This window comes from Rattus norvegicus, chromosome X (assembly GCF_036323735.1).
Source record: "Rattus norvegicus strain BN/NHsdMcwi chromosome X, GRCr8, whole genome shotgun sequence".
Taxonomy (NCBI): domain Eukaryota; kingdom Metazoa; phylum Chordata; class Mammalia; order Rodentia; family Muridae; genus Rattus; species Rattus norvegicus.
The window spans coordinates 132,929,136-132,990,083 of NC_086039.1; the positions used below are offsets into that span (position 1 = coordinate 132,929,136).

Below are 60,948 nucleotides of genomic sequence, written 5' to 3' on the forward strand. Positions count from 1 at the left end.
GAAGTACTCTTAAGCACTGATTCATCTCTTCAACCAACCCCTGTGGGTATTTTTGAGACAGGGTCTCACTTTGTAGTGTAAGCTAACTCACTGCATAGTCCAACTTGGCTTTAAGTGCTTGGCAATCCCCTTGTCCAGCCTCAAGGATGCCGTGATTATAGATATAGACTACCTTATGATATTACACTATTGAGGAATCTTGATCTTGTTTATTCTGTAGTGAATGATTTTGGAAGAGAGGAGGAGGGAGGGAGAGAGTGAGGAGAGAGAGGAAGGAGGGAGGGAGGAAGGGAAGGAGGGAGGGAGGGAGGAGAAAGAAATAGAGAGCAAATATCCTGCTCCTTTTGCCTGCACTTTGTGATCACTTTCTATCCATCTCCTCAAGATTCCTAGTCATCTTCTCACAATAGGGAATTGTCTGAAGGTGATGACTTGATATCTACATATTAATATGTGTTTGCATTCAGATTTAATACAGAATTAGATCTACTCTTCTAAGCTGTCACAATATTCTGCTCTATGTTCTAGGCAGAATTATTACCACACAGACACAAAATGTTTACTATAAGTAAGAGAACTATGTGATCATGTAAACCGTAGGCTAAAAATAGGTCTAAGACTGCAATTCTGAATTATTGTCATCTTTTTCTGCAAACACGGACCTTCTTCTTTCCTTCTTTGACTTTCCTGAGGGAAAGCTGGCGATCTGTCTTCATTTTTAGGTGCCTTGCACTTCATACTATTGAGTTTACCTTTTCTCTCAAGGTCTCCAATTCAATTGTGAGAAATACAGCTGGAGTGAGAAATTACAACCTAACTTAGGTTAGAAAAGGAAGTCTCCCAACTTTCAGCTAAGGAACATGTTTAGGTAGCAATAACCCATCCTCAGATGAGTGCCTTCTGCAGTATAGAACCAAGAGCGAGAATGTGATGTAGTTTTCATCCTGGCTTCCTTTATTGTACTTTTCTAAGACCCTTTATTTTGCTTTTTCTATTTTTACTTTCTTTATTCTACTTTTCTCAGGCCAATTCTGGTACAAGTTTCTTTCTATATGGATACCATGCAGTTTAATGTTCACAGGTTCTTCTATCTCTCAATCTTGCTCTCTGTCTCTCTGTCTCTGTTTCTTTGCCTCACACTACAGGCAGCATGTAGTGTCCAGTGATTTCCTCAACCTGTTGCTATGTGGCCCTATAGGGTTTTTGTCCAAAAGGCAAACACTTAGAAAGAAAGGAAAACAACCTAACTTTTAAGAAGACTCCTGAAAAAACCAATAGAAACTAGTTGTTATATCAAATACAATCAAGAAGTTTTATTGGATCATCTTGTTGCAATGAAGTGAGCAGAAACATGTAGATGAATAGAGCAACATGTTATACTGCACAGTTTTCTCAGGAGTGATTTGATAACCCATTTACCACCCAAGGTGGTTCTCTCTTTCTTTGAATTTTAAATTCTTTGACAATTTTGCGCTTGTAGATGCTGTATTTTTTTGTCATTCACACCTCCATCACACTCTTTTGTCATCCACCTATGATGACTCTTTCTGACAGGTCTGCCAGTATGTTAAGAATGCTACTTAAAGTGTCTAAAATTTAGATAATTTATGATGCCTACTCTACTTCTTGAAGAAAGCAATATATTTTTGATAATTATTTCTTTTAAAATATTTTTTCTGCATATGGTATGTGTTTATGGTGTGCTCTCCCTGCCTCCTCTCTCTCTCTCTCTCTCTCTCTCTCTCTCTCTCTCTGTGTGTGTGTGTGTGTACATTTGTGAACCACGGTATAAGTGTAGAGGTCAGAGGACAACCTTGGTTCTCAGCCCTTACCTTTCATATTCAGACATGGTCCCTTCGTTGTTTTTTGCTGCTGTGAAATTCTGACTAGCTGGTCAGCGAGCTTGTGGGTCTTCTCCTGCCCTTTCTTCCTATCTCCTCTTTGTAAAACTGGAGTTATAGGTATGCATTCCTGCTCCCAGTTTCATGTGGGTTCTAGGAACTTCAACTCAGGGTCCTTACTCTTGATTGGCAAACACTTAACCTAGTGACTTATCTCCCTGCTCAGAAGCAGTGGCTTAAATGACAATCACTTCAGAAACCCTTAAGAGAAGGAACAGGTTTCATGATTTAGTTTATCATGTTATAAAACAGCAAATAGAGTTTACTCTTGACCTTCACATAACCTCACTTTAATCCACAAATTTATACCCAAATAGAATCTTTACTTGATCAGTCAGCCACCACCCACTGAAGATTAATGTGGCAAAAATGAAGATTAGTTTGCCTAGTCCATCTTAATATATGTAATTCTGATTGGAGATCTTCTATCTGTTTTTCAAACCCATAGGTTTAAGCTCTGGTACCTCTTGATTTTCTTTATAACTTACCTACTGTTGAATTCACTTATTGTAGCTGCTGAATGGGATTTGAATTCAGCATCCCTGGATCCCAGCATCAGCCAGGGATCATGACAGCCTGACAGCCAATGACTACATAATTCTATTGGTGATAGTTCTATTGGTTCTATTGGTGGCTGATCGATCTCTCTCTCTCTCTCTCTCTCTCTCTCTCTCTCTCTCTCTCTCTCTCTCTCTCTCTCTCCCTCCCTCCCTTCCTCCTTTCCTCCCTCCCTCCCTTTCTCTTCCTTCTTTCTTTCTTTCTTTCTTTCTTTCTTTCTTTCTTTCTTTCTTTCTTTCTTTCTTTCTTTCTTTCTTTCATCTAAACATCATCCTCTCTACCTCTCTAGACTGATGTGACACAATGTTTGGCCTAGTCAGTTTCTTCCTTATGACGTTGTTGATTGTCATGAACACTCAACTAATACAAACGGATGTTTGTGAGTCCTTAGCTCCAACTCCTCTAGGATACTTGATCTGAGTGTCAATACTGTTTATTGCACAGATACTTCTTTGCCTACACATTTGCGTCATAGTTTGGGACTTATGAAGCTCCTCCCGCACCTCATTTGGTTTACTGAGTATCTAAAACATGATGTGTTGTGTTGGAAGTTATTTTTGCACATGTAATATATTACTCAAGGTTGCAGAGAACATAACATTGTCAAAATAGATGGTTAACAACGTTTGAGAGCTGAGAGGCCCATAGACTAAAAATAGACATCTCTGCAGCCTTTAATTTCCATTACTAGAGAAAATATCTTTAAGGTGGAGTAACAGTGGTTAATAATATAGTGGAGAATAATTTATTCTCATTGGGAAACTAATAACCTCACGAGATGTAATTAGAGGTGCAACTTTGACTAGTTCCGTGGAAGAGCAGTTGCTTCAGATTCACAGAAGCTCCAGAGAGGAGAGGCGATGAAAACCGACAGGGGAGTAAAGGTGACAGCTGTGAAGAGAGGAGAAAAGTAGATGAAACAGAGAAATAGATGGAAGAATGGAGCAACTAACTTCGTCTACTTTATTTACTCGTTTAGTTTAGACCTGAGAGGTTATAAGAGATGGCAGTGCCACTACATGAGAAAAAACTTCTATCAATAGAGAATGAATAAAATCAGAGATGCCTCCCTCTACTGATTCCCTTTCTCTCTCCCAGTCTTCTCCCCTTCCTCTCCACACCTGATTCCCATTCCACTTCCTTTAGCACCCAATCCCCTACCTCCATTTGCCCCACTTCCACATCTATTTTATTTCCCCTTCTCAGTGAGAACCAGGCATCCCTTCTTGAGCCTTCCTTGTTATTTGGCTTCTTGGGGTCTTTGGATTGTAATGTTGTTTTCCTGTGCATTATGGCTAATATCCACTTATAAGTGAATACATACTATGTGTATCTTTCTGGGTCTTGATTACCTCAATCAGGATGATATTTTTTTTCTTTTTTTCTTTTTTTATTAACTTGAGTATTTCTTATATACATTTCGAGTGTTATTCCCTTTCCCGGTATACGGGCAAACATCCCCCTCCCCCCTCCCCTTCCTTATGGGTGTTCCCCTCCCATCCCTCCCCCCATTGCCGCCCTCCCCCACCAGTCTAGTTCACTGGGGGTTCAGTCTTAGCAGGACCCAGGGCTTCCCCGTCCACTGGTGCTCTTTCTAAGATATTCATTGCTACCTATGAGGTCAGAGTCCCGGGTCAGTCCATGTATAGTCTTTAGGTAGTGGCTTAGTCCCTGGAAGCTCTGGTTGCTTGGCATTGTTGTACATATGGGGTCTCGAGCCCCTTCAAGCTCTTCCAGTTCTTTCTCTGATTCCTTCAATGGGGTCCTATTCTCAGTTCAGTGATTTGTTGCTGGCATTCGCCTCTGTATTTGCTGTATTCTGGCTGTGTCTCTCAAGAGAGATCTACATCCGGTTCCTGTCAGCCTGCCCTTCTTTGCTTCATCCATCTTGTCTAATTGGATGGCTGTATATGTATGGGCCACATGTGGGGCAGGCTCTGAATGGGTGTTCCTTCAGTCTCTGTTTTAATCTTTGCCTCTCTCTTCCCTGCCAAGGGTATTCTTGTTCCCCTTTTAAAGAAGGAGTGAAGCATTCACATTTTGATCATCCGTCTTGAGTTTCATTTGTTCTAGGCATCTAGGGTAATTCAAGCATTTGGGCTAATAGCCACTTATCAATGAGTGCATACCATGTATGTCTTTCTGTGATTGGGTTAGCTCACTCAGGATGATGTTTTCCAGTTCCAACCATTTGCCTACGAATTTCATAAAGTCGTTCTTTTTGATAGCTGAGTAATATTCCATTGTGTAGATGTACCACTTTTTCTGTATCCATTCCTCTGTTGAAGGGCATTTGGGTTCTTTCCAGCTTCTGGCTATTATAAATAAGGCTGCAATGGACATAGTGGAGCACGTGTCTTTTCTATATGTTGGGGCATCTTTTGGGTATATGCCCAAGAGAGGTATAGCTGGATCCTCAGGCAGTTCAATGTCCAATTTTCTGAGGATCCTCCAGACTGATTTCCAAAATGGTTGTACCAGTTTGCAATCCCACCAACAATGGAGGAGTGTTCCTCTTCTACCACATCCTCGCCAGCATTGTTGTCCCCTGAGTTTTTGATCTTAGCCATTCTCACTGGTGTGAGGTGAAATCTCAGGGTTGTTTTGATTTGCATTTCCATTATGACTAAAGATGTTGAACATTTCTGTAGGTGTTTCTCAGCATTCGGCATTCCTCAGCTGTGAATTCTTTGTTTAGCTCTGAGCCCCATTTTTTAATAGGGTTATTTGTTTCCCTGCGGTCTAACTTCTTGAGTTCTTTGTATATTTTGGATATAAGGCCTCTATCTGTTGTAGGATTGGTAAAGATCTTTTCCCAATCTGTTGGTTGCCGTTTTGTCCTAACCACAGTGTCCTTTGCCTTACAGAAGCTTTGCAGTTTTATGAGATCCCATTTGTCGATTCTTGATCTTAGAGCGTAAGCCATTGGTGTTTTGTTCAGGAAATTTTTTCCAGTGCCCATGTGTTCCAGATGCTTCCCTAGTTTTTCTTCTATTAGTTTGAGTGTGTCTGGTTTGATGTGGAGGTCCTTGATCCACTTGGACTTAAGCTTTGTACAGGGTGATAAGCATGGATCGATCTGCATTCTTCTACATGTTGCCCTCCAGTTGAACCAGCACCATTTGCTGAAAATGCTATCTTTTTTCCATTGGATGGTTTTGGCTCCTTTGTCAAAAATCAAGTGACCATAGGTGTGTGGGTTCATTTCTGGGTCTTCAATTCTATTCCATTGGTCTATCTGTCTGTCTCTGTACCAATACCATGCAGTTTTTATCACTATTGCTCTGTAATACTGCTTGAGTTCAGGGATAGTGATTCCCCCTGAAGTCCTTTTATTGTTGAGGATAGCTTTAGCTATCCTGGGTTTTTTGTTATTCCAGATGAATTTGCAAATTGTTCTGTCTAACTCTTTGAAGAATTGGATTGGTATTTTGATGGGGATTGCATTGAATCTGTAGATCGCTTTTGGTAAAATGGCCATTTTTACTATATTAATCCTGCCAATCCATGAGCATGGGAGATCTTTCCATCTTCTGAGGTCTTCTTCAATTTCCTTCTTCAGTGTCTCGAAGTTCTTATTGTACAGATCTTTTACATGCTTTGTTAAAGTCACACCGAGGTACTTTATATTATTTGGGTCTATTATGAAGGGTGTCGTTTCCCTAATTTCTTTCTCGGCTTATTTCTCTTTTGTATAGAGGAAGGCAACTGATTTATTTGAGTTAATTTTATACCCAGCCACTTTGCTGAAGTTGTTTATCAGCTTTAGTAGTTCTCTGGTGGAACTTTTGGGATCACTTAAATATACTATCATATCATCTGCAAATAGTGATATTTTGACTTCTTCTTTTCCGATCTGTATCCCCTTGACCTCCTTTTGTTGTCTGATTGCTCTGGCTAGAACTTCAAGAACTATATTGAATAAGTAGGGAGAGAGTGGGCAGCCTTGTCTAGTCCCTGATTTTAGTGGGATTGCTTCAAGTTTCTCTCCATTTAGTTTAATGTTAGCAACTGGTTTGCTGTATATGGCTTTTACTATGTTTAGATATGGGCCTTGAATTCCTATTCTTTCCAGGACTTTTATCATGAAGGGGTGTTGAATTTTGTCAAATGCTTTCTCAGCATCTAATGAAATGATCATGTGGTTTTGTTCTTTCAGTTTGTTTATATAATGGATCACGTTGATGGTTTTCCGTATATTAAACCATCCCTGCATGCCTGGGATGAAGCCTACTTGGTCATGGTGGATGATTGTTTTGATGTGCTCTTGGATTCGGTTTGCCAGAATTTTGTTGAGTATTTTTGCATCGATATTCATAAGGGAAATTGGTGTGAAGTTCTCTTTCTTTGTTGGGTCTTTGTGTGGTTTAGGTATAAGAGTAATTGTGTCTTCATAGAAGGATTTCAGGAGTGATCCATCTGTTTTAATTTTGTGGAATAGTTTGGATAATATTGGTATGAGGTCTTCTATGAAGGTTTGATAGAATTCTGCACTAAACCCGTCTGGACCTGGGCTCTTTTTGGTTGGGAGACCTTTAATGACTGCTTCTATTTCCTTAGGAGTTATGGGGTTGTTTAACTGGTTTATCTGTTCCTGATTTAACTTCGGTACCTGGTATCTGTCTAGGAGATTGTCCATTTCCTGAAGATTTTCAAGTTTTGTTGAATATAGGTTTTTATAGTAAGATCTGATGATTTTTTGAATTTCCTCTGAATCTGTTGTTATGTCTCCCTTTTCATTTCTGATTTTGTTAATTTGGACGCACTCTCTGCGTCCTCTCGTTAGTCTGGCTAAGGGTTTATCTATCTTGTTGATTTTCTCAAAGAACCAACTTTTGGTTCTGTTGATTCTTTCCATGGTCCTTTTTGTTTCTACTTGGTTGATTTCAGCTCTGAGTTTGATTATTTCCTGCCTTCTACTCCTCCTGGGTGTATTTGCTTCTTTTTGTTCTAGAGCTTTTAGGTGTGCTGTCAAGCTGCTGACATATGCTCTTTCCTGCTTCTTTCTGCAGGCACTCAGCGCTATGAGTTTTCCTCTTAGCACAGCTTTCATTGTGTACCATAAGTTTGGGTATGTTGTACCTTCATTTTCATTAAATTCTAAAAAGTTTTTAATTTCTTTCTTTATTTCTTCCTTGACCAGGTTATCATTGAGTAGAGCATTGTTCAATTTCCAAGTATATTGGGCATTCTTCCTTGATTGTTATTGAAGACCAGTTTTAGGCTGCGGTGGTCCGATAGCATGCATGGGATTATTTCTATCTTTCTCTACCTGTTGAGGCCCGTTTTTTGACCAATTATATGGTCAATTTTGGAGAAAGTACCATGAGGAGCTGAGATGAAGGTATATCCTTTTGCTTTAGGATAGAATGTTCTATAAATATCCGTTAAGTCCATTTGGCTCATGACTTCTCTTAGTCTGTCTACATCTCTGTTTAATTTCTGTTTCCATGATCTGTCCATTGATGAGAGTGGGGTGTTGAAATCTCCCACTATTATTGTGTAGGTGCAATGTGTGTTTTGAGCTTTAGTAAGGTTTCTTTTACATATGTAGGAGCCCTTGTATTTGGGGCATAGATATTTAGGATTGAGAGTTCATCTTGGTGGATTTTTCCTTTGATGAATATGAAGTGTCCTTCCTTATCTTTCTTGATGACTTTTAGTTGAAAATTGATTTTATTTGATATTAGAATGGCTACTCCAGCTTGCTTCTTCTGACCATTTGCTTGGAAAATTGTTTTCCAGCCTTTCACACTGAGGTAATGTCTGTCTTTGTCTCTGAGGTGTGTTTCCTGTAGGCAGCAGAATGCAGGGTCCTCGTTGCGTATCCAGTTTGTTAATCTATGTCTTTTTATTGGGGAGTTGAGGCCATTGATGTTGAGAGATATTAAGGAATAGTGATTATTGCTTCCCGTTATATTCATATTTGGATGTGAGGTTATGTTTGTGTGCTTTCATTCTCTTTGTTTTGTTGCCAAGATGATTAGTTTCTTGCTTCTTCTAGGGTATAGCTTGCCTCCTTATGTTGGGCTTTACCATTTATTATCCTTTGTAGTGCTGGATTTGTAGAAAGATATTGTGTAAATTTGGTTTTGTCATGGAATATCTTGTTTTCGCCATCTATGTTAATTGAGAGTTTTGCAGGATAAAGTAACCTGGGCTGGCATTTGTGTTCTCTTAGGGTCTGTATGACATGAGTTCTGGATCTTCTGGCCTTCATAGTTTCTGGCGAGAAGTCTGGTGTGATTCTGATAGGTCTGCCTTTATATGTTACTTGACCTTTTTCCCTTACTGCTTTTAATATTCTTTCTTTATTTTGTGCGTTTGGTGTTTTGACTATTATGTGACGGGAGGTGTTTCTTTTCTGGTCCAATCTATTTGGAGTTCTGTAGGCTTCTTGTATGCCTATGGGTATCTCTTTTTTTAGGTTAGGGAAGTTTTCTTCTATGATTTTGTTGAAGATATTGACTGGTCCTTTGAGCTGGGAGTCTTCACTCTCTTCTATACCTATTATCCTTAGGTTTGATCTTCTCATTGAGTCCTGGATTTCCTGTATGTTTTGGACCAGTAGCTTTTTCTGCTTTACATTATCTTTGACAGTTGAGTCAATGATTTCTATGGAATCTTCTGCTCCTGAGATTCTCTCTTCCATCTCTTGTATTCTGTTGGTGAGTCTTGTATCTACAGCTCCTTGTCTCTTCTTTTGGTTTTCTATATCCAGGGTTGTTTCCATGTGTTCTTTCTTGATTGCTTCTATTTCCATTTTTAATTCCTTCAACTGTTTGATTGTGTTTTCCTGGAATTCTTTCAGGGATTTTTGCGATTCTTTCAGGGATTTTTGCGATTCCTCTCTGTAGGCTTCTACTTGTTTATTAATGTTTTCCTGTGTTTCCCTAAGGGAGTTCTTCATGTCTTTCTTGAAGTCCTCCAGCATCATGATCAAATATGATTTTGAAACTAGATCTTGCTTTTCTGGTGTGTTTGGACATTCCATGTTTGTTTTGGTGGGAGAATTGGGCTCCGATGATGCCATGTAGTCTTGGTTTCTGTTGCTTGGGTTCCTGCGCTTGCCTCTCGCCATCAGATTATCTCTAGTGTTACTTTGTTCTGCTATTTCTGACAGTGGCTAGACTGTCCTATAAGCCTGTGTGTCAGGAGTGCTGTAGACCTGTTTTCCTCTCTTTCAGTCAGTTCTGGGGACAGAGTGTTCTGCTTTCGGGCGTGTAGTTTTTCCTCTCTACAGGTCTTCAGCTGTTCCTGTGGGCCTGTGTCTTGAGTTCACCAGGCAGCTTTCTTGCAGCAGAAAAGTTGGTCTTACCTGTGGTCCCGAGGTTCAAGTTCGCTCGTGGGGTGCTGCCCAGGGGCTCTCTGCAGCGGCAGCAACCAGGAAGATATGCGCCGCCCCTTCCGGGAGCTTCAGTACACCAGGGTTCCAGATGGCCTTTGGTGTTTTCCTCTGGCGTTCGAGATGTGTATGCAGAGTGCAGTCTCTTCTGGTTTCCCAGGCGTGTCTGCCTCTCTGAGGGTTTAGCTCTCCCTCCCACGGGATTTGGGTGCAGAGAACTGTTTATCTGGTCTGTTTCCTTCAGGTTCAGGAGGTGTCTCAGGCAGGGGTCCTGCCGCTCCTGGGCCCTCCCCCACGGGAGCCCAGAGGCCTTATACAGTGTCCTCTTGGGCCAGGGATGTGGGCAGGGGTGGGCAGTGTTGGTGGTTTCTTCCGCTCTGCAGCCTTAGGAGTGCCCACCTGACCAGGCGGTGAGGTCTCTTTCCCATGGGGTCTGGGAGCAGAGAGCTGCTGCGGGCCGGGATCCGCGGGTGTCGATATTTTTTTTATCATCATTTTATGATGGATTCTTTTTAATAGCTGAGTCGTATTCCACTGTGCAAATGTACTACATTTTCTTTATCCATTCTTCCATTCAAGTATATCTAGGTTTTTTGTAATTTCTGGCTATGAACATAATTGAACAAGTGTCCTATGGTGGAGTCTGTGAAAGTGACTGTAGCTGAGACTCCTAGCAGCAGGGATATAGATGGTGATATGCCCACTTCCTGCCATGCTTGTAGACAGGAGCCTAGCATAACTGTCCTCTGAGAGGCTTTGTCCAGAATCTGATGGAAATGGATACAAAGACCCACAGCCAAACATTAGGCAGAGCTCTGGGGTTCTTCTTGAAGAGTGGGAGGAAGTGTTGAGGGAACTGGAGGGGTCAAGGATACTACAAGAAGACCTACACAGTCAACTAACCCAGGGCCATGGGGGCTAAGAGACTGAACCCCCAACAAAGGGGTATACATGGTCTGGACCTGAACTCCCTATACATATGTAGCAGAGGAGTGGCATACTCTCCATGTGGGTCCCCTAACAATCGGAGCAGGGGCTGACTCTGACTCTTTTGCCTGTCTTTGTATCCCTTTCCCCTAAGTGGGCTGCTTTGTCTGGTCTTCGTGGAAGGGTGTGCACTTAGTGGAAGGGAATGCTCTTAGCGATTTGATGTACCAGGATCGGTTGGTACCCATGGGAGCCTTCCCTTCTCAGAGGAGAAGAGAAAGAGGGAATGGGAGGAGGGGGTGTGAAGATGAAATTGTGAGGAGAGGAGGGTGGGAGGTGCAATTGGGATATAAAGTGAATAAATACATAAATTAAGGAAAAATTAAAAAAATAAAATATCTAGTCTCTTAAAAACACGTGTAAAATCTGTTCTCAACAGCATGCCTATGTAATTAACAAATAGTCGATTAGATTTTAATAGTTATGTTCCTGCTGTTACTGCTTTCTTTTGGTCTTCAAAGTACTCCTCGGAGACCTTTCTTATCTTATCTCAGGGTTCGTCTTCACAATATTCCTGTTGTCTGGAACCCCAATGTTCCTTTTGAACCTCTTACCCTTTCAGGATTTGTTCAGCTCATGTCATCTCCAAACAGCCTTCCTTGAAATTAGCCAAGGCATCTTCTGTCAATGCTCCTGAAGAACTGTAAACACAGACTGAGTACAGGACTTTCTGTGCCGGATTGTCGTTACTACTTCACAGTTTCTGATAAATAGAGAAAATGGAATAACATAATATGTGTTGAAGAAATGCTTTATGTGTTTGCTTACTTGTCTGCATATCATTAATTTCTTCCCATTCAAACGCCATTTAACATGCTTTCCCATCATCTAGTTCCACAAGTGAATTTTATAACATATTACTGGGTATCGATATTAAAGTGAGTACTCATAGAAATAATGTTCATTGGAGTCCTGGGAGTTCTGGGATGGTTTATATCAATCACACACAGACCTGAGAAAAATCAAACTTTAAAGAGAATGCTTGGAATAACAAAGAGTAGTACTGATTGGAGCCCAGATCATATTCAAGGTGTATTGGTATTTTTCTCTCAATAACTGTAAAGTATATTATGAAGAACCAATATATTGTGGTTAGGGCCAGGAATATATCTTAGTGGAAGAGCATTTATCTAGCCTGTGCAAGGGCCTGGGCTCAGAAATTGTAGCATCACAAAAAAGAATCAATGATTCATTTTGAATATCTTATTTAAATTACATGTACTTTCTTCTGTTTCTCTGTATGATGTGTGTTGGTGTGTGTGTGTGTGTGTGTGTGTGTGTGTGTGTGTGTGTGTGTATGTGTGTGGTGTGGTGTTTCTGTGTGTCTTCAGTTTCAAAAAGATAAGGTTTAGAATGAAGTATCCACATTAAAAGGTTAAATAAGTATGAATTCACTATATCTGTTATTTATAACATGCCCACAAATTCGTTGATATTCTTCATTCCAAAAGAACTTCCTGTTGGGTGTGGAGTGGACTCCTGACAGTTTGAGTGAATAGTGCATGGTGAACAAAAGTGTACTTCTGACAGTGGGTTGCAAAATATTGGGGATTTTTCTCCTCTTAGGTCTCTTCTAGTAAAAACAAGGTATTACATTATGAGGATTCTCAGGTAGCCCTATGGAAAAATCCACATTGTGAGGAACTGAAACCACTTGCCAATAGGAAACAAAGAATGGTCTCCTGCCCAAAAGACTTGTCAGCAATGCATTTGGAAATGAGTCAATTAGTCCTGGTCAAATTTTCAGATAACCGTAGCATACCTGGGTGATGATCTTTATTTAAAAATTAATGGACATGTGTGCATGCTTGCATGTTTCTGTGTATGATTTTGAGCATGTCATCACACATGTGTAGTTTAGAAGTCAACCTCAGGTGCTCAAGGCTCAATTGCCTCGTTAGAGACAAAGTCTCTTCTTGTTGTTCACTGCTGTATATAGCAGGCTTAACTGGTACATAAGCTTCAGACAAATGTCTCCTATAAAAATGTATTCAAAACTCTTTCCCAGGTCTCTTCCCAGGTTCTGTGTATCTGGTTTTATGTGGAGGTCTTTGATCTACTTGGACTTGAGCTTTGTATAATGTGATAAATATGGATCAATTTTTATTCTTCTACATGTAGACCTGCATACAGACCAGCACCATTTGTTGAAGATACATATTCCCCATCATATGACTTGTGTGTGGGTTCATTGCTGGGTCTTCAATTCTATTGCATTGATCTAACTGCCTGTCTCTTTACCAATACCATACAGTTTTTATCAATATTGCTCTGAAATACTGCTTGAGGTAAGGGATGGTGATTCCCCCAGAAGTTCTGTTATTGTTGAGGATTGTTTTCGCTATCCTGGGTTTTTGTTATTCCAAATGAATTTGAAAATTGCTCTTTCTCTCTCTATGAAGAATTGGAATTTTGATGGGGATTGCATTGAATCTGTAGATTGCTTTTTGGCAAAATGGCAAAATTTTTACTGTATTAATCCTGCCAATCCATGAGCATGAGAGGTCTTTCCACCTTCTGAGATCTTTTTCAATTTGTTTCTTCAGAGACTTGAAGTTCTTGTCAAACAGATCTTTCACTTGCTTGGTTAGAGTTACACCGAGGTATTTTATATTATTTGTGACTATTGTGAATGGTGTCATTTCCCTTATTTCTTTCTCAGCCTGTTTATCCTTTGAGTAGAGGAAGGCTACTGATTTGTTTGAGTTAATTTTATACCCAGCCACTTTGTTGAAGTTGTTTATCAGGCTTAGAAGTTCTCTGGAGGAACTTTTGGGGTCACTTAGGAATATTATCATATCATCTGCAAATAGTAATATTTCGACTTCTTTTCCAGTTTGTATCCCTTTGACATGCTTTTGTTGTCTGAGTGCTCTGGCTAGGACTTCAAGTACTATATTGAATAAATAGGAGGAGAGTCTGATCTTAGTCCCTGATTTTAGTGGGATTGCTTCAAGTTTCTTTCCATTTAATTTGATGTTGGCTACTGGTTTGCTGTATATTGCTTTTACTGCTTAGGTATGGTCCTTGAATTCCTGATTTTTCCAAAACTTTTATCATGCAGGGGTGTTGAATTTTGTCAAATGATTTCTCATCATCTAATGAAATGATCATGTGTTTTTTCCCTTTGAGTTTGTTTATATAGTGGATTATATTGGTGGATTTCTGTGTATTGAACCATCCTTGCATCCCAGGGATGGAGCCTACTGATCATGGTGGATGATCATTTTGATGTGTTCTTGGATTCAGTTTGTGAGAATTTTATTGAGTATTTTTCATTGATATTAAAGAGGGTAATTGGTCTGAAATTTTTTTCTTTGTAGGGTCTTTGTGTGGTTTAGATATAAGCACAATTGTGGCTTCAAAGAATGAAGTGAGTAGTGTTCTTTCTGTTTCTATTTCTTTTTTGTGGAATAGTTTGACTTTCTTTGAAGGTCTGATAGAATTCTGCACTGAATCCATCTGGTCCTGGGCTTTTATTGGTTGGGAGAGTTTTAATGACTGCTTCTATTTTTTAGGGGTTATGGGACTGTTAAATGGTTTATCTGTTCTTGATTTAACTTTGGCACCTAGTCTAGGAAATTGTCCATTTCATCTAGTTTTTTTAAGTTTTCTAGAGTATAGGCTTTTTTAGTAGGATCTGTGAATATTTTGAATTTCCTCAGTTTCTATTTTCATTTCTAATTTTGTTAATTTGGATCCTGTGTCTTTGCCTTCTGGTTAGAGTGGCTAAGGGTTGATCTATCTTGATGATTTTCTCACAGAACCAGCTCCTGGTTTTGTTGATTCTTTGTATAGTTCTTTTTGGTTTTACTTGGTTGATTTCAGCTCTTTGTTTGACTATTTCCTGCAATCTACTTCTCTTGGGTGTATTTGCTTCTTTTTGTTCTAGAGATTTCAGGTGTGCTGTCAAGCTCATAGTGTATGTTCTCTCCAATTTCTCTTTGGAGGCACTCAGAGCTGAGTTTTCTTTTTATGTTGCTCCTTCATATTCATTAAGTTCTAAAAAGTCCTTAATTTCTTTATTTCTTCCTTAACCAAGTTGTCATTGAATAGGGTGTTGTTCAGCTTCTATGTGAATGTGGGCTTTCTGTTGTTTTTGTTGTTATTGAAGACCAGCCTTAGTCCATGGTGATCTGATAGAATGCATAGGATTTTTTCAATCTCCTTGTATATATTGAGGCCTGTTTTGTGATCAATTATTGAGGCCTGTTATATGGTCAATTCTGGAGAAGGTACCATGAGGTGCTGAGAAGAAGGTATATTCTTCTGTGTTAGGATTAAAAGTTCTATAGATGTCTGTTAAATCCATTTGTCTCATAACTTCTGTTGTTTTCACTGTGGCTATGTTTAGTTTCTGTTTCCATTATCTGTCCATTTATGAGGGTGGGGTGTTGAAATCTCCCAATATTATTGTGTGAGGTACAATGTGTGCTTTGAGCTTTAATAAAGTTTCTTTTATGTATGTAGGTGCCCTTGCATTTGGAGCATAGATATTCAGGATTGAGAGTTCATTTGGTTGATTTTTTCCTTTGATGAATATGAAGTGTCCTTCCTTATCTTTTTTGATAACTTTTGGTTGAAAGTCAATTTTATTCGATATTAGAATGGCTACTCCAGCTTGTTTCTTGGGACCCTTTGCTTAGAACATTGTTTTCCAGCCTTACTCTTAGGTAGTGACTGTCTTTTCATGGAGGTATGTTTCCTGAATGCAGCAAAATGCCGGGTCATATTTAAGTATCCATTCTCTTAGTCTCTATCTTTTTAATGGGAAATTCAGTCCATTGATGTTAAGATATACCAAGAAATAGTGATTGTTTCCTGTTATTTTTGTTGTGAGAGGTGGAATTATGTTTGTGTGGCTATCTTCTTTTGGGTTTGTTGCAAGGCTATTACTTTTTGTAGAGTGTAGTTTCTCTCCTTGTGTTGGAGTTTTCCATCTATTATCCTTTGTAGGGCTGGATTTTGGGAAAGATATGTAAATTTGGTTTAGTCATGGAATATCTTGGTTTCTCCATCTATTGTCATTGGGAATTTTGCTAGATATAGTAGTCTGGGCTGGCATTTGTGTTCTCTTAGGGTCTGCATGACATCTGTCCCAGATCCTCTTGCTTTCATAGTCTCTGTTGAGAAGTCTGATGTAATTCTGATAGGTCTGCCTTTATATGTTACTTGACCTTTCCCCCTTACTGCTTTTAATATTCTTTCTTATTTTTTTGTATTTGTTGTTTTGACTAATATCTGATGAGAGGATTTTCTTTTCTTTTCAAATCTATTTGCAGTTCTGTTTGTAGGCTTCTAGTATGTTCATAGGCATCTCTTTAGGTTAGGGAAGTTTTCTTTTTTCTTTTTTCTACAATTTTGTTGAAGATATTTACTGGCCCTTTAAGTTGGGCATCTTAGCTCTCTTCTATACCAATTATCTTTAGGTTTGATCTTCTCATTGTGTCCTGGATTCCTGGATGTTTTGGGTTTGGACCTTTTTTGCATTTTGCATTTTATTTGACTATTGTGTCAATATTTTCAAGGGTATCTACTGCCTCTGAGATTCTCTCTTCTATCTCTTATATTCTGTTGGTTTTGCTTGCATTTATGACTCCTGACATTTTTCCTAGATTTTCTACTTCCAGGATTGTCTCACTTTGTGATTTCTTTATTGTTTCTATTTCCATTTTTAGATCCTGGATGGTTTTGTTCAATTCCTTTACCTGTTTGGTTGTGTTTTCCTGTAATTCTTTAAGGGACTTTTGTGTTTCTTCTTTAAGAGATTCTACTTATTTACCTATGTTCTCCTGTATTTCTTTAAAAGAGTTATTTATGTCCTTCTTAAAGTCCTCTAACATCATTATGTGATGTCATTTTAAATCCCAACCTTGCTTTTCTGGTTTGTTGAGATATCCAGGACTTGCTGTGGTGGGGGAACTGAGTTTTGATGATGCTAACTGTTTCTGTTGCTTAGGTTCTTGAATTTTCCTCTCACTATCTGGTTATGTCTGATGTTAGTTAGTCTTGCTGTGTCTGACTGGTGCTTTTGCCTCCTGTGGGTCCATGAACGTATAAGCCTGTGATCTTTGGAGTGATTGTGCTCCTGGTAGACCAACTCTCTGCAGGCAGGTTTTGGGTCCAAGAGCTGTGGGACAGTCCCACAGATGCAGAGGACCTTTCTGCATCTCTCTTGAGAGGTCTGGTGTAATTGATAGGTCTGCCTTTATATGTTACTTGTCCTTTTCCCTTACTGCGTTTAGTATTCTTACTTTTTTGTGTATTTGGTGTTTTTATTATTATATGGCAGGAGGAATTTCCTTTCTGGTCCAATTGTTTTGGTGTTCTCTACGATTCTTGTACATTTCTTCTTCTTTTTTTTTTCATCTTTATTAACTTGAGTATTTCTTATTTACATTTCGATTGTTATTCCCCTTCCCGGTTTCCGGGCCAACATCCCCCTAACCCCTCCCCCTCCCCTTCTGTATGGGTGTTCCCCTCCCCTTCCTCCCCGCATTACCACCCTCTCCCCAACAATCACGTTCACTGGAGGTTCACTCTTGGCAGGACCAAGGACTTCCCCTTCCACTGGTGCTCTTACTAGGCTATTCATTGCTACGTATGCAGTTGGAGTCTGGGGTCAGTCCATGTATAGTCTTTGGGTAGTGGCTTAGTCCCTGGAAGCTCTGGTTGCTTGGCATTGTTGTTCATATGGGGTCTCAAGCCCCTTCAAGCTCATTCAGTCCTCTCTAAGATTCCTTCAACAGGGGTCCCGTTCTCAGTTCAGTGGTTTAATGATGGCATTAGCCTCTGTATTTGCTGTATTCTGGTTGTGTCTCTCAGGAGAGATCTGCATCCGGTTCCTGTCAGCCTGCACGTCTTTGCTTCATCCATCTTATCTAGTTTGGTGGCTGTATATGTATGGGTCACATGTGGGGCAGACTCTGAATGGGTGTTCCTTCTGCCTCTGTTCTACACTTTGCCTCCCTATTCCCTCCCAAGGGTATTCTTGTTCGGCTTTTAAAGAAGCAGTGAAGCATTCGCATTTTGGTCATCCGTCTTGAGTTTCATGTGTTCTGTGCATCTAGGGTAATTCAAGCATTTGGGCTAATAGCCACTTATCAATGAGTGCATACCATTGTTGGTGGGATTGCAGACTGGTACAACTATTCTGGAAATCAGTCTGGAGGTTTCTCAGAAAATTGGACATTGAAATGCCTGAGGATCCAGCTATACCTCTCTTGGGCATATACCCAAAAGATGCCCCAACATATAAAAAAGACACGTGCTCCACTATGTTCATCGCAGCCTTATTTATTTTATTTTTTTTTATTAACTTGAGTATTTCTTATATACATTTCGAGTGTTATTCACTTTCCCGGTTTCCGGGCAAACATCCCCCTCCCCCCTCCCCTTCCTTATGGGTGTTCCCCTCCCAACCCTGCCCCCATTGCCGCCCTCCCCCCATAGACTAGTTCACTGGGGGTTCAGTCTTAGCAGGACCCAGGGCTTCCCCTTCCACTGGTGCTCTTACTAGGATATTCATTGCTACCTATGGGGTCAGAGTCCAGGGTCAGTCCATGTATAGTCTTTAGGTAGTGGCTTAGTCCCTGGAAGCTCTGGTTGCTTGGCATTGTTGTACTTTTGGGGTCTCGAGCCCCTTCAAGCTCTTCCAGTTCTTTCTCTGATTCCTTCAATAGGGGACCTATTCTCAGTTCAGTGGTTTGCTGCTGGCATTCGCCTCTGTATTTGCTGTATTCTGGCTGTGTCTCTCAGGAGCGATCTACATCCGGCTCCTGTCGGTCTGCACTTCTTTGCTTCATCCATCTTGTCTAATTGGGTGGCTGTATATGTATGGGTCACATGTGGGGCAGGCTCTGAATGGGTGTTCCTTCAGTCTCTGTTTTAATCTTTGCCTCTCCCTTCCCTGCCAAGGGTATTCTTTTTCCTCATTTAAAGAAAGAGTGAAGCATTCACATTTTGATCATCCGTCTTGAGTTTCGTTTGTTCTAGGGATCTAGGGTAATTCAAGCATTTGGGCTAATAGCCACTTATCAATGACTGCATACCATGTATGTCTTTCTGTGATTGGGTTAGCTCACTAAGGATGATATTTTCCAGTTCCAACCATTTGCCTACGAATTTCATAAACTCGTTGTTTTTGATAGCTGAGTAATATTCCATTGTGTAGATGTACCACATTTTCTGTATCCATTCCTCTGTTGAAGGGCATTTGGGTTCTTTCCATTTTCTGGCTATTATAAATAAGGCTGCGATGAACATAGTGGAGCACGTGTCTCTTTTATATGTTGAGGCATCTTTTGGGTATATGCCCAAGAGAGGTATAGCTGGATCCTCAGGCAGTTCAATGTCCAATTTTCTGAGGAACCTCCAGACTGATTTCCAGAATGGTTTTACCAGTCTGCAATCCCACCAACAATGGAGGAGTGTTCCTCTTTCTCCACATCCTCGCCAGCATCTGCTGTCACCTGAGTTTTTGATCTTAGCCAATCGCACTGGTGTGAGGTGAAATCTCAGGGTTGTTTTGATTTGCATTTCCCTTATGACTAAAGATGTTGAACATTTCTTTAGGTGTTTCTCAGCCATTCGGCATTCCTCAGCTGTGAATTCTTTGTTTAGCTCTGAACCCCATTTTTTAATAGGGTTATTTGTTTCCCTGCGGTCTAACTTCTTGAGTTCTTTGTATATTTTGGATATAAGGCCTCTATCTGTTGTAGGATTGGTAAAGATCTTTTCCCAATCTGTTGGTTGCCGTTTTGTCCTAACCACAGTGTCCTTTGCCTTACAGAAGCTTTGCAGTTTTATGAGATCCCATTTGTCGATTCTTGATCTTAGAGCATAAGCCATTGGTGTTTTGTTCAGGAAATTTTTTCCAGTGCCCATGTGTTCCAGATGCTTCCCTAGTTTTTCTTCTATTAGTTTGAGTGTGTCTGGTTTGATGTGGAGGTCCTTGATCCACTTGGACTTAAGCTTTGTACAGGGTGATAAGCATGGATCGATCTGCATTCTTCTACATGTTGCCCTCCAGTTGAACCAGCACCATTTGCTGAAAATGCTATCTTTTTTCCATTGGATGGTTTTGGCTCCTTTGTCAAAAATCAAGTGGCCATAGGTGTGTGGGTTCATATCTGGGTCTTCAATTCTATTCCATTGGTCTATCTGTCTGTCTCTGTACCAATACCATGCAGTTTTTATCACTATTGCTCTGTAATACTGCTTGAGTTCAGGGATAGTGATTCCCCCTGAAGTCCTTTTATTGTTGAGGATAGCTTTAGCTATCCTGGGTTTTTTGTTATTCCAGATGAATTTGCAAATTGTTCTGTCTAACTCTTTGAAGAATTGGATTGGTATTTTGATGGGGATTGCATTGAATCTGTAGATTGCTTTTGGTAAAATGGCCATTTTTACTATATTAATCCTGCCAATCCATGAGCATGGGAGATCTTTCCATCTTCTGAGGCCTTCTTCAATTTCTTTCCTCAGTGTCTTGAAGTTCTTATTGTACAGATCGTTTACTTGCTTGGTTAAAGTCACATCGAGGTACTTTATATTATTTGGGTCTATTATGAAGGGTGTCGTTTCCCTAATTTCTTTCTCGGCTTGTTTCTCTTTTGTATAGAGGAAGGCAACTGATTTATTTGAGTTAATTTTATACCCAGCCACTTTGCTGAAGTTGTTTATCAGCTTTAGTAGTTCTCTGGTGGAACTTTTGGGATCACTTAAATATACTATCATGTCGTCTGCAAATAGTGATATTTTGACCTCTTCTTTTCCGATCTGTATCCCTTTGATCTCCTTTTGTTGTCTGATTGCTCTGGCTAGAACTTCAAGAACTATATTGAATAAGTAGGGAGAGAGTGGGCAGCCTTGTCTAGTCCCTGATTTTAGTGGGATTGCTTCAAGTTTCTCTCCATTTAGTTTAATGTTAGCAACTGGTTTGCTGTATATGGCTTTTACTATGTTTAGGTATGGGCCTTGAATTCCTATTCTTTCCAGGACTTTTATCATGAAGGGGTGTTGAATTTTGTCAAATGCTTTCTCAGCATCTAATGAAATGATCATGTGGTTCTGTTCTTTCAGTTTGTTTATATAATGGATCACGTTGATGGTTTTCCGTATATTAAACCATCCCTGCATGCCTGGGATGAAGCCTACTTGATCATGGTGGATGATTGTTTTGATGTGCTCTTGAATTCGGTTTGCCAGAATTTTATTGAGTATTTTTGCGTCGATATTCATAAGGGAAATTGGTCTGAAGTTCTCTTTCTTTGTTGTGTCTTTGTGTGGTTTAGGTATAAGAGTAATTGTGGCTTCGTAGAAGGAATTCGGTAGGGCTCCATCTGTTTCAATTTTGTGGAATAGTTTGGATAATATTGGTATGAGGTCTTCTATGAAGGTTTGATAGAATTCTGCACTAAACCCGTCTGGACCTGGACTCTTTTTGGTTGGGAGACCTATAATGACTGCTTCTATTTCCTTAGGAGTTATGGGGTTGTTTAACTGGTTTATCTGTTCCTGATTTAACTTCGGTACCTGGTATCTGTCTAGGAAATTGTCCATTTCCTGAAGATTTTCAAATTTTGTTGAATATAGGTTTTTATAGTAAGATCTGATGATTTTTTGAATTTCCTCTGAATCTGTAGTTATGTCTCCCTTTTCATTTCTGATTTTGTTAATTTGGACGCACTTTCTGTGTCCTCTCGTTAGTCTGGCTAAGGGTTTATCTATCTTGTTGATTTTCTCAAAGAACCAACTTTTGGTTCTGTTGATTCTTTCTATGGTCCTTTTTGTTTCTACTTGGTTGATTTCAGCTCTGAGTTTGATTATTTCCTGCCTTCTGCTCCTCCTGGGTGTATTTGCTTCTTTTTGTTCTAGAGCTTTTAGGTGTGCTGTCAAGCTGCTGACATATGCTCTTTCCTGTTTCTTTCTGCAGGCACTCAGCGCTATGAGTTTTCCTCTTAGCACAGCTTTCATTGTGTCCCATAAGTTTGAGTATGTTGTATCGTCATTTTCATTAAATTCTAAATAGTTTTTAATTTCTTTCTTTATTTCTTCCTTGACCAGGTTATCATTGAGTGGAGCATTGTTCAATTTCCACGTATATGTGGGCATTCTTCCCTTATTGTTATTGAAGACCAGTTTTAGGCCATGGTGGTCCGATAGCACGCATGGGATTATTTCTATCTTTCTGTACGTGTTGAGGCCCGTTTTTTGACCAATTATATGGTCAATTTTGGAGAAAGTACCATGAGGAGCTGAGAAGAAGGTATATCCTTTTGCTTTAGGATAGAATGTTTTATAAATATCCGTTAAGTCCATTTGGCTCATGACTTCTCTTAGTCTGTCGACATCACTGTTTAATTTCTGTTTCCATGATCTGTCCATTGATGAGAGTGGGGTGTTGAAATCTCCCACGATTATTGTGTGAGGTGCAATGTGTGTTTTGAGCTTTAGTAAGGTTTCTTTTACATATGTAGGTGCCCTTGTATTTGGGGCATAGATATTTAGGATTGAGAGTTCATCTTGGTGGATTTTTCCTTTGATGAATATGAAGTGTCCTTCCTTATCTTTTTTGATGACTTTTAGTTGGAAATTGATTTTATTTGATATTAGAATGGCTACTCCAGCTTGCTTCTTCTGACCATTTGCTTGGAAAGTTGTTTTCCAGCCTTTCACTCTGAGGTAGTGTCTGTCTTTGTCTCTGAGGTGTGTTTCCTGTAGGCAGCAGAATGCAGGGTCCTCGTTGAGTATCCAGTTTGTTAATCTATGTCTTTTTATTGGGGAGTTGAGGCCATTGATATTGAGAGATATTAAGGAATAGTGATTATTGTTTCCCTTTATATTCATATTTGGATGTGAGGTTATGTTTGTGTGCTTTCATTCTCTTTGTTTTGTTGCCAAGACGATTAGTTTCTTGCTTCTTCTAGGGTATAGCTTGCCTCCTTATGTTGGGCTTTACCATTTATTATCCTTTGTAGTGCTGGATTTGTAGAAAGATATTGTGTAAATTTGGTTTTGTCATGGAATATCTTGGTTTCTCCATCAATGTTAATTGAGAGTTTTGCTGGATACAGTAACCTGGGCTGGCATTTGTGTTCTCTTAGGGTCTGTATGACATCAGTCCAGGATCTTCTGGCCTTCATAGTTTCTGGCGAGAAGTCTGGTGTGATTCTGATAGGTCTCCCTTTATATGTTACTTGACCTTTTTCCCTTACTGCTTTTAATATTCTTTCTTTATTTTGTGCGTTTAGTGTTTTGACAATTATGTGACGGGAGGTGTTTCTTTTCTGGTCCAATCTATTTGGAGTTCTGTAGGCTTCTTGTATGTCTATGGGTATCTCTTTTTTTAGGTTAGGGAAGTTTTCTTCTATGATTCTGTTGAAGATATTTACTGGTCCTTTGAGCTGGGAGTCTTCACTCTCTTCTATACCTATTATCCTTAGGTTTGATCTTCTCATTGAGTCCTGGATTTGCTGTATGTTTTGGACCAGTAGCTTTTTCCGCTTTACATTATCTTTTACAGTTGAGTCAATGATTTCTATGGAATCTTCTGCTCCTGAGATTCTCTCTTCCATCTCTTGTATTCTGTTGGTGAAGCTTGTATCTACAGCTCCTTGTCTCTTCTTTTGGTTTTCTATATCCAGGGTTGTTTCCATGTGTTCTTTCTTGATTGCTTCTATTTCCATTTTTAATTCCTTCAACTGTTTGATTGTGTTTTCCTGGAATTCTTTCAGGGATTTTTGCGATTCCTCTCTGTAGGCTTCTACTTGTGTATTAATGTTTTCCTGTGTTTCCCTAAGTGTGTTCATGTCTTTCTTGAAGTCCTCCAGCATCATGATCAAATATGATTTTGAAACTAGATCTTGCTTTTCTGGTGTGTTTGGACATTCCATGTTTGTTTTGGTGGGGGAATTGGGCTCTGATGATGGCATGTAGTCTTGGTTTCTGTTGCTTGGGTTCCTGCGCTTGCCTCTCGCCATCAGATTATCTCTAGTGTTACTTTGTTCTGCTATTTCTGACAGTGGCTAGACTGTCCTATAAGCCTGTGTGTCAGGAGTGCTGTAGACCTGTTTTCCTCTCTTTCAGTCAGTTATGGGGACAGAGTGTTCTGCTTTCGGGCGTGTAGTTTTTCCTCTCTACAGGTCTTCAGCTGTTCCTGTGGGCCTGTGTCTTGAGTTCACCAGGCAGCTTTCTTGCAGCAGACAAGTTGGTCTTACCTGTGGTCCCGAGGCTCAAGTTCGCTCGTGGGGTGCTGCCCACGGGCTCTCTGCAGCGGTAGCAACCAGGAAGACCTGTGCCGCCCCTTCCGGGAGCTTCAGTGCACCAGGGTTCCAGATGGTCTTTGGCTTTTTCCTCTGGCGTCCGAGATGTGTGTGCAGAGAGCAGTCTCTTCTGGTTTCCCAGGCTTGTCTGCCTCTCCGAAGGTTTAGCTCTCCCTCCCACAGGATTTGGGTGCAGAGAACTGTTTATCCGGTCTGTTTCCTTCAGGGTCCGTCGGTGTCTCTGGCAGGGGTCCTGCTGCTCCTGGGCCCTCCCCCCGGGAGCCCAGAGGCCTTATACAGTTTCCTCTTGGGCCAGGGATGTGGGCAGGGGTGAGCAGTGTTGGTGGTCTCTTCCGCTCTGCAGCCTCAGGACTGCCCACCAGACCAGGCGGTTGGGTCTCTCTCTCACCGGGTCTCGCAGCCTTATTTATAATAGCCAGAAGCTGGAAAGAACCCAGATGCCCTTCAACAGAGGAATGGATACAGAAAATGTGGTACATCTACACAATGGAATATTACTCAGCTATCAAAAACAACGACTTTATGAAATTCATAGGCAAATGGAGGGAACTGGAAAATATCATCCTGAGTGAGGTAACCCAATCACAGAAAAACACACATGGTATGGAACACACATGGAATACCCTTGGTAGGGAATAGGGAGGCAAAGATTAAAACAGACACAGAAGGAACACCCATTCAGAGCCTGCCCCACATGTGGCCCATACATATACAGCCACCCAATTAGACAAGATGGATGAAGCAAAGAAGTGCAGACCGACAGGAGCCGGATGTAGATCGCTCCTGAGAGACACAGCTAGAATACAGCAAATACAGAGGCGAATGCCAGCAGCAAACCACTGAACTGAGAATAGGACCCCCGTTGAAGGAATCAGAGAAAGGACTGGAAGAGCTTGAAGGGGCTCGAGACCCCATATGAACAACAATGCCCATCAACCAGAGCTTCCAGGGACTACGCCACTACCCAAAGACTATATACATGGACTGACCCTGGGCTCCAACCTCATAGGTAGCAATGAATGAATAGCCTAGTAAGAGCACCAGTGGAAGGGGAAGCCCTTGGCTCTGCTAAGACTGAAACCCCAGTGAACATGATTGTTGGGGGGAGGGCGGTAATGGGGGGAGGATGGGGAGGGGAATACCCATCAGAGGGAGAGGGGGAGGGGTTAGCGGGATGTTGACCCAGAAACCGGGAAAGGGAATAACAATCGAAATGTAAATAAAAAATACTCAAGTTAAGAAAAAAAAAAAAGAATACCACAGAGCCATGGATTTGACTGCTATCACAGTGAGTTGGTGGCCCCTAGAGCAGTGGTTCTCAACATGTAGGTCGCAACCCCTTTAGAGTCACATACCAGATATCCTAAATGTCAGATATTTACATTATAATTCATAACAGTATCAAAATTAGTAAAGAAGTTACAATAAAAATAATTTTATGATTGGAGATTGCCAGAATATGAGGAACTGTATTAAACGATCACAGAATTAGCAAGGTTGAGTACCACTGCCCTGGAGACAATGAGTTGCCATCAGAACTTTCACTGTGAATATCTGTTGCCAACTTCCCAAGATGCTGCGTACCAGTGCCCAAGGCGACAAATGAGACAATATGGCTGTCCCTGCACTCTGTTAGAAGTAGAAGAAAGCAATTCACAGTTAATTGGATGTATTCTCTGCAGGGCACAGCATATGTCTTATATTTCTTATATCTACTAGTGAGAAACCCTATAACCTAATGGTTATTAAGGTGAACACGCAACTTCCTTCAGATGATCACTATTAAGAATCCTGGCAAGTTGGGCCTAGAGATCAAGGTCTTAATTCCAACTACTTGTGGGAGGTTAGGCCTGACTGAGCCATATAGTAGTGATTGAGGCTAGCAGGAATAACTTAATAGGACCACAATTCAAAATAAAAAGAATAACTGGGAGTATGTAGATCAGTGCTTTCCTTGTGTATACAAGATGCTAGAGTCAATCGTCAGTACAACCAAATGCAAAAAGAAGGCAAATATAGTGTCCCAATTCAGTTCTGCCCAACAAAGTTAAAACCCAAAGCTCATTGCATTCAGATGTTTGGTGGCAGTCCTCATGTGCTGAGACTGTCCATGGGAGCAGTGAGTGCCCACAGACAGAAGTTTTGCAACCCTATTTCTAGAATTCACACATGCCAGGAATCGAGGTTTTTAAAATTGTCATTTAATCAATGAAATTTTTACATTAATCTTGGCCATCATTCCGTAAATCACTTGCTCTGTTTATGTGTGTTTTGTTGTAAAGAAGGATCTATCGCTTGTGTTGGAATATCATGTGATTGTCTGGAAAGTACTGTTGATTGCAGAGAGTGAGATGGAGCAGGATTTGGGATTCTTTTGATGCCTGGGATGAAGAAGAGGTACCATTAAATATAAAAATAGCAAACATTATCCCTTGCTGGGAATACAGAATGTCTACACTACCTGTTGTAAGAGGGTATTATTTAGAGAAGGCAAACAGACCCTCCAAAGATAGGACAATTCCATGGCTTTTAAAATTCTTCTTATTACATTCCAATGGCTACCATTTCTTCAAGGCTTCCTACTGTCTAGTCTTAATTTTATTTGGAAGCCTCAACTACTCTCACTGTCCCTGTAGCCCACCAGAAGGAGCAGCTCTTTCACAGTTCACTCAGTAGGCAAGGGGAATGAGTGATTGGGGACTGGCCAGTGGGAGAATCCTATGTTGAAAGCTGACATGTAGGGTCAACTGAGATGCAGTAGTGGAGACTAGGGGCTAATTACTGCAAGACAAATAGAATAACACAGAGAGAAAGGCACTGCGGTTGGTTGAATTTAAGATCAGAATACAAAAAAATGTAGGATGTGAAATATACACCAATAGAGTGAAAAATGAGTTAGGCTCTATGCCTGGGAAAGTACAGGGTAAATGAAGAAACAGGGCTTTGGTTCAGTGAAATGTGAAATATTTGGTTTTCTGCATAATAAATATTAGGTCTTGATAACCATCCAGGTGGTGATGTATGTCCTAGTGTTTTTCATAGGTGTGTGTGTGTGTGTGTGTGTATGTGTGTGTGTGTGTGTGTGTGAGTAGTAGTAGTAGTAGTAGTAGTAGTAGTAGTAGTAGTAGTAGTAGTAGTAGTAGTAGAAGCTAGCAGAGGTATGCCTAATCACGAGTCCAACCCTCAGGAGATAGAAGATAGGCTTCATTATGTTATGCTTATGAGAAAAGTAAAGTAATAGAGGGTGGATACCTTCTTGGGAGAAGTTTCTTCATGCAAACTCCCAAATCACAGTGTAATATTAGAATTTAGCCTATCTGTTATAGGCAGATATAGCAAAGACCCTAACTTCATTATATGTTACAAATACCAAAAGGGCTTGTTTGCCTAGCCACTGCTCCAAAATGGATGAGTGACATTTATACAAGTATACTTTAAGCTTTTTGTAGCAAAGAAAACAGGAGCTTTATAACCATGAAAAAATACAAAACTAGTTATTTAATAAAAACCCTATGAATATTGTTCCTTTTCTTACCTCTGTTATATGAATGATGTGTTGTTCCTTTATCATACTGTGTGGTATAACATTCAAGAGACAATATTAGTGATTAAGCTTCTAAAAGGGACTTTTAATCTACACTACAGCAATCCAACACAGTAACCCCTTAATCCCCACATCTTTACTTAGCACTCTTCTCAATGCTAATAAATAATACCAGTGCTGTTCTGGGTGTCTCACAGAGGTACCTAAATATAACTATGTTCAAAATGAAGAATTATGCGAATACCCCATCTTTCCCAATTAGCTTTTCTTCTCTTTTATTTTGGCTAGATACATGGCCAGTATTCAATGTCAACAAAACTTAAGAGTTGTTTCTTTGTTTCAGAGGAGGCTAATCCAATCCAATCTAGCACACTTGTTGGAACAAAAATAGACAGTTCTGACCTGAAGAAGTGCAGCTTCTAGAACAAATACAACTCAATATCGTGATTTCTGATGTGGAGGTAAGGCTAAGCACTATGAGAACCTACCTACACACAAAACTATCATCATCACATTCCTCATCTACCTCAGGAGTTTAGTGGCCAAGTCCTGAATGTAAGTCTGAGATCCACTGAGTATGCGGCCTCTAGTTCAATCTCGTTGTCACGGCCTTAGTTTGGGTCCTGTTTTCATTTTTTCAGTCTTAGTCACTGAACCCTGGTCCTTTTACATGGTAGGCAAGCACTCTACTACCGTACTACCTTCCCAATCCCTGTGCTCTACATTTTTATCACAGCTTTCCAAGGAGACTTGGAACTAGCTTTCCCTCCATCTTTTTTCCCTCTCTATTATCCTTTCCACAATGACAGCTAGATTTTTATTTTAAAATCCAAATATTTTTTCTTCCTTTCACACTGCAACTAAAAAATTTCAATGTCTTTATTACTGAGAGGGAAAATTCATACTTCAGCAAGGTTCTGATTTCAGTCTACCTTTACAGGCTCATCTCCTTCATTTCTTTGCCTCATGCCCCCATATTTTCACTCCATTGTCAATATTGCCTCAATATATCCTCACATCTATCAATGTGGGAAGCCATTACTTATATCTCAAGGTTTAAATCAACTAAATCTTCCTTTAGTAAAGCCTTTCTAGACCTCTCAAAGCAGAAGTGGTCTCTATATCTTCTGTTCTCCCACTGATGTTTATACAAATAAAATGTTGTGGAATATTGTGAGAAGTTTTGTTTAAGTGTGCTTTACATGTAGATGGTAACTATCTCATGTCTTGATATCTTAGCTTACCCACATTTCTTGACTCTCAATAAATGTTAGCTATTGTCTTCATCATTAGCACCATGACCATGACCACTACCATCATCCAATGCTTACACTCATTTCTGCTAAAGTTCATAGTATACTAAGCATGAAGCTAACTCAGCATACCTTTTCATGGAGATGTAAAGACCCAACCAGAACTCCATGATTTCTGACTAGATAGCATCAAGTTAAAGAAGAGGGTATCCCAAATACAAATAGGTACTAGATAAAGTCACCATCAATGCAGAATGTATGTGATACAAGTTTTACCTTAAGTTCTGTATTTTGTATATCCCTCTGTTGAGGTGATAAACTTGTCTTAACAAAAACCTTGATACTATTTTGAGAATGATGGCTTGATCCTGAGGTAGACCAAGAAATTTATATAAATTTGGAAGTTTATTATCATTAAAATAGAATAAATTGCATATAATCAAAATGTGCAATTTCTTCAGTTTTGATATATTAAACTTATGAAACAATTTCCAGAACTAACAAGTGTTTACATCACAACAAAAAATTTCCTTATGCTTTTCTCTACCCAGTAGAATTCCCACAAATTCATAACATTTCAATTACGTTTGGATTCCAGAGATTCTTGAGATGATTTCTGGTCAGCGAAACTTGTTTTCTTTATGTACTGTGGAGGTGCTGAAAAAAAGAAAACATTTAGTTTTAATAATGGTCATAGCAAAAGATAAAATGGCAAACAATAAAAAATGACAACTGATTTCTACTCAGACTTTTTAGAATAAGATCGGGGAACAAGAGTAGAGACTAGTCCACAGCTTCAGAAATATATGTGTATAAAATATTTTTGCTGCCAATGGCATGCTTGTTACTGCGTATCCCCAAAGCCCAAGCTAAAGAAAGCATGAGAGCCAGAAAGCACATTGGCAGGGCTCTTGGTTCTCCTTAGTTTCTTAGGGCCAGAGGCTTCAATGACCCCAGTAGATCCTCATTCAATACTAAGGAAGGACAGTTATTCAAGTGGAACAAAGGACAGAGAGGCTACCCTTCTTCCCTGTAGACATAGCTATGGAGCAATTTGGTGGGTGGCAGCATCATAGGCTGCAGCCCCAGAGGTGTAGACTGAAGAACTGCCTCTCTTCTTAGGAATAGAAAGGCACAGAGATATGTTAAAATATGGAGAATTGGAAGGTCACTCTTCTGAGTTGAACTTAGAGAGTTACAAGCTGCAAAGAGCGGTCTAGTCTGCGGGGATGTATGGAGAGAGCAACATCAATTTACGATTAGAGTGTCTAATCCTGGGGCCAACAGGGACTTGGATGCTATTCAAAAGCATTACCCAAATTAAATCATACAATTAAATTAGAGGATTTCTTTTTTACATTATAAGCAGAAGAGATCCTTACTAAATCCAGTATTCCCATACATTGTTAATTTGTAATAATAAAAATTCAATTACTTATTGCTTCCATAAGTTGTTGAAATGATTTCTCCTCAGCAAAACTTGTTTTCTTTATACTTGGCGATGCTGCTTAAACAAAAAACAAAAGGACATTTAATTTGTACAGTGAAAAGGACAAAATAACAAATATTAAAAGAATGACAGATTGCTAGTGTTGGACTTTTAAAAATCAGGAAAAGGGAGTGGGCAAAACTCTATTGCTGTTGGCATATACGTAGTTCATAAAATAGTTCTATTGCCAGTGACATGACTTTGTCACTCCAGGTCTCAAAAGCTCAAAGCTAAAGAGAGGCTCGGATTAATACAGCACGTAAGCAGAGGTCTTGGTTATTGCTCGGTTCATACTGCCACAGGCTTCAGAAGCATGAGTAGACCACCTTGTCATCCATGTGTGAGGACAGTATTCTAGGTGAACCAAAAGGAGATGGGTGTAAAACCTCCCTGGGAAACAGAGTCAAAGGACAAATGTGTGGCAGCAGCAGACACACAGGCTTTACAGAAAAACCACTGTTCTGAACTGTGCTTGGAGAGATATTGACTGGGAAAAGTGGCATGCCCTGCTCATGAGACTATGGGAGGAGCACCAATTAAGTAATCAGACTTCCAATCCAGAGGACGACTCAGAGGACACAATCATTGTTAAGCATTGCCCCAACTCCTCCATCATTTGATGAAAGAAGCTAGAGGTCCCCCTTTTTTTGCATTATTAGCAAAAAAGCTCATTGCCTAATCCAGTATTGCCCATTAATTACTATTTTTAATAATGAAATTTCAATTACATTTTGGTTTGATATGGTCATAAACCAATCTGTGGTCTGAAACACTTGTTCTTTCATTTGATGAAGTCACCAAAAGAAAAGACAACGGAGTTCACAGTCAAATTGCCAACAAGAGAAAACAGGAGCTATTAAGGGCCACTGACTGCTGCTGAGTTGGGTTTTGTAAAATGGCTAGAGGAGCAAGACTGAGGAACACTATTTTGTTGAGGAAATATAGGTGGTAAGCAAACATCTGCCACCAGTGATGACTATGCCACTGCAGCTAAAAGACAGGCAGGGCTAAGAAAGCACACATGGGCTGGGCAATGGTGGTGTACACCTTTAATCCCAGCACTCAGGAGGCAGAGGCAGGCAGAGCTCTGTGAATTTGAGGCCAGCCTGGTCTACAAAGTGAGTTGTAAGACAGCCAGGGCTACACAGAAAAACCCTGTCTCAAAAGGAAAAGAAAAAGAAAAAAAATGAATAAAGGATGCACACTGGATGGTTCCTTGATCCTTCTAGACTTGTAGGGCCCCAAGCTTCAGAGACACTCATAGAACTTTTGTTCAGCAATATGGTAAGATAGTTCTCCAGATGGAACAAAGACTCAGGATAAACCATCCCTGAAAAGTCTAGGTTCTGAGAAAGGGATGGCAGCAGTGACAGACACTGAATATCTGACACTAGATCTTGTTGGAGACCTAAATGAACAAATACAGTTCCACAGTGGTGGGAGCTGTGCTTTGAACTGGGCTTGGAGAGTTGTCCTCTGCAAAAAACTGAGCTACAGTCTCTAGAAGTTTGAAGAGAGAAGTACCAATTGACTAACTGGGGAAACGAATGCAATGGACAACAAAAGTGATGACACTTTTCACAAGCACTATTATGGGATACATCATTCCATAGACAAAAGCATTACCAACCGTGAATTAATGAAATTATAATAATATTTCAATTACATGTTGGTTCTAGATTGTCGTCCATCAGTTTCTGGTCGGTGAAACTTGTTCTTTTAGTATTTTGATAAAGATCTTAAAGGAAAAAAAAGACAGCAACTTCAAAAGTGGAAATGGTAAAATGACCAATGTTACAAGACAAGTTTTAGTACTACTCCACTAGGTTTTGCCAAAAGGCCTAGGGGAACATGAGTGGTTAAAAAAAACATGAGAAATATATTGTTCCCATGAGGGATGTTGTGACATGTTAATGTAGGTCTCAAAAGCATAAAGCCAAGGAAGAGCAGGACTGACATAGGACACTGGTTGAGGGTCTAAGACCATATTTGCTTTCCAGGGTCCCAGGCTCTCTGTCAGCAGTGTAGCAGCTGAGTTCATCAGGTAGAAAAAGTAAATTAGAGGTCAACTCTATGCCAAGCAGAGCATCTGAACATGGGGTAACAAGAGCAGAGGCTAAAGGTCTGCCTTAAGTTGTCTTTGAGGGTAAAAATGTATAAAGACAAGTTCAGTTCATGCACTATAGGAAACGCAGGAGATCACTGTTATGAGTTGGAAAATTGTGTTCAGGAAATGTAGTTTACCCCACTCTGGAAAAGTGGAAAGAGCAAGAGCAATGGAGTGATCAGGGAGTGGAACCAAGATGGTGACAGAGAGGATAGCGGAGTTACTATCTCCCCAAATATACCATTTGATAGATGATAGAGGATTATTGGCATTGTATGCAGTAGAGATAAATATCAAATCCATAAATTACCCAGTCCCATAGATTACATATTTCTAAGCAGGAAATTGTAATTACATTTTGCTTCTAGAAGTTCTTCTATGAATTTCTCATTAACAAAACTCGTTCTTTTGCTGGTTGATGGACCGTCTTAAAAAAAAAGACATCTATTTTTAACAATAGAATTGACAAATTGATACAGTGACATTATATAAACATGATTATTGTCTACTTTACAGCTGAGATTTTCCAAAAGACTAGGAGAACAGGAGTTAGGGAAAACTGTCCTGCTACAGAAAATCTATGTGATGAATATTATTTATGCAGCCTTGGAAACTACTGATACAGTAGATCTCAAACCCTCAAAGTCAAGGGAAGACATTTGAGAAAGTACACTAGCAGGAGGCTTGTTTTTCTCAGGTTCCTAGGGCCAGAGGCTTCAGAAATAGCAGTCTCCATTCAATAATCTGGAAGGAGAGTTCTCAAGATACAATAAAGCATTTAGAGGCAAAACCCACACAGAAGGCAGAACTGGTTATCAAGGAGTGGCAGCAGAGATGGGCTGTAGGTATATCTCCAGAAGCTCATTGGTAATAGAAAAGTACAGAGATGGGTCAAGGAGCAGGGAAGGCAGGAGAGTTGAGGCTTTGAAATGGGCTTGGAACTACGATAGGAGGGCTTTCCTCCTTTGGGCAGGTGGAAAGAATGACACTGGTTGAGGAATTAGGAATCTAACCCAGAAGGCTATGGAGATAGTAACATTGTTCATGAGCACTATCAAAACTACATCATCTGACAAAGGACTACAGAGGATTTTCCCCCTCCTCATTTAACAGGAGAGATTCCCAGACTTTATATTCCCACGAATCCCTAACTTTCCATCATAACATTTCAATTACATCTTTGTTCATTATGTTCATAAAACAATGCCTCCTCAGCGAAACTTGTTTTCTTCCCACTGGGATGGTGATAATCTTTAAAAGAAAGAACAGATATTTCTTTTTAATTGTGCAAGTGACAGTAAAATTACAACATTACAATCATGACTACTACTCAGTTAAGATTTCCTGAAAAGACAAAAGAAGAGTGAGGGAAACTCTTGTTGTACAAACACACGCTGTAATTAGACCATTTCTATCGCATGTGATGTGATGTGAGAAGTTGGCAAGGCCACAAGTTTCACAAGTATCAGTAACGTGAAAGGATAACTTTCTAGGCAGGTGTGCTCAACCTTCTGATAGCATGTTACATTGCTGTCATCTACAATATGTGTACTTGAGAAATGTGGGATGGTGTTATAAACAATAATGCCAAAAACTTCACTGTTTTATGTTAGCTTACAATTTTGTATTGGGCTGCATTTGTAGCCATCCTTGGCTACAGGCAGGATGTAACAGTGTAAGAATGGAGTTTGAGGTAAAACCTTTGTGGGAGGCAGAGCTGCTGAGCAAGGTGTGGCTGCAGCAGAGGCGCAGGCTGAAGATCATGAAGATCAAGCTGCCTCAGAATCATATTGGCAATAGAGAAATACAGAGGCAGTTCAATAGCCAGGTCTATTGGGAATGTCAGGGTTATAAATAGGGCTTGGGGAGTTGTCACAAGATGAGACCTACTTTCACTTTGGAGCACAGTGACTCCCTAATTACCAAATTAGTAATTAGGGAGTCTAACTCAGAAAGACATGAGATGGCAAGAATATTACCCCAAATATCCCATTTTGCATGAGTGTAGAGGATTTTCTGTATTATAATCAGAAGAGATCCTTACATTACCAAATCTTTCCCCCAAATTGCTAATTTCTAATGATAAAATTTCAATTACATTTAGGTTCCAAATCTTCTTGATATGTATGATCCTCAGGCAAACTCGATCTCCTTGTATCTGCTGGAGAAACTTAAGGGGAGGGGTATCATATATTAACAATGGAGAAGAATAAAAGACGACATGACAAATGTTAAAATGACATCAAATGTTAAATTGGGACTTCCCAAAAGAGCCAGGGGAACATTCTTTGCTGCAGAAATGTAAATGAGAAATGAAATATGTCTGCTGTGTATATTACTGTGTTGTACCAGAGACTCATAGACAAGGGAAGGTGGCGAGTGAGAAAGCACATTGGTCCTGGTCCTAAGCTCACAGGGACACAGGCTTCAGATGCATGAGGCGAGCCTCTGTTGAGTAATCTGGAAGGACAGCTCTCCTGGTGAAACAAAGGTATCAGAAGCAGAGGGGCTGCCATCAACAGAGGCACATGCTGAAGAGCTGCTTCAGCTTCTCATTGTAGTGCACAGCGCAGAGAGGAGTCCAGTAGTGGGAGTCACGAGGAAGTTGGGATTCCGAGTTGGGTTTGGAGAGTTGTCAGTTGTGAAAAGTTGTGAGCCCTGCCTAGCAATGTGGGGAGAACCTCACTAAGGCATTTCTTCGGGGGGTAGTAGAGAAGGGCACACAGTTCCTAAGCATTAACCCCAAGGATGCTTTAGTGGAAAGGGATGGAGGACTTCTGCATTATGAACTTTTAATTACATCTTGTTTCCAATAGTTCGTAAATTGAAGATCTGTCCTCATCAAAACTGATTCTTGTCATTTGTGATGAAGCTTTAAAAAAAGATAGTTGTTATTAACAATGGAGATGATAAAATTAGAAAAATCACAAATATTAAAAGGATCACTGACTACTACCCAGCTGTGCATTTATTTCTAAAAGGACCAGGGGAACAAGAGTAGGCAGCATTCTATTCATATAGAATGTGTGTAGTGAATAAATTGTTTCTACTAGAGTGACAAGACAGATTCCTGGTGGTCTCAAGAGCCCAAAGCAGGATTGAGAAGGCTCATTGGCAGGACTCTTGGTTTTTTGCTAGCCTCGTGAGTTGATAGACTTCGGTAGGACTAAGTTAAGTAGTAACAGAACCTCCATTCAATAATCTGCATTGTTGGTTGTTGGGATAGAGCAATAGACTTGGCAGTAAAATCCTTGTGAGGTAGAGCTGCAGAACAAGAGGTGTCACAGTAGAGACATAGCTGAAGATCTGTCTCAGGATCCTCTTAGTAAGGGAAATTATAGGGAAAAGTTAAGTAACAGTGTCTGTGAGGGTCTACATTGGGCTAGAAGAGTTGTCAGTTGCAAAGAATGGGTCTCCCTGCTCCTGAGAATGCTGCAAAAGCCATAGGAATTGAGTAGTGGTTCTAAAGTCTAATCTAGAGGGCAGTAGAGATGATAGCACCACTGGCAAACACTATTGCCAGGCATCATTTGATGGATGGGGACAGTGGGTTCATCTGTGTGCTAAGAAGGAGTAATCCTTACCAAGTATAAATTATTACTAAATCCCAATTACAACACAATAGTTACATTTTGATTCCCTCAATTCTTGCATCAGTCTCTCAGAGGTGCTTGTCAGTATACTTGATGTAGATGCTGTTTTTTTTTTAAAAAAAAAAAGACATTTATTTTTAGTAGTGGTAAAGACAAATTAGTTGATGACCAATATTAAAATAACTACTTGATTGTGCCTTCCCAAAGAACCAGGGGAACAATAGTGAGGAGTGCTGTGCTACTGCATAAATGTGGTAAGTTAAAAATATGTCTGCAGACAATGGTGTATGTTGTTGTACCAGAGACTCATAGACAAGGGAAGGTGGCGAGTGAGAAAGCACATTGGTCCTGGTCCTAAGCTCACAGGGACACAGGCTTCAGATGCATGAGGTGAGCCTCTGTTGAGTAATCTGGAAGGACAGCTCTCCAGGTGAAAGGGATCAGAGACAGAGGGCTGCCATCAACAGAGAGAGCTACTTCAGCTTCTCATTTTAATGAACAGTGTAGGGAGGAGTCCAGTAGTGGGAGTCATGAGGAAGTCAGGGGACTGAATTGGGTTTGGAGAGTTCTTAGTTGCAAAACAAGGTGGCTTATCCTGCTCTGGGACTGTGGAGAGGACCTGCCTGAGTAATTAGGGAGTCTGGCCTAGAGGAGTGAAGACAGTAACAGTTGTTCATGAGTATTACCCACAAGACACCATTTGATGGAAAAGGATAGAGCTTTTTTCTGCATTATAAGGAGAAGTGATCATTACTAAAGCCAGAATTCCTAAAAATTACTAATTTCCAATCATAACATTACAGTTACGTTTTTGTTCCAGATGTTCTTCATATTTCTTCTCCTCTGTGAGACTTGGCTGCTTTTGAGTTGTTGAAGAAGCTTTAAAAAAAGGACATTTATTTTCATCAATGGAGATGACAAAATGATAAAACGTCAAATATTAAAATGACAACTACTACTCACTTGGTACTTTCCCAAACCGCTCAAGATAACAACAATGTAGAAAACTCTGGTGCTGTAGAAATTTATGTGTACATTATTTATGACTAATAAAATATATCTGTTCCCAGTGGCATGATATATTATTACTGTAGATCACAAAGGCTCAGGGCCAAAGGGAGGAGATTAAGAAAGCACATGGCTTTGTTCTTGGGACCATAGGTTTCAGAGGAATCTACAGAACTTCTGGTCAGCATTCTAGATGGATAGTTCACTGAGCAGAAAGAGGAGGATGCAGAGGTGTTGATCAAGGGGTTGGAGAAGCAGAGGCATGGGCTAAAGTCTGCTCGGGATCTCACGGGTAAGGCAAAGTATAGAGACATATCACTAGCAGGGCCTGTGGGAAAGTCAGTGTTGTGACCTGCCCTTGAGGACTGTCAGCTACACAAAGTGAATGTACAGGGAGCAATACAATTGAGTAGTTATTGAGATGAATCTAATGATCAATAGATTATGTGATATGGTTTGGATAAGCACTGTATGTATTATACCATGTGATGGCTAAAAAGATTGATTTGCCTTGTAAGCAACAGATATCATGACCAAATCGAGTATGCCTACAATTTTCTATTTTCTAATCATCATAAATAAAATCTAATTTTGGCTCCAGGCCTCCTTAGTATATGCTTGGAGCAATGTCACTAATGTAGTCTAGCATTTGAGGCAGAAAACCACACTTGGTCACTGAATTGTATTAGGAACTTCTTAATGACTCCTTTGTAAAAATGCCATTTCCAAGTTCAATTTCTGTTGTTTATATACTCACTGGAGCATGTTCAAATTTCCAGTGGTCACCCTCTAAAGATAACCAAGTGGGAAGTGAGTATGATCAGGGGACATTGTATGGAATTACCAAATAATTAATGAAAATATTATATTGGGGAGAAATGGTCTTCCTTGTCTCAGCTAATCTTTTCTTGTTTGTGCTGCCTCTTCTATTTCCCATTGTTACTCTGTTTGCCCTCTCCCTTCTTTCTCTTCCCCATTTCATACCTTCTTTCAACAGTTTTTTTTCTCCTGATTGTCTTTTGATTCCTCCAGCCACACCTCATATCCTCTCTTTATCTCACTTCATTTCTCTTTCTCTTTCTCTTCCTCCATTTGTAATTTCTCTTTCTTCATTATACCTTTCAACTGATTCCTCATTTTTAACTGGTCTTACCCTTACTCTCCACCTCAGACTGGGATTACTTAGGGGTTTGAGCAGCTACCGATGGTCACTGTTGGGTTGTCCAATCTATATTGTTTGAGCCAGTGTAATATGTATGTATGTATGTATGTATGTATGTATGTATGTATGTATGTATGTATGTATGTATGCATGCATGAACGTACACATCTATCTATCTATCTATCTATCTATCTATCTATCTATCTATCTATCTATCTATCTATCTATCTATCATCTATCCACTATACACCCATCCATCTCTTCCACTGGTTCTGTTCCTTTAGTTACTTACTCATCAGGTTATTCCAACATGCTTTCCCTACTATTTCCAAAACATCAAAATAAACATATGGTTAAACAACAAACTAAATAAAAATCCGATTCCCTTAAAAAGAGAGTAGACAGATTAAAGAAAAAAACAAGGAGAATAAAAGAAAGGAAATGAGAGGAATAAAGGGGCAGAAGATAAGAACGAAGACTTGCAGGGAAGGAGACACATAATGAAACATGAGAAAAGTGGAAAGGTAGTGGTCAAAGAAATGAAGGTAGAAAGAAAATGTTAAAATGATGAGTCTGGAGGAAAGAGTAGGAGAGAGGGCTGTTAGAAGGGCAGGGAGAGTAGGAAAGTAAGAGCTGCTGCACCAGCTCCAGTGGAGCCTGTCTGACGTGGAACAATCGTGGTCCGCAGGCCCAGAGATATGTGTTCCTCGGAACTTGGTCTCCTGGAGACACTTGGCCACTTCCTAATCGACTTTCTGCCTAGCTGATTTGAATCGGTATGGTTGGGAGTTACATATTTGCTCTTTTGTTTCTTTCTCTACTAACAGGAACATGGAGACCTGATTTGGTCTTTATGGACCATGCCTCTTTTGAAAGCACTAGCATGAATTTTGGCTAAGAGAGAGTAAAAGACTAAAGATTCCTTACAGCTGGCTGTCCTGTTGTTATCCGAGAGATAATATTTATAGATTGAGGTAAATGAGGTTTATAATCACCGTCTGGCACTGGTCTGATTCTCAGGAAAATTTATTTCTTGTCTTGCTTTCTGTTCTGTACTTCGTGTAAACTGTTAAACTTTTTCTTGGTTATTGAGTGAGTGCACCCTGGCAAGGGACCAAAAAATTAGCTCCTGTTCAAGCATTGTATATAACCACAAAGCAGATTTCAGTAAAATTGCAGCAGATTCAAACCACCCTGAGTGTATTGTGTCTGCCTGTCATTGCACTGAACCTGTGCCTTCCTGAGTACCAGAGCCCTGCTTCTCCCATGGTGTCCTCCCTCGTCTCTTCAATCTTTGCCGAGACTCCTCCTTTATTTTTCTGTCTTTTCCTCACATTTTGGATTGGCCTCTTCTTTTAGGATTTTTGTCATTCTTACTTTTGTCCCCAGTTCATCTATCTATAGTTCTCTAAACCTTTGAGGACATCTTAGAGATGTGTCCCTGTATTATCCTGTTCCTTACAATTTCACTTTTTTAATCCTGTCTTTCCCAACCTTGTCTTATACATTGTTTTAAAAACATTACTCTTTCCACTCTTCCCACAAACTTACGTTAACCATCTATCTCTTCCTTTTCTACATTGTTTTTTCTAATCTCACTTCATTTCATCCTCTTTCTCATTGTGCTTGCATCTTTTTCTCCCTCCATATCTTCCTTCTGTCTCTTCCCTTCTTTAAACTCTTCTTTCAGTATTCCATTTTCTTTCTGTTGGCATAATTTTCCTGTCCCTCCTTTTAAGACAGGGTTATATAAACCAGGCTAGTCTCAAAATCACAGAGATCAGCCTGTGCCTACCTCTAGTGTTTGGATTCAATAGGTGTGCTACCAAATCTATCTTCTTTTTGGCATACTTAAATTTTGACTTTGATTTTCTATGTACCCTTTCTTTTGAAACTCTTTGTATCTGGCTCATGTGTCTATCTTTATATTGTGTCTTGCGTTGTATGCCTTTATGTTTCATGTCTTTTAAGGTCTAATTTATGTGCCTGTTTGCTCACTCACCTATCCATCTATTTATCTAGTTTTCTATATCCTTTACAGTCATTCTTTGAATTCTTTCTCCTTCCCTCTTTCTTCTCCCTCCCTTCCTTTTTAAATTTGTTAGATTTTGTCACATCTTGCATGCTTAAAACTTTTTGTAGAAAGTCCTCCCTCCTCTTCCTTTCCTGCTTTTGTTTTCAGTAGCATTTTGCTTTTGACTTACAATGAACTTTTTTCCTTGTTCTCTAGCTTTTCTTTCCTCTCTTCACCCTTCCCCCATTTTTATAGCTCCAGGCTGGATTTGACCTCTACATGTAAACTAGGCTGGCCTGGAATTTGAAATGATCCTCTGCCTCTTTTGTGTTCTCCTTTCTTTTCAATGCTATTGTCTCTTAATTTTCCCTCCATCTCTCTTCAGCCATTTCTATTAAATAGGTTTCCCTAGCCCTTCACATTTTCTGTTTTTTCCTCCAAAAGTCTTGATGCAGGAATCTCATTATAAAACTTATGTTTTTGATCTCTCCTCCCTCCCTCTCACACGTTTGCCTTTGCTTCTTCTTATCTTGTTTGCATATTTTGGTCTTATCAACTCTTTCACAGTTGGACATGCTTCTTTTTCTTTCCTTTAGCATATTCAGGTGGTGTGTGTGTGTGTGTGTGTGTGTGTGTGTGTGTGTGTGTGTATATGTGAGTACGTGTGCATGTGAGTGTGTGTGCACGTGTGAGAGTGTGTGTGCGTGCGTGCGTGTGTATGTGTGCCATAAGTCAGCATTGGTGTCATCTTCAGGAAGGCTACTCACTTCCATTTCTATCTGTCCCCTCACAAATTAGGCCAGACTAGTTATCCTCCTGTCTCGGCATCTCCAGTGTTTGGACTACACATCCCCACATCATTTTTACACCCTCATGACATTTTCACATGGCTTTGGAAAATGTCACTCAGGTTCCCCCACTCTCCTAGGCTGAGCAACAAAGCTACAGTCAAAGCTCCTTCTTTATATAGCTCCATTCCCCTTCGTCTCTCTCTTTCCCTCTCTTTTTATCTCATGTTTCTTGTACAGCCTTTGTTCTTTCTGACTCTCCCTGCCTTTGGATGCTCTTCTTTTTATATTTACATTTCATGGTCTCTTTTTCTTTGTCTTTTATAATTTTATTTTGTTTCACTATTAATTAAAACTTTAAGAAACATCCATATTTTTTTTCTTCTTTCTCTGTTCTTTTTTTTTATTAACTTGAGTATTTCTTATATACATTTCGAGTGTTATTCTCTGTTCTTTTTATGAGTCACTTTTCTACTTTTGTGCCTACCTCAGGGTCCCTTGCCTACCCATACAGTCTTGCTTCTTTTCCATTTCCCCCCTACTTCTGCCTTCTGTCCCATCTGTCTTACATTCTTTTTTATTATTTCTCTACCCATCTCCCCTGAAGATGGTTTTCATTTCTCTTCCTCCTCCTTTTCCAACTGTCATTTACTATTTTTATTTTCTTTTGAAAAATTTACTTTTTTCTCTATCTTTATATCTATCTTCACTTCTTTTCTTCTCTACCTACCATCAAGACATGCATCCATGTTTTAGTTATTTTGGTTGAATTTTTTCATACAGACCTCTGTATTTCCCTGATATCCTCAGTTTTATTTGATTGCTTTGATATGGACTCTGTGTGCTGTATACATGTGTTTGTGTAAACATGTATGGCTATGCACACTTATTCACTTGTATACAGAGGCCAGGAGTCCCACTTTATTTATCCAGCCATACTTCTGGGACTTCTCCTTCCTTCCTTTCCTCTTTATTCCTCCCATTTCCCCTCTTTCCTGTGCTACTTTTGCTTTCACTCGTCTTTTCTACTTTTTGTACTTACTGGTAATGTTAAACTGTCTCCTCCATGCGCATTATTTTTGTCACATTCTAGTTTCACAATCTTTTCTACTGTCTTCTTCCTTGTATATTTTTCTTTACATCTTTCTATCTTCTGATGATTTATATATTTTATCTATGTATCTGTTTATGTATTTATGTATCTATCAATCTACATATCTACCCACCCATCCATCCATCTGCCTGCCTGCCCATTCGTCAATCCATCCATCTAATCTACCCATGTGCCCACCTATCAGATATGTCTCTATTTTCTTGCCCATTCCTAACATTTAAAATTCCAACTTACTTGGAACTTACATAATTACCTTTCCATCTTTCATTAAGTTTTTATAAATATTTTTCCCTTTTCACACAAAGAAATATTTTCCACCCTCTTACTCTCTTCATTCTCTAATGTTATTATTTTTAGCTTTCCCAATCCCTGCTCCTTTTCTGATCTTTTTGTGCTTATTTTAAATGTATTCTTTCTTTAGCCAGTCTTTCTGTCTTTCTGTCTTTCTGTCTGTCTGCCTGCCTATCTATCTATCATCTATCTATCTATATCTATCTATCTATCTATCTATCTATCTATCTATCTATCTATCTATCTATCTATCTATCATTTAACTATTTTGTTTTTGAGACAGGCTTTCCCTATGTAGCCATGACTGGCCTAAACTTGTCATGTAGACCAGGCTGGCCTAGAATTCATAGCGATCAGATCTGCTAACTTCTGCTTCTTCAGTCATAGGATTAAAAGTATGTAGCACCACATCCTGCCTAATTTCTTTTTTTAGGAGGAGTCTCATTCTCTAGCTGAGACTGTCTTTGAACACATACCAATTCTACATTAGCCTCCAAAGGCTGATGTCACAAAATTGAGAGTACATGCCCATTTTAAAATTTATTTTCTTATTGGTGCTTCCTTTTAAACTACTTTTCTCTTTTATGAAAAGTCTTGTTATAGGCATACATTTAAAAAACCTTTCAGGCAGGTTCTCATTCTGTACTCCAGGCTGACCTCAAACTACTTTCTATTTATTTGCCTCTGAAAAAGCTTCCCATTTCTCCTTTCCTTTTTACTGTCTTTACTTTTTTTAAAAAGTGATTTTCCTATTTTTTCCACTTATTCTTATTTCCTTCTTGTCTAGTTGTTACTGATTCATCCCAAACATTCCTGTGATATATGGATAAGCTTCTTTCATATAGGATTCTTATTGCCTTACCAGCTACAGTTTTATTTCTCTTATAACCCTGCATTTTCAAACCAGTTTCCCATTCTCACATTTTAACATTTGGCTGTTTCCTACATATATCACTTGAAACTTCCTTCTTATCCCCTCTCCTCCCTTCTTTCTTCCTTCCTTTACTGCTCTTGTCTTTTCTCACTTCCTTTTCTTCCTTTATCTTGCCCACTTTCCTCCTCTCTTTTGCACTCCACCCTTTATATTTCTGATTTCATTCTTCCATGTTTTGCTGCTCCTTTAAAATATTCTCTTACCTGTATCTTTTGTTGAATTCCTAGGACTTTGAAAAGACATTTCTTTTCAATTCCAGTTACTACCTCTTTGTTTCCCCACTTGCCTGTCTATTTGGTTTTCCTTTTTCCTGACTCTTCAAATCTTTCTTTTTTTTTTTTTTTGACAATTTTTTTATTAACTTGAGTATTTCTTATTTACATTTCGAATGTTATTCCCTTTCCCTATTTCCGGGCAAACATCCCCCTAACCCCTCCCCCTCCCCTTCTATATGGGTGTTCCCCTCCCCATCCTCCCCCCATTGCCGCCCTCCCCCCAACAATCACATTCACTGGGGGTTCAGTCTTGGCAGGACCAAGGGCTTCCCCTTCTACTGGTGATCTTACTAGGATATTCATTGCTACCTATGAGGTCAGAGTCCTATACATGGACTGACCCTGGACTCTTTAAATCTTTCTTGTATCAGCACAATTATATTGCCTCCTTTCTCCAATAATCATATTCTCTTTTAAACTATTCTTGACTTATACACCCTTCAAAAGCTCTTCCTTATTTTCTTTTTTACTTCTTCTTTCTTCCACCTATCTGTCTATGGAACTGTCTCCCTATACCTAAAATGTCCTCTTTTATCTAAATGTATTTTATTTGCCTGAGCACTGGCTCTTCTACTTAGCTCCATCCCCCTCTGAGTTTATTTGCTTTCTCCTTGACTTAATTTTCTCAGTGCCTCCCCCTTTTAAACTCCTCTCTGGCTCCCTCATTCTCATATTCTCTTCTTTTCTTACTTTTTGATCCACCCCCATAACTTGAACCCTTTAGACATTCTTGACTTCCCTCACCTCTGCTTTCTGCTTCCTGTTTTCCTCTTTAATTCCCCTCCTTACATCGGTATCTGGAGACTAGCTTGCTTATTCCCTTGGAAAATCCTGATTTGTCTCTCTTTACAGATGGGAGTTCCTTTCGTAAATATGGATCCACAGAACAAGGTTTCCTAGGGTAACCCTTGCTGACACCCTTAAAGAGGAAGCCCTTCCCTCAGAGAACAGGGTCCAACTAGTACAATTAACAGCTTTAACCAGAGCTCTAAAGTGAAATAGGAACAAAAGTCAGCATCTACCTAAGTCTGACCTTTTATTCCTCCATGCCTATATAGTGGTATAAAAGGAAATTTTACTCCATTGTTTGAACACCTCAATCTTCCAAAAAAAAAAAAAAAAAAAAAAAAAAACGCAGACAAGATAATGAGCTCTTCAACAGAACTTAATGAAACTGACCAAGAAGTTAGCCTCTCTTGAACCTCTCTTCCCCTTGCTTCTGATCCAGACCAGAAATTACTCTCATGGCTGTGGTATCAACCCCAATAAAACGTTATGTGGGAGACCTTTTCTTCTTAATGAGATCTTAGCAACTAAAGACTAAGTAATCATGCAACTTTAGATAATTTGCAACAAACTCTTCACAACTGCTCAAAACATTACTGTCAGGAGGTGGGCCCTCTTCTGCCTTGGGGGATGTAGCGATGATCTGACCAGTATTTAATAGGTTCTCATCCTTAAAACCCATCTGGAAGAGACCCTATAATAAGTCGTTCTGGCCTTTCTGCAGTAAAAGATCCTCAAATTGACTTCTGTATTTCCACAGCTGCCTCAGACCTTGAACCAGACCTTCTCCATGGGCACTCCAACCCAAGAAAAGTCTTATTCTTGCACATAAGTTGCATGTAAAAGGCCTAAAGTATCTCTTCAACCAAAGCAAACTGCTGTTCTGTAAATACCTAATTTCCTGCCACAAGGGCTGACCCTTCTGTTCCCCAGCCCTCTTAACTTCTCTTCATTCCTGGGACATGTCCCTGCTCTCTTTTAAAATTTCCACCCCTTGCCAAAACATTCACAAACTAGATTACAACTTATAACCATAGGCTTCCTTTCCCTGGGTGTCCTCATTTGTGGGGTACTTATCCTTGGACCTTCTAATAATGGTAAAAAGAGTGCGAAGGTTTCTACCATGTTAAACCGCTTCAGAGCACAGGTTCTTAAAGCTTTTTCCCATCATCTGAAGTTTTTTCTAACTTCTGTACTTTTCTAAGGCAGTCTCTTCCATAAAATAACGTTTCAATGTGACCAATCCTCTTTCTCCAAGCCGTTCCTTGGAACCATCCACAACATCTTGATATAGCCTTAGAGTTTCATTATATCTACTATTTTTTACTACACTTGAACACCAATGAAATATTCACTATCCCTCTCAAGTTCCACAGTCTACTTGGCCTCCACCATCCAGGCCATTAAAGCTCAAAGCTCAACAGTAAAGCCTTAACTCAATGGCTTATGTGGTCCTTGGAGAGCCTTAGCCTTTTTCCCTTTGGAGTATACTTTGTGTTATACATGTGTTTGTGTATGATTGAGATCCATTCAATACCAGATGGTTTTGTTCACATAATCTGAAATGGGTTTTCTATTTTTTACTATAGCTCATTAGAAAAACCTCTAAATGGAAACCCTGACAGCTGTCAATCTTCAATACCCTTTCTCAGCCTGAAATAGCTGTAACTGTCTTTGCCCTAATCCTCCCCCACCAACACCAAAGGGCCACCTGTACTGAGGCACAAGACAGTTAAGCAGGCAGTTTGGGCTACTGTTCTTATGGGGTATTGAAGCAAGAGACAGTTAGGCAGTTAGGCATTTAGTCCAAGTAAGGCCCTGACTCCAACTACCTCAACGGAATTTCCTAAAACTAATCCCATGTGAAGTCTTATGGCCTTTAGTTTATTATTTTAGTTAATTATGGACCTCTGAGAGAAACCTATCATCTTATTGCACCAGAAGACAAATCACCTTTTAACCCCATACCTACAGTTTTCTGATCTTCCTCTTTGTTCTGTAACCATTTAAAAATCACAGTCCTTGTCACTTAGTAGTGTTCTGTTTTGAAACTCTTCATGCATTAGGAGTTCCCTTTTCTAATAAATGACATTGGTTGGAGCACTCAAGTCTAAGGGATTTATTCATTATTGTTCAGAGGACATGATCCTGGGTCCTAGCAACTTGTAAATATACACACTCCAACTTGCTGCCTGCTGCCTTTACACTTACATCATCCCTCTCATCTTTTATCAGGTTTAGCATCAAAAATGCATCCCTTTTTCTCATTCAAATAGTTTTATATACTATTAAACTAGTAGAAAATGATTATATTATGTTATTATATATTATGTATCATATACTATATATAGTATTATACACTATTAAACTATTTTATAAACTATTAAAGTATTAAAAATTATTGAGTTTTATATGCTATTTCACTAGACTAATTTTTTTCTTTTTATCTTTCCACCTTTTATCTACTTGCTTACCTTTTACTTATCTATTGAATCATCATCTCTATATCTATCATTCATCTATCTATCTATCTATCTATCTATCTATCTATCTATCTATCTATCTATCTATCCATCCATTCATCTACCATAAACGATCAATTTTCTGGGGTTTTGCTCTTTTTCTTGACCCCTGCTTTTAAAATTTGTCTCCTCCAATAAAATTTCACTTGGATTCAGTCCCTACATCTCAGTCTTACATTCCCTCCAACTCTTTACTGATTCATCCTTTCTGGACTTTCCTTCTTTTTTATCTTTCTTCATTTATTTAAGCTTTTCAAAACTTGATATTGCTCATATTTGAACACATTTCCTTTATTTTCTGCTTTCCGTATCTTTATCCTGTGCTTACTACTGGCTTCTCTGTTTTAAAAAGGATTTTAAAAAGGACAATAAGAAAGGAAAAGGTTAAACCTTATTTCTTAGTAAATAAGTACCTCTCACCCATCTGTATTTGGCTTAAATCATTTGATGAGTTAGAGCTTTAACACAATAGACGAGAGACTGAAAGCATATTGTGAAACTATATTCCCTTCTTACAAATATCATAGCAACATTTTCTCTCCTCTCCCTGTTCCTTTCCCCCCTTCCCCACACTAATACTTTCTTCTACTGCTTTTTCATCAAGTTCCATTTACCTGCATCTCTGCCAAAGTAAACACTTACTTACCTTCAAAATTGTCAAATATTTGTTATGTTTTATAGGCTTTTAAAAAGTACCCTTGTCTTCTTCACTACCAATTGTGGATGTGCCCCTTTAAAATCTCCTCCTACCTAACCTCCCCAAGTCCCTCCCTTCTCTTCTCTGTTTCTGCGTCACCTATTTCTCAGTTATTTTTGCCTGCTTGCAGGATGTCTCTCTTTTCTGCATCCTTCTCTGTTGTTATATGCCTCCCCTACACCTTGCCTCTCTCCTTTCCTCTGGCCCTAGCTTCCATTTTTCTTTTTCTGACTTGGTTCATATTTGTTCTTTATTTTCCTATATCACTACAGCCTGCCTCTCCCTCTTGTCATCTGCTGATGGAAAGGAGTACCTGAGCTAGTCCTTGGTCCCTGATTTTAGCCTTTAAAGTCTGTCCTCACATCTACTTATCTCCCCACATACATCTGTTAGCAACCACTCTATTTTACTTTCCTCTACTGATTCTACTTTCCTTCTCTCCCCATTGGCTCCTAACTCTTGCTTGGTGAATGTCCACAGAAAACCAAGTTTGGACAAAAGCCTTGCTGCATCAGTTCAGCTACCATTTTCCCCAAGCCTACCTTTGACGACCCTCAGTGCTCAGCCTGGTCCCTTGCTCTCTGCCATTCCTCGGGGGATATCCTGTCTCCCTGGTCTGTCTTCAGCAAAAGTGGGTCACTTTGACCAGATCCCCCTGCACTCCTCTCCTCTGAAGTCTCTTCCTGAATTTTGCACCTTCCAAACTCCGCTGACTCCTTGACCGTTTCCACTAGCCTATGCGCTGTTCCGAGTCCAGCTCTCTGATGGCAGCTGCACCCAAGAACACAGTTCCAACTGGTGTCGGGCTCTTCCTTCTTTACTGTCTTTCCTGGCTTCTGTTCTCTTCTTTTACTATTTCGTTGCAAAGTCCCTTTGCCTTTCCTTAACAATGGTACTCGGTCTTCCTTGCTGGGTTTCTCTTTTGTTTTTCTTCAGACAGACTTACTTTGTAGCCCTCAATTCATAGTAATCTTGCCTTAGACATTCAAATGCTGGGATTACAGTATGTGCTTGCCACTTGCCTGTCTTGCTGGTCTGTTTCTTTTTGAAGTTTTTTTCTTACTTTTCCCTCCCTCCTCCTCCCTCCCTTTCCCTATCTTTCTTGCTTCCTTCTTTTCACTCTTGTTTACCACCCTTCCCTTTCCTTTCCCTTGATCTTCAATTCCATTCCTTTCTTACCATTCTTCACACCAGTCCTCAGCTCTTTCCTGCTTTTTATTTTTCTCACACCATCTTTCCATTGACTCCACACACTACATTTTTCTTTCCATGTCTTTTAACATTTTTTTGCTATTTTATCATTTTTTATGTGTATGGGTGTTTTGCATGAATAGGATGTGAACCACATGAGCTGGTGCCCTGAGACCAGAAAAGGCTTTGTGTCTCCTGGATCTGGAATTACAGTGCTGAGCTGCCATGTATGTGCTGGGAATTAAACCTAGGTCTTCTGCAAGGAAGTCAGTCCTCTTAACTGCTGAGCCATCTCCCCATTTCCTAGCGTCATCCTTTTAAGGTGGATTCTATCTCTACTTACCTGTTATCTTTTACTATGTTTATATTTTGATTAAACTTTGGATCTCTCTTGCTGCTGCAAATCTATTTCACTTTACTCCTTTTGTTTTCATTCACTATCGTATTTCCAAATTTTAAAAACGGTACATTTTCCTGCTCATCATTTTTATACTTTTGATCCTTTCCCTCTCCCTTTTTCTTTTCTTGCCTTCTCTGATTACTTTCTCTCACTCATTCTCTTTTCCATCTTCCCCCTTCTTCCTATGCTTTCACTACGTTTCCTGCCATTCTTCCTCCATTCTTCCACTGTCTTCCTCCCTTTATGAGTTCCTGCTATTTTCTTCAATGTCTGTGTATACGTGTGTACACCCCATGTATTCTGGTGCCTGCAGAAACGGGGACAGGATCACTGGAACTGGAGACTTACAGTTGTCTATGCCACCTGATGTGAGTGTTGGGACCAAGGTTGGTCCTCTGCAAGAACAGCAAATGTTCTTATTAACAGAACATTAATCATCTCTCTGGGTCCTTTTTATTTAAGCCTCTGCTTTACCTCCTCTACTTTCCATCATCTTAATTTAGAATCCAGTCTATGCTGAATTGCTTTCCCTATCAGATCCCCTATGTGTTTTTCTTTGTGTTTTTTTAATACACCCCTGCCCCGTGTTTGAGGGTTTTCTTTCTAGCTGTATGCTTCTTTCTCTTTCTACTTAATATTTTCCTATTTTACTCTTAAAATACCCAGAAGCCTACCTATCTACCTAGGATGATCACTATTTTCTTTCAACTCTTTTGGTGGCTTTTCAAAATACCTCCTATCCATATTGTACTAGTTCTGCACTTTGTCTGTACTGCTCCATTCCCTGTAAGTTTTGTTTTAGTTTTTAATCTCAACTTTTATTTCATTTTTACTTGGTTCATTTTGCTTTTCAAAACTTTTCCTTTTCTTTCCTCTCTCTAGACTGTTCTTCATCTCCTCCATTTCTCCTTTCTCCTCCCATCTCCTTTTATGACTTAGCATGTTATCAGTTCCTCTTCTTAAACTTTTCTCTTTTCCTGCTCTGCTGTTTTCTCATCTGTCTACATATGTTTTACTTTAGTTTAGTTTAGTTTAGTTTTTTTTTTTTTTTAAAGCTGATACCCCTTCCGCCGACAAGGTTTGGATTTCTTACTGGCTTCTCCTTTTCAAACATCTCTCCCACACAATTCCCTTTTTCTTTTTCTTGTTCCCACTGACTTAAAAAAAAAACTTGTCTTTCTTCTTTTTTGTTTTCTTTCCTTCTTTTCTATCCTTGCTAGTTTCCCTTGCTTCTTTACTTTCTCCCTCCTCCCTTTCCTCCAGTTCCCCCTTTTTCTTCCCTGTTTATTTTGTCCTTTTACTTCCCTTTTTCTCTTTCCCCTTTCTTCTTCCCTCCTTTCACCTCTCCCCCTCTGGCCTCCCATTTTCCTTTTCCTCCTCCCATGTTTACCCTTCCCTCCTCCTATGTTTACCCTTCCCTCCTCCCATGTTTACACTTCCCTCCTCCCATGTTTACCCTTCCCTCCTCCCATGTTTACCCTTCCCTCCTCCCATGTTTACCCTTCCCTCCTCCCATGTTTACCCTTCCCTCCTCCCATGTTTACCTCTCCCTCCTCCCATGTTTACCCTTCCCTCCTCCCATGTTTACCCTTCCCTCCTCCCATGTTTACCTCTCCCTCCTCCCATGTTTACCCTTCCCTCCTCCCATGTTTACCTCTCCCTCCTCCCATGTTTACCCTTCCCTCCTCCCATGTTTACCTCTCCCTCCTCCCATGTTTACCCTTCCCTCCTCCCATGTTTACCCTTCCCTCCTCCCATGTTTACCCTTCCCTCCTCCCATGTTTACCTCTCCCTCCTCCCATGTTTACCCTTCCCTCCTCCCATGTTTACCTCTCCCTCCTATCTTTTCTACCCTCCTCCAATCTTTACCCTTCCCTCTATCTTCACCCCTTCCTTTTTCATCTTCTCATTATCCATTTCTCCTCCCTTCCTCCCACCTTTTCCTTTTTAATCCTCTTTCCTTCTCTTCCTCATGTCTTCCCCTTTTCACTCTTGTCTCTACATCTACCCTCTTTTCCTCCTCTTTCTTGTTCTCATCTTCTTCCTTCTTTCCCCCCTTCTTTCCCTCGTTTTCTCTCCCCTTCTCTCCCCTTTTCCTTTTTACTCCCTTTCACTCTCCCTCTTGCCTCTCTCCCTTCCTTTCCCTCCCTCATTTTCTCTTTCTTCCTCTTTCACATAGCATCTTTTGCAATATTTCTGAAGCCTCAGCAAGCATGCTGTCCCTGTCCGTACTTCCTTTGTGGATTACTACCTTGCTTTCTCCCAACCTCTTCCCCCTTTGTAACTTACTGATCCTCTTTCCCCTCCTTACCTTTTTTACTTACTCTTTTTTTACTGCTCCATCTCGTCAGCTTTGTAGGATTGAAGTGTCTTGAATAAATCTTCCCTGCACACCTTCCCTGAGTGTTGGAATTTCTTCCATTTAAATCCTTTTTAAATCCCTCTGTCACAACCTTAATCTTTAGCTTTCTTCACTAGCTCTTCCTTGCTTGTCTGTCTAGTCTTCCTCCTCCTCCGCTCCTGCCTAGCTCTTATTTTTTTCTTTTCTTCCTCCCTCCCCATCCCCCCCATTAAATCTCCTAATGCTGGATTCTACTTATTTTCTTCTCTCTCTCCTTGGCTTCATTATTTCTTCTGTATCACCTTTATCCACTAGGTGTTTCTTCCTTGTCAAGGTTCTTTGTCCTTTTTTTCTATTCCTTGCTTTGTATATTGTAATTTTCTTTTTTGATCTCTGAATATTATCCCTTTCATTAATTTCTGTGAGTTTTTTCTCTTAGTGGTTTGTTTTATTTCACTTTTGAATGTTTTTCTTAACTAACTGTCTCAACTTACTTCACTCATCTGCTTCTGTATTTCTTACCTATGTCTGCATACTATCTCCTCGTACTGGCTGTTTGTTAAACTTTGTATATATATTTATTTCTTATGTGTGTTTATACCCTTTTGTTAATTGGATCTGTAACTGGAATGTGCCTCCTATGGTGCCTGACAGAGGTACTGTGGGCTTCTAGTATATGCTTTTGCATGGGGCTCATATATACATATACATATACATGTATATATATATGTATGTGTACATGTATATGTATATATATTCATGTGAGCATAGTGATTATATAAAGAAATGTTTACTATGTGGTTGTTCAGCCTCCACTTATCTACTTTGTCTTTTCTCTCTCTCTCACCTGTTTCAGTTTGTCTTCTAGTTTCAGGGACACTTGCTTCCTGCTTTTCTTCTATACTATCTTTCCTTTGAAGTCTTTGTAAATGGTAGGCAATTCTTTTCTGAAGCATTGCTTGTTTCTATAAAACATTAAAAACATGTTAAATGTTTCAAATTTAAATAGAAACTTTTAAGTAAAATTACAACATAGATGATTTCAAATGTGATGATGTACCTGAAGTAGACCTTTGTTCCTGTCTGGAGATGTCTATGTTCACAATGAATTTGAAGAAATGTAGTAAGAGGTAAGTTTTTAAAGCATAGCATAAAATTGTGTGTATGCATGTGCATGTGTGGATATTTTCTTGGCATATGGAAATTAAAGTTAAGGTATTGTGCATGCTAGGCAATCCCTTTTCTCCTTAGCATATTTTCATAATGCAATCTATTTTAACTTTCTGGGGAGTTTTGAATTACAGATTTGGGCTAGTATCTTCATTGATAACTATCTTCTGAAAATTCACACTTTAAAATATAAAAATGTGGCAAAAACGTCTCTTGAAATAGGCTGAGCCCAGCAAAAGCTAACTACCTTTCGGTTAATTTCCTCTCTGATTTTCCGGTGATGTTCTTCAACCTTTGTTTCTCTCCTTACTTCATCTCCGATCTTTGTCAGAAGTGACATCTCCTTGAATTGCCATTCCTAAAGGACATGCCATCACAGTGGTCAGCATATGTCTATTTCATTTTAAAAGTATTTTCTCTTTATTCAACCAATATATCAATTAGATCAAATTAATGGCCTAACCACATTTGGGCCAACATTAAAGCAAATCCTACATTGGGTTTTGAATGTGCTCATCTGACATCCATTGGGAATGTCTTGGTGGATGTAATGGAATGGAAAAGGAGTGACATTGCTTTATTATTACAAGCATGAATCCCACACAACATGACTCTAATGATGAATCTCAAGAGATATTGGCAAAAGGGAGGGTGTTTTCTTTCTTTGAAGTCAGGGAGGATATCACATGGAACTTGATGGTCATAAAAATATTCTGACAGAAACATTAAACAAACATCCATGTCAGAGCTCATGTGTAGGTCAAAGGACAACTCCATAGTGTGATCTCTCTCCTAATTTCACATATGTTCCAGGGCTTGAACTCAGGTAATCAGGCTTGTACAGGAAGTGCCTTTATCCATGAATTCATCCAGCTGTCCTGAACTTATCCTCTAAATTGAAAGAACTACGCATGATATAGTGAACCAACTGTAAACAACCATACAAGTTTCCCATTCAAAATTTATTGACCCTTACCTCTTCAATTTGTTGACGTAGACTCAGTTTTTTTCTAACCTCATCCCAATGTTGTCTGTCTTCTTCCTTCATCTGTACTGTACTTCGTCTTTCCAAGGTGTCCTCAATTTTGTCTAGTTCTTTATTAATCATATTTAAATGTCTAAATAAAAGTGAAATAGAGGAATGTAAAATGGATGTTTCCTTCAGGATACCTACTACTTTACAACTATGGTATAGCAACATGTATAGTGTGAGGTGAATGCATGGATTATGGGAGCCAGAGGATAAGGGAACTGACTTTCAATTAAGATACCTCTCATCTTCCTTTTTCCCTTCTAAGCCTGAGGCTTGATCTCTACATGGTAATGTGTGATTAAGTAGCTGAAGAAGGATGCACAGTTGGTAGCAGAATAGAATAGTAACATTAGCCTCAGAAAAGGTTGTTATAATTTGTTCATTGTGGCTTTGAAATAATTTAAACTTAGGTTTAAAATGTGTTAAAAAATACTTTCTTCCTCTGGTCCCTCAGGCCTGGCTTTCACAAGATTGGTGATTTGTACTTTGGATTTCTAGAAAAGTTTGACTTGCCTCTTAGGCTCCTGCTGGCTCCAATTTCTCAGATGGAAACTTACCATCCTAGCACTGTCATTAAGGTTTTTAATCCCTGCACCTCTTTATGTGCCTTTTGTAATTTTCTAAAAATTTAATTGTGTTTATGGGTGTTTTGCCTGCATATAATTCTGTGCATTGCATGCCTGCAGTGCAATGGAGGCCAGAAGAAGGCATCAGACCCTCAGAACTGGAGTTTTAGATGGTTGTGAACCACGATATGTGTGTTGAAAATCAGACCCTAATCCACTGGAAGAGTATACAGTACTGAGACATCTATTCAGCCTGCCTTGATGTATCCTTTTTGTTCTCCATGTTGAAAACTCTGAGGAACTTAAATGTATTTAATACTTTTATGAATCCATCTTCAATTATTTCTCATAGTTTTGTAGTTTTGGGTGTTTATAATGTGTCCATGAAATATTCATGACCGATGACTCTACCTGAGTTTAATTAAGTGGTTGTGATGAGGGCTGGCTTTTTTCCCTTCTTGTAACAACCACTGCTGAAACTCAGCAGCAGCAGCGTTGTCACAGGCCCGTCTCTCTTCGTTCAGTTTGTTTACTTGATTTTCTATTATTTTCTGCAAAAAAGTATTAGATGTTATATACTTGCCATAATAAATGTATCCTTTGATATATTTTCATAAAATGTAAGCTTACATAAATGTTCCAAGTTTTAAAAGCTTCTAATTCTGCTAACCTGTTTTTAGGCCTTGTATGGCCCCTTCCCACAAGTCAACTTTTTAATGCAAAATTCAAGTGGGTTGTCTTTTACAAACTCTTTACAGAGACTGTATTCCAAGAATATTTTAAGGAACTATTGTGCAAAGGGTCTACCTTTTCACAAAATTCTTTATGGGTCCCAAATAAAAGAAACTGAAATGTTTAACTTACTTGTTCTCTTATATAATTTCGTTCAAAGTCAATTTTTAAAGTGGTAAGATATTGTCTGTATTTGTTGAGCTCTTTTAATGAACATACAACCTACAAATACAAACATGAAAAATATTATTATAAAATTGTAAAAATGATAACACATTTAGAGAAGAGGATAAGATCATTTTAGTAACAGATTTAGGATCAAATGGAACAATAACAGATTTCGCAACAGTTTTGTAGTCACTATCTCTAGGTGATTGAACCTCCGAAAACCTTTCTAAATATCATTTCCCTAATATAGTGCCAAGTCAAAAATTTTTAGAAACATATGCAAAATAAATTTATCAGTGTATTTGCACATCAAAATGGTTTGGTGATTATCTTTTCAATCATTCAAAAATGTCAAGTAGAATGTTTTCACAAAAAAAAGAAGCCATCCAATACCAAGCATTTTATTGACTTTTGTCTGTGTTATTTACGAGTGGTCAACTAGAAGTGGTCAACAGATATCAAAGCACTTAACATGTGCTTAGATTTTTCTTTTTGAAGAAGAAAGTTTTATTGAAACAGGTCTGTTTCTCTTGGATAAAAATACAAACCTTTCCCCCCCTATATGAGACTTCTTTATCTCTCATCTTTCTTTTCTGTAAGTTTTTTTTTAAACAAAACTGATTACATTTATCAAAAATAACAGACTAAAGAAACTAAAACAATTTTTTTGAGAGATAACAGCTAGGAATCTTAGAAAAATCATAATCCTGTGGTAGAATTCTCTAGGAAAAACAGTGAAGTCAAGAATTTGGATTGAAGTAAAAAGACTCAGCATCTTACTTGGCTTTGTGTTGTAATATTTAAAATTTTGTAATAAGGTAAAGTACCAAATAAATGACATATTGTGGACAATAATACATTAATACATACATGTCAAAGAATGAATTTTAGGAATTCAATTATGATTTCAGGATATGAGAAAAATATTGAATTTTCCTGTATAGTAACATAATGATCACTGATACTGTGAGGGAGAAGGGAAGGATGGTAGAGAAGATTTTCGAAGTATATGAGGGAAACAAAGGTTGCATATATCAATAAATTTCTTCTAGGTGCTTAGATTTTTTTACTGGTAAGAAGTAGGCCTCAACGCACTTTATTATTGCCGGTGATGTATCCTCCCTTTCTTAGTTTCTTGAGAATGTCTTTTCGTTTGAAGTATGATTTTAAGTGTGGATCATGAAGACTTTTGTAGGTGGTTTCCATGAGTTTACAATATGGGTCATTAAGGTTAAAATCGAAAGAAGGCTGGTAAAGCTGCAAAAAGTAATAGATTTGAAATTAATGCAATTGCAAAATTCATGAAATCACAGTTTAAAACCTCAGTTTATTGAAATAATTAGAATGTTAATTGAAAAAAACATTCAAGCAACCAAAGTGAGAGAATGCGATGGGTTGATCTGGGTAAATACATTGCCTTTCAACTTCCCTCTATTCTTCTGGTCTACTTATAAATTCTGTGCTTGATCTACCTATATAACCTCAACCTTAGTCCAATTCCTATATACATAGGTCAGGGTAGACTGTCAGGAAAGAGTAGAGAGTACATGGTTGGTTTCAGGAGCCAGATGGATCAAGGCACAGAAGCAGCAATCCACATGTTGTATATGAGTAGTCCAGAAAGCCCTCAATTTGTCAAGTTGATGCTGCGGTTGAAGAAAAGTCTGGAGAGAGTGATTACAGCTCTTTCTGGGGATTCCTATTATTAAAGTGAGTTTAAGAAGGTTAAAACATTGTAATTCAATTCCATTTGTGTGAAAATAAAGGTGATACACAAATCGTAATCATGGCATAATGTTTCAAATTCAACAGCTAAAAAGGGCAAAGTAAGCCACTTAAACACCATTAAAACATAGTTTACCTTTTCACTTATATTTGTTGTGTAGAATATATTAGTACTTCCTGGGATAATAGGCAGTTTGGCCCCAAGAGGCAAATCTAATAGACTAGCTGGTCCAATCTTTGGAATGATAGGTTTCTGTTTTTTCTGTGGGAAAGAAAATTGAAATTTACGTCTTTTGTACTAGGAAGTCTTCATTTAGTTTATATCAGTTGCTTCACTTCAACTAGATAGCACAACCCAGGTTGCTAGGCACTTAGGTGGAAGAAACTCCCTGCCCATGGATCAAGAAGGCCTTGCCTCACCAGTTCCTAAGCTACAACCCTACTTTTGGGTTCTGCCCAAGAGTATCAGCTAGTGGCACCTTGAATCACCCATTGGCATGGTCAGAGAGTGACCTAAGTTAAAAACAAAATAATTTAAAAAAAGCACACACACACACACAAAAACCCCAAATCAAAACTGCCCTGTTTCTGTCCTTCAGCGCAGGCTCTATCCGCATCATCCCACCTGCTGGCCTTAAACCTGCCCTGGGCAAGAAAGAAGGGCAATGCACAAATGGACACTGGATAGGCCACCACTCACAGAACTACATGTGTCTTTGTTGTTTGTTAGGTTGCCGGAAGCCGCTTTAGAGGCAGCAGCTTCAGCAGCCTTTAAACAGTTGCTTAGGTACAAGTCCATAGCTACCCAGCAGCCCCTAAGGGCTGCGGCCTGGGGTAGCAAACTGTCTTCAGGTCTCCCTTTCTGTGACCGTCTCCTCCAATGTCCTGAACAAGACTGAGCCAAGGCCCTAGACACCTGGGTAACAGGACCTCAAGGATGCACACATCACAATGCTGATTTGCTGGCGTTCTCAGTAGATGTCCTCAAGGCCACGCCCAATGGGTGTCGCCCTTAAGACGCGTCACACCAGCATAAGTCACCCCAATAGAAGTTTCCATAATAGAGGTGGCTCAAACAGAAGTAGCTCTAACAGATGCCACATCGACAGTTGAGTCGTCAGCTTCTAAAGACGTTGCCAAGAAAAACGTTGCCTGAACAGCCAACACTCCAACAGACATCCCCTTCATAAACTGTCCCAGTATACATTGTTCCAACTGATGTCGCCCCAGTGGATGTCATCCCAATGGATGTCGCATTAACAGACGTTATTCTGGATGGTGGGGGCAAGGACCCAGTTGCTGCTCTGGAAGCGCATGTGCATCACCCAGTTGCTGCTCTGGGAGCGCATGCGCATCACCTAAACCTAGCATTTTCAATGATTTGAATTGAGAAAGTAGTCTGAAAGGCCTTTAAGAGTACCACAGGAATGGGGTGGATTTCACAGTTCTCTTACATGAATACCCTCACCAAATGCAGAGTACCACAGGAAGGGGGTGGATTTCACAGTTCTCTGAAATGAATACCCTAACCAAATGCATCAAAGCTATCATTTCTTTTCAACAAACATCCAGATTCATGAACAATTGGCTTTCTCTGTTATTTTCCTTTGCTCCTGGATATGTGAATTTCCAGTCCTACTTGAGACCCAAGTTTTGTTAAGACAGGCATTTCAGACTAAGAGATATCTGGGACACTTGGGACACTTTACTGAACTGTATTAGATGCTAGCCAAGATGAAAGAACCAGTTGTGGAACTAATTCAGCAACATGGCCAGATAGCAGCCGAAAAAACATCTGTTGAAATTAAGGGGCTAGGTGTTTAACAATATTATGGGTTAAAGTATATAAATTATTGACATGGAACCTACATCAAGACAACAGAAAACAGGTCAAGTCCTGGGATAAGTTAGTCCATAAAGAGTTTTTTTTGTTGAGGCAGGGTTTTACTAAGTAGCCTCGACTGACCTCACAATCACAGATCTTCCTGTCTCAGCTTCCTGAAGGATGGGATTGCAGACATATACCACAATGTCCAACCTTAAAAAAGATTGATTGTTATGATTACTAGAGACTTTGGTTACACTAGGCAAATTTTGGAATAGTGAGCTATGTTCTTAGCAAGAGGCAATCTTCCTACTCTCAGATTGGTTTCACAAGCAGAAAACAAAGCTGACATACATACATACATACAAACATACATACATACATACTCATACATAAGTTAAAGCACACATACATAATCCTAGCACTTGATAGTCAGAGGCAGGAAATTATTAAATATTTGAGGTCAGTCTGGGCCTTCCATAGTAGGTCCCTGTTTCAAAAAAAAAATAAATGAAATCGTAATGGATGATGGAAAGAGAAATTTTCAACATACAGTAAATGAACATGGAACAGGTTTTCCCACTTTGTCTTGTTTAGCTTGTAGTTGTGAGTTAAAATAACTTCTTGACTTAGAGTGTTTTCTTTTGCTATAATAAAACACCAACCCAAACCAACTTGGGGAGGAAGAGACTTATTTCAGCTTACAGCTTTAAGTCCATCATCAAGTGAAACTAGGGCAGTAGATCAATGCAGGAACCTGGAGGCAGGACTGAAGCAGAGACCACAAAGGAATGGTAGTTTACTGCCTGGTTCTGCCAGGTAAGACCACCTGCCTGGGGCACGACTGGTCACAGTTGCTTTGGCCTTCTAACATCAACCATTAAAGAAACAAACACAAAATGCCTCCTAGACTTCCTACAGGTCAATCTGATGGAATGGTTTTCTCAATTGAGGTTGCTTTTTCCCACATAATTTGAGTTTGTGTCAAGTTGACAAAAACTAAGCAGTACACTTCTTAATATCTTTATTTCTCACATTAGTGTCTAATGCCTGTTAGATCAGCACTTGGAAGGCCACCACAGGAGACCTGTTAAGAGTTTCAAGCCAGCCTAGACTGCATAAGGAGTCACAGGTAGCCTGGTTACAGAGTGAAACCTTGTCCCTAAATAGAAAAACAAAATGAAGCAAAATCTTAAAAGCTGTCAGATATTAGTCCCAGGAAACTTTATAGGTTTTATAAATTCTATTGTAATCATTAAAAACTATATGAAATAGTAATTCAAAATATCATCAAAAATCAAAAATTAAGATTGTTTTAGCCTCAGAAAGCAGCAGAACTCAGCAGCTTCAGTCATGTGGCTCTGGCTTTAGATTCAAAAGTAGAAGAGGTGGAACAATTGATGCAGCTTAGCTGGAGCCAAGAAATTAGTGGTGATTAAGAGACCAGCATTGGGCTGAAGAGATTGCTCAGCGGTTAAGAGCACTGACTGCTCTTCCAGAGGTCTTAAGTTAGAATCCCAGCAACCACATGGTGGCTCACAACCATCTGTAATGAGATCTGATGCCCTCTTCTGGTGTGTCTGAAGACAGCTACAGTGTACTTATATAAAATAAATAAATAAATCTTTAAAAACAAAAAGATGCTAGAGAGAGAGAGAGAGAGAGAGAGAGAGAGAGAGAGAGAGAGAGAGACTACCATCACTGAGGTGAAATCTTCTAGGAAGTGTTTTCTGAGAGCACAAAGAGAATTATGTTCCAGATTTAGATGTCATGCTGGCAGCTGGACTTGGTAATATGTAAAAATCACTCCTGTGTTACTTCTTTTGAAGGCATGTAGGAGTCATGGAGAGCAGCTGAGGCCTGGCACTGTTGGTTGGACAGGAAATGCCATTGGTGAAGGTGCAGCCTCAGAGGCAGTCCAGGACTGAAGGAGTCTTGCAAAGAAGCTGAGGCTTGACACCATGAAGAGAGCCTATGAGAGGCTATTGATGAAGCCTAGTTGTAGCAGAAGACCCCAGGATATTGGAGATGTTAGTACCATGAGATGACCACCAAGAACAGCAGCAAGCCTTTTGGAGGAGGCCAGAAGATCATGTGTGAATCTCAGACACTGGAACATGAATCTATGAAATTGAAGTTGCCT

The 60,948-nt window shown here is 39.5% G+C and overlaps 1 protein-coding gene across 8 annotated transcripts; it reads right to left on the reverse strand.

The window, feature by feature from the left end:
* Window positions 1-25,533: 25,533 nt before the first annotated feature.
* Fsip2l1 (fibrous sheath-interacting protein 2 like 1) lies at window positions 25,534-58,118 on the reverse strand. Of its 8 annotated transcripts, XM_039100314.2 has the most exons (21): window positions 57,681-58,118; window positions 57,117-57,242; window positions 56,351-56,512; window positions 55,220-55,309; window positions 54,767-54,906; window positions 53,733-53,874; window positions 53,004-53,114; window positions 52,434-52,551; window positions 36,871-36,942; window positions 36,100-36,165; window positions 35,271-35,342; window positions 34,569-34,640; window positions 33,647-33,721; window positions 32,826-32,897; window positions 32,033-32,101; window positions 31,092-31,166; window positions 30,310-30,381; window positions 29,460-29,531; window positions 29,151-29,242; window positions 27,613-27,649; window positions 26,257-26,458 (listed from the first exon to the last, which is right to left on the reverse strand). In XM_039100314.2, exons 1-21 carry the CDS (start codon window positions 57,777-57,779, stop codon window positions 26,325-26,327), a joined length of 1,968 nt encoding a protein of 655 aa, XP_038956242.1. In that variant the 5' UTR covers window positions 57,780-58,118; the 3' UTR covers window positions 26,257-26,324. The 8 variants fall into 8 exon arrangements, with proteins under 8 accessions (XP_038956238.1, XP_038956242.1, XP_006257607.1 ...); XM_039100310.2 differs by lacking the exons at window positions 26,257-26,458; window positions 29,151-29,242; window positions 31,092-31,166 and adding an exon at window positions 25,534-25,706 and having other exon boundaries at window positions 30,310-30,378; window positions 32,030-32,101; window positions 36,865-36,942; window positions 57,681-57,985; XM_006257545.4 differs by lacking the exons at window positions 29,151-29,242; window positions 31,092-31,166 and having other exon boundaries at window positions 30,310-30,378; window positions 32,030-32,101; window positions 34,569-34,631; window positions 57,681-57,984.
* Between the last annotated feature and the right edge of the window lie 2,830 nt (window positions 58,119-60,948).

Bases quoted from the DNA above. Each gene is read 5' to 3' on its own strand.
- Fsip2l1 (XM_039100314.2), bottom strand. From the start codon at position 57,779: ATGGACTTGTACCTAAGCAACTGTTTAAAGGCTGCTGAAGCTGCTGCC. The intron at 57,243-57,680 runs GTGAGTGGTGGC...TCTTTCCCACAG, and splicing joins ACAAAGACACATGTAGTTCT to AAAAAACAGAAACCTATCAT. The intron at 52,552-53,003 runs GTAGTTAGCTTT...AATGTTTTATAG, and splicing joins GAGAGGAAATTAACCGAAAG to AAACAAGCAATGCTTCAGAA.